The 72,089-nt window shown below is 33.1% G+C and overlaps 1 protein-coding gene across 1 annotated transcript; it reads right to left on the bottom strand.

Annotated features, from left to right (window-relative positions):
• Positions 1-11,214: 11,214 nt before the first annotated feature.
• LOC126883189 (uncharacterized) lies at positions 11,215-14,696 on the bottom strand. The gene is made up of 3 exons (XM_050648434.1): positions 14,419-14,696; positions 13,949-14,064; positions 11,215-13,890 (listed from the first exon to the last, which is right to left on the bottom strand). The coding sequence occupies exons 2-3, from the start codon at positions 14,036-14,038 to the stop codon at positions 11,674-11,676; spliced, it is 2,307 nt and encodes a 768-aa protein (XP_050504391.1). The 5' UTR covers positions 14,039-14,064; positions 14,419-14,696; the 3' UTR covers positions 11,215-11,673.
• Between the last annotated feature and the right edge of the window lie 57,393 nt (positions 14,697-72,089).

Raw genomic sequence — 72,089 nt, forward strand, 5'->3', positions numbered from 1 at the left:
CTAATATCACCTTTACCATGGAACTAGAATCTTCTAACTCCATTAACTTTCTGGATTTATCTATTACCAGACTACATGACCACTTCAACTTTGGTATCTACCGTAAACCAACACAGACAGATCATGTTATCCATTCTACTTCTAATCACCCTTTATCATATAAACTCTCAGCTTTTAGCAGTTTTATACATAGATTAAACTCTATTCCTTTATCCGTAACTGAATTCAACAATGAGTTGAATATTATCAAACAGATTGCAGTCAACAATGGTTATGACCCAGACATCATCACTAAACTTCAACAAAAAAGAGAACTCAAATTACTACAACAATCCGCTTTCTCTACATCATCCACAACTACTCCCATCTATGCCTCCTTACCATTCAATAACTCCAAATTATCTGAAAGAGTCAAACATATCATTTCCAATTCTTGTGACAACATAAAAATATCTTTCAAAGTTAATAACACTCTCAGCAAAAGTTTAACTAATACCAAAGATCCTATCCATTATATGAACCGGAGTGGGGTATACAGACTCTCTTGTTCAGATTGTGATGCCACCTACATCGGCAGAACTTACAGATCCCTTTCTACCCGATCTGCTGAACACAGCAAGAGAGATACCACTTCTGCCTTTTCACACCATTTAAAAGTCAATAAACATGAACTTAAGATTCCTGAAGGTGTCCAGTTGATACACAATATTCAACAAAACAATACACTCCGTTTAGACTTATACGAAGATTTGGAGATTGGCAAGGACATGAAGAAGAGTCCCAACTGTGTCAATAGACAAACATCCCTTAACCGCAACTTTGTCCCCATTCACCGCCAATTATTCTCATAATTCCTATTTTTCAACTTCCTCTTTTTATCCTATTCTTTCTCTTTCAACTTTCTCTCCCTTCTTTTTCAAAATTTCCTCTATCCTTCACTGTTTCAAACTCCTTTACCCGACTAACATTATTAACTACTGAACCCTATTAACCATCACCTCATTAATTCACCCTACTATCTTTTTACTTCTTTTTCATTTCATTACTTCGTTCAGTTTAATTCCACACCTTATCTTTTCTTTATCCCTCTCTTTCCCTTAAAATGCTTGTCTTTATACCCTACACCACAGCCCTCTACTTTTTGTCTTTGACTTTTCTAAGAAAATTTTTACCTCTCCAACTAACATCACATCACTTAATTTCAGTTCTCACATTCAGATCCATTATCATTACAATTAAATTATATCAATATTCTTTTTCTTACTTTGGTTTTATTTTATTCAGTACACTTTCAATATTATTTTCATTTTAATTTCATTCGTGTATCAACTGGACTCAACAGCTATAATCATACTTTTCTTTATCTCTAACTTCACATACCCTCACTTTGTCACAAGAATTCTCTCAAAACTTTTGAAATAAAATTAAAAAAAATAAAACATCTCATAATAATTACAATTCTTTTTCATTCACATATTACACACTTTTAATTATTTGACTGTATCCTAACTCAAATCCATTATTTACAAAAATTTACATTTATTTTTTAAATAACAATATTTTCCTTTTACATATACAACCACCAATACAATATAGACTAGATTAAATTGCCTACCAATTTATTCATTTTGTACAATAACATTCCAACTAATACTGATTCTTTCTCTTCTCTCACCTTCATCTATTTTTATCTTTTTATCATTATTGACAGCAGCTCAACTTTCTTTCTATCAATTTGATCAATCTAATGTTATGGTATACAGTCAATATAAATAATCTTATATTCTAAATTAATTTTGTATATCACAAGTTCTTTTCAATAACCAATAGATTTAAAATGTTAGACATTTTCAGATATTAAAATTTTTATCATTTGTTGTGGGTCATGACCTATTGGTTAATTAACTGTAAAATCGACTACCTTTTTCTCTACTGTCAATGTCACTTCAAACAGTTCCATACACACTAGTGTCACTTTATAGTCAAAGTTGGCCTAAGATGGTTGATTGAGGTTTTGGTAGGGTTTCACCATGTTCCCATAGGCAATATCCTGTAACATCGGCGTTTAGCCTGTTGAATATTATTTTTAAATAATGTAAATCGAATTTTAAATTCAACCATTGTTTGGTTCTGGGGCTATTTAGCAAGTATGCACGTAAGTAATCTAACCACATTTTTAGCTTTTAAAAAAAAAATTTCAACCATCTTTCAATTCTAATGGTGGGATTACTTATTTTATTGTAGATTCACTGATGATGGACCGATAGGTCTGAAAACGTTCTGAATTGGACATATTTTATTCAATCCATTGGGATTTTTAAGTTTTAATAAATATACCAATTTACATAGAAGTGGTTTTGTGGAAGTGGAAAAAAAGCTTAGGACCCAAAAGGGAACCCTGCGGAACCCCTGACACGGCTTCAAATCCATTAGAAACACATCCTGCTGATCTTACTTGCAATGTTCTTCCTTGCAAATACGAAGTAAACCAAGCTAATAAAGAACCAATGATACCAAAGTTTCTCAGCTTTGTAATTAAGACATTATGATCTAGTAGGTCAAAGGCCTTACTGAAATCGGTGTATATAGAGTGCACCTCGTAACCCTCATCCATTGCTGTACCTATACTATCGATATACAAAAAGAGGTTAGTGAGAGTAGAACGTCCGCCTACAAATCCATGTTGGTTTTCCGTAATAATGTTCCTAAGACAATTATCCAAACTTGGCAAAACCATTTTTTCAAATACTTTAGATAAGGCTGACTGAATACAAACTGGCCGATAATTTTTGATATCACTATGATCTCCTGCCTTGAAAATAGGACACACAAAGGAATGTTTCCATCTGTTCGGGAAAATTCCCGTCTGGAGTGATCTATTAAGAACATATACTAATGGTTCACACAAGGACACTGCTTAGGAACAAATTCGGTATCAAATCAGGCCAGCCCCTTTATTGACATTTAATGACAACACCACTTTCAGTAAATTGTCGAAAGTGACTTCGAGGTTACTAATTTCCACCTCCAGCTGTTGTGAGAAAATTTCATTACTCTCCAGGTTATTCAGAGATTTACCATTAAAAGTGCTGTATACAGTACCAAAATGTTTCGCAAACAACTCTGTTATTTTTTATTTGTCATTCTCACTTTCCTCACCTAGAAACATAGAGCCAGGGAGAGCACCATGTCCGTTTGTTTTATTTTTGATGAACTTCCAAAATTCACCAGCGTTCTCATTTATTCTCACTTCCATCTTTGAAACGTAAGCATTGTAAGACTGCTCAGTGAGTGATGAGCATTCATCCCTCAAATTTTTAAATTCAATGTAGTGGTGATACTTATTTGTAGTTTTATATTATTTATGCGCAATCTTTTTGGCAATGACTTTACTCTTAAGTTTAGATGAGAACCAAACAGGAAAATTCGATCTTTTTACCGATATCTTTGGTACAAAAAGTTCAATTGCGTTCCAAATAATGGAATAAAAAGCATCTAAAATGTTATTTACATCCTCTAAACAGTACAACTCAATCCAATTGATCTGAAGCAAATAATTATTCAAGGCACCATAATCCGCCTTGTGAAAGTTATAATAAATATTAGTTTCCAAACTGATTTATTATTGCTTATCAAATAATATCAATGCTTCAAGTGAGGATAGTATTTCATGTACATAAAGTTAGCGAATCACTTCTCGCAAATATTATGGCAAGCACAATGGGAATTTGCCGCTTTTTTGCCGTTAATTAGTTGTGAAAAAATTAATTTTGGCGCTCGTTTATTTTTCTTAATATTCGATGTTTCGCTAACTTCATATGAAGTTAGCGAATCACAACAGCAAAAAATGTTTCAAATTCAAATCGAGTTGGTACTGAATTTGCCGCTTTTTTGCCGTTAATTAGTTGTAAAAAAATTAATTTTGCCGCTCTTTTATTTTTCTTAGTATTCGATGTTTCGCTAACTTCATATGAAGTTAGCGAATCACAACAGCAAAAAATGTTTCAAATTCAAATCGAGTTGGTGCTGAATTTGCCGCTTTTTTGCCGTTAATTAGTTGTGAAAAAAAATGAATTTTGCCGCTCTTTTATTTTTCTTAATACTCGATGTTTCGCTAACTTCATATGAAGTTAGAATCACAACAGCAAAAAATGTTTCAAATTCAAATCGAGTTGGTGCTGAATTTGCCGCTTTTTTGCCGTTAATTAGTTGTGAAAAAATTAATTTTGCCGCTCTTTTATTTTTCTTAATATTCGATGTTTCGTTAACTTCATATGAATTTACCGAATCGCAACAGCAAAAAATGTTTCAAATTCAAATCGAGTTGGTGCTTAATTTGCCGCTTTTTTGCCGTTAATTAGTTGTGAAAAAATTAATTTTGCCGCTCTTCTATTTTTCCTAATATTCGATGTTTCGCTTATTTCATAAAGGGTGGGGAATTAGTGTGAAGAAGTCCAATTACTCGTTTATCGTAGGAGATACGAAAAAAAGTTATTTAGCTAAAAGTTGGTGCCTAGACAGGACCATAATCTGAAAATATTTTCAAATATACAGGGCCATCCGTATTGACAGGGTGACACAAATTTTTGTTTTTTTTTTTAATAGAACACCCTATATATTTTTACATTTTTGGATTCTCCTGTACGTCTACTTTCCTAAAATATAGGCTTTTGTAGTAATATACGAAGTAGTTTAAAAGATAATTACGTTTTTTGTTAATATCGTAGCAATATTCACACCCTGTAGAATTGTAGTAACTTGACATAAAAATTTCTATTTATATTGAAAATATATTTAATATAGTCTACTATTTTTAAACATTATTAATATAAAGAAACGTTTCGTTTTAGTATACAAGGTTGGTCAAAACTAGGAATGAGTATTTTTTGAGCTTTCTTAAATGGATTTTAGTATAGTATTTTGGTATTGTGAACCAACAAATTTGTGATAACTATAGAGGAATAACACTACTAAGCACAACATATAAAATATTGACTTCAATAATAAGAAAAAGATTTACTAATGAAGTAAAAACCTCACATGTAGGTAGGTGGTATATAATTTATTAAAAAATTTTTTCTAAAAATGATCCAAGATGGATAAAATCACAAACGTTTTCGGACCAATCAGTCCATCATCAGGTGGTAGCAACTTCAGATCCAAAGTAGTTGGAACTAGCTACATATTTAGGTCAAAAGACCTTAATGTAATAATAATTATGCCATTTAGGCTACAAAAATGTCGAGAATAAGTCGATGTCACAAGAAATTAAATTGCAACGGTATTACAAAGTGGTCTTCATCTTGGCCTCAAACTGACATTTGTTTGAGGCCTCAAATTTTTTTTGTTTTCTTGGCCTCAAACTGACAGTCAGTTTGAGGCCAAGATGAAGACCACTTTGTAATACCGTGCAATTTAATTTCTTGTGACATCGACTTATTGTCGACATTTTTGTAGCCTAAATGGCATAATTATTATTACATTAAGGTCTTTTGACCTAAATATGTAGCTAGTTCCAACTACTTTGGATCTGAAGTCTCTACCACCTGATGATGGACTGATTGGTCCGAAAACGTTTGTGATTTTATCCATCTTGGATCATTTTTAGAAAAATTTTTTAATAAATTATATACCACCTACCTACATGTGAGGTTTTTACTTCATTAGTAAGTTTTTATTATGGTATACAGCCAATGAGAGGAATCTCTTCCTTTATATTTTAAGAATTAAGAATTAAGATTGTCAAATATCACGAAGAAGAGAGTGAGACAGTACCAATGTGGAGTCACAGAAGGAAGATATATGGAGGAAGGAAGAATAATGGAAAAACCAAATGAATACAAACTGGAATTAGAAATGCTATTCATCGACTTCAAACAGACATTTGATTCGATTAAGAGAAAACAACTAACGATTGCCCTGGAAAAATTAAAAATCCCAATTAACTCAGAAAATTAATAAATATGACAATGAGAACTACCAAAATTAGCATAAAAACGCAAAGAGGCGAGACAGATGAATTCATTATAAATAAAGTAGTGAAACAAGGGATGCCTTATCCACTGTTTAATCTAACTTTAGAATATATACTACGAAATATAAACAAAGGAAACCTAAGAACAAGAGGTGGACAAATAATCGCCTACGCAGACGACATTGTTATTATTGCAAAGAATAGAAAAATAATCAAAGAAATGCTAAAAGAAATAACAGAGAAAGGGGAGACAATGGGACTCAGATTAAATGAAGAATAGACAAAAATACTAAGACTAGGGAAAACAGCAATAAAAGGACAAACCAAAATAGGAAATTCAGAGTTTGAAGATGTATAACATTTAAAATACCTAGGAGTGACAATAAGCAAAACGGGTGAAAGAATACAGAAATAAAAGAAAAAATATTGGCAACGAATAAAGCTTATTTTGCAAACAAAACACTACTTAAAAGCAAAATACTCTCTATTAAAACCAAGATAAGAATGTATAACAGCATAATTAGAACAATATTATTATACGCAGCCTATCACTGGAATGTGCTTTACAATTTGGTTTTAGTTTCGTTATAATCGGCGTTCTATAAAGATCGTAATTTACATTTTATTATTTGTTGTTTCCGGTGGTGGACAATAATTCCCAGGATTATATTACTATAAGTCGTAATATAAGTGCATATTTTAATTGTTTTTTAGTCATTCTGGCAAAAAATATATTTTTCTTCGTAAACAATACTTTTTCTCCTGTAAAAAATCACATTTAAAAAAAAATTTTATTAGTAATTTTATTTATCATGGAATCCAATTATTCCATGATTCCAGTTATAAATCCCAATTGGCTTACTGAAAAGGAACTCCAAGTATTCACTGATGCCGAATAAGGTTTATAACAAACAACTAAGTGTATTTTTTCAAAAAAAATTAAACAAATCCGCTGTTTTTAAGTGTATTTTCTTGTGGCGTACAAAGTACGCCACGCGTGTAGTTATGTTATAACTTGATGCGCGGGTAGTTAAAGGTTAAAGAAGATATCGTGACCAAAATAAAGCAATGCAGAGTTAGATAGTTAGGTCACATCTGGCGGGCAGGAGATGAAGCAGTGATATATACTATGATAGAATGGAATCCAGTAGGAAGAAAGAAAAGAAGAAGGCCAAGATCAAAATGGTTGCCAAGAAGTTGAAGAAAACTTTTGCCGCTCTTTTATTTTTTTAATATTTGTTGGTGCTGAATTTGCCGCTTTTTTGCCGTTAATGAGCTGTGAAAAAATTAATTTTGCCGCTCTTTTATTTTTCTTAATATTCGATGTTTCGTTAACTTCATATGAAGTTAGCGAATCACAACAGCAAAAAATTTTTCAAATTCAAATCGAGTTGGTGCTGAATTTGCCGCTTTTTGTCGCTCATTAGTTGTGGAAAAATTAATTTTGCCGCTATTTTATTTTTTTTAATATCCGATCTTTCGCTAACTTCATATGAAGTTAGCGAATCACAACAGCAAAAAATGTTTCAAATTCAAATCGAGTTGGTGCTGAATTTGCCGCTTTTTTGCCGTTAATTATTTGTGAAAAAATGAATTTTGCCGTTCTTTTATTTTTTGTAATATTCGATATTTCGCTAACTTCATATGAAGTTAGCGAATCACAACAGCAAAAAATGTTTCAAATTCAAATCAAGTTGGTGCTGAATTTGCCGCTTTTTTGCCGCTCATTAGTTGTGGAAAAATAAATTTTGCCGCTTTTTTATTTTTCTTAGTAATCGATGTTCTGCTAACTTCATATAAAGTTAGCGAGTCACAACAGCGAATAATGTTTCAGATTCCAATCGATTTGGTGCTGAATTCTGAATTTGCCGCTTTTCCCGCTCATTAGTTGCGAAAAAAATAAATTTTTTTAAATTTTTTAATATTCAACGTTTCAATAACTTCATAAATAGTAATTGGTGAATTACAACAGCGAACGGTACATTTTTTACGATATTGTAACATATTTTTCTTCTTTTATAATTCTGATAACGCTGCACGATAATTTCGTAGGATGCGTCTGGTAGACTTGCATCCCCACACAACCCTTTTGGGTCCTAATTGACGCTTCTAGTGGTACGCGGTACGAATAGATTATTATTAATTTATGGATATCCTACTTAAAACATAATATGATTTCATCTAATATAATATCCTCACTGTATAAAATACTTGAAATAAAATATAAAAGGAGGGGTAAATATATGAATTTATATTTTATAATATTATTAATATTATAATGAATTTATTCCAACTCAAACGTCCTTACTGTATAATATACTTGAAATAAAATATAAGAGGAGGGGTGAATATATGAATTTATATTTTATAATATTATTATAAAAAACTTTAAATAAAATATAAAAGGAGGGGGTAAATATATGAATTTATATTTTATAATATTATTATAAAATATAAATTCATATATTTACCCCCTCCTTTTATATTTTATTTCAAGTATATATATATATATATATATATATATATATATATATGTTATGTTATGTTCATTGAAAAACGCCCTGACAGCCTAAACACACGCGATGACGCCAAAAGACTGCCGGCAACATGGCGACCGCTGCTTCGGCGAATCCCCACGCCAGTCGATCCCACTCAGGCCTCTCCCGCGCATACAGTTCCCGCGCGCACTGAGAGTATAAAAGGAGCTACACAGGCGAAGACAGGTCGTCACTCGACACTGAGGAGTAGGCAGATTGAGACCTCAGTGCCGCTTGACCGTTCTCCTAGAGAACAAGACACTACTGGTACGTCACGAGTGAGGGGAGTAGGCAGATTGAGAACCCGAACTCGAACGGAACCATACCCCTCTTGATAATGGCTCCAAAAAGGGTGCCGAAACGTCGAGTTATAAATTCTCAACGCGGTTCTTCCCGAGAACTTAGTAATTTTCATTTACCTGACCGCGGAAATCTTTCCGAACATATATATATATATATATATATATATTGTTGTGATCTTATTTATTTATATGTGATGATATTCTTATATGTAATTTAATTTAATTAATGCATTAATGATAATCTAATTAATCAACCAGATCACATATCAATATGTTTTCAATCTCAGGGCAAAATTATAAAATTACTTACTTTCGTGACTTCTAAGTATTTCTCAGTGGTTCCTAATCGGGATAGGAAAAAAATAAAATAATACACACATATGGATTACAATTATAAATCAAAAATTTGTTTATTTTATATAAATGGCAATTACTGCTTAATATTTGTTAGATCTTATATTTATTTAATACAAACATTTAAAAATGGGAATCTTATTTCCTTTTGGTTTCCAATTTAAATTTTTATTAATAATGAACTATTAGGATTTATTAGCAACAAATTGATTTAAGTTTGATAAAAATCTTCTGATATTAGCGATTATGTTCTTCAATTTTTAATGTGGTATTTAATACAAAAACCCATACATTCATGTCCTGACAAATGAGACTGACCTTTATCTGGTGAACTGCGAATGTCCTCACACAAAACCCGTTTCCTCCTACCCTTGGTTGCGATGAAAAACTCGTCCTGGCCTCCAGTAATGTTCTCCTTTGAAAACTACCTCGTATAGCTCTCGTTCCTGCTTTTCTCGTGATGCCGTGTTTTACCTTTTTCGAACCACTTCAATCAGCTACCGGGACACTCTTTGCTCAAGGAGATTCTTTTCTCTCGACTCGGCCTACCTCTCGTTCCCCTTGGGTACTCAACACTCACGGAACTACACCGGCTTTTTCACTCTTCGTACACTACCGTCTACCACCGGACTTCACCTCTCGACAGCTCAAAACATTCTGATCTCTCATCCTCTTTCATTTCCCTACTTTCTAAATATCCCTTCCAGATTCAAAAATCAACATTCCACCACAAATTTTAATTCGCCGTATTCCTCAATACCAACTTTTAATCTTTCTAAATATGTTTAATGGATTTCAAGAAAAAATAATCATTTCCCAATTTAAACTTACTTTCTACTTTTTACAAAACTTAATGACCTATTATCTATTTCACTGAGTCTTATTTAGCGTAGGCTAATGATCGAATCTTCCGCGAACTCTATAATGGTCCGCGTCACTCAAACTTGTTTGTCTTAGGCGCATTGTTATCGAGTTTCGTACACTTCTTCGAATCACTTTCTTAAAAACTAAATATAATAATTTGTTGTATACAGGTTGTTCTAAATTTACATGCCTGTGGTTAAGAAAATTGAAGATATTTTATATTAATTTGAATTTTGCTTATAATTATAAAATTCTAATTCTCATATCCAATAGTAATATAACAAATCCCTGCCTTTGTATTCGATAAAATTTATCTGCATTTTTAAATAAATTTTCTCGAGGCAAAACCAACTCCGTGTATATTTCCTTACTTTAATCTACGTCTTATACCCTAACTTACTATCTACTTTATGTAATTCTGTCTTTTATTCGTGATATTTGTATACATCGTGAATATTATAAATTCCTCGGATCTTTTCCGAGTTCCTATGCCTCAACTCATAACTATTTATCCCATTTTCATTATTCACGATGTACGGGCCTTCGAAAACAGGCATCAACTTTGCGCAAATGCCCCCAGGAAGATTTGATACTCGTAATGCCCTCACGAGTACTTTTTCGCCCTTTTGGAAAGTCACTGGTCTTCTTTTTCTATTGTGTTCCTGTTTTTGGATATACTTTTCTTTGCTTCGCCGTAATCTTCTCTGTACTGTTTCAATCACCTGTTGATATTCCTTTGGCTCTGGGTCTTCCCATGGCCTTATCGGCAGTATACCCTTCATGATGTCGCTCCCTTAGTATTAAAAGGGCACATCTCGAAAATCGTTACTTTTGGGAAAACGAGATTAAAGATTAAGCAACTTCATCGTTTTCATTTACTCACCTATAACATTTTTATTTGAAAAGATAGATAAATAAAAATCTAGGTATACAATTTACAGTATTTTTACTCTATAATGGATAATCGAAATATTACAAAAAAAAATAATTTAATTAAAAAAAAAACGTTTCAAAAAATCTCTCCCAAGATAGGCCCCTCTCCCACTAAATTTCTTTAAATTTTGAAGGCATCTTACGAATTAAGCCTTTTAATGATTAAATATACACTATTTTTTAAGTTACAAATATAAATATGGCTGTGTAATAATAATCTTTAACTACTTTCAATGATAAAAGTGCCTCTTGTAAAGGAATTAATAAAACATTAAATCGTAAAAGATTAACAAAAAATAACTTTATTCTCAAAAACCAAAAAGTAATAGGCATGTAGCATACAAATCCAATAACAAAAACTATAACACTCTTTTTGGGACAGTCATATAAAAAAAACCAGAATTGTCTTAACGTTTATAATGTAACACAAAACTAAAATATTCTCACAAAAAATTACTGAATTTACTAGACAAAAAAATTAACAAATTTTCTCAACATAAAATCATTCTTCTTTTGTGCGAGCGCTTAAGATCTATCATATTCATTTTTTACAATCAGTCGTGTTTGAATAGAATAGAATAGCTAACGACTGGAATAGTAGCTAAAGAACTATGAAATATAAAATAGCCAGTAGGTTTAAGTTTTAAGTAATAGTCATAAATCATTTCAAAAATAAAACAAAGTATTAAAAATTACAATTAGAAAACAGTTACATTAACATATTATTATAGTAACAGGCATGATAAGGGTCAATAAGTCTCTTAGAAATTAATTCTTTGAGATCCTGTTTCTTATTTAAACTTAACTCAAATGGCGCACTATAAACTGTTTTGATAGATATTTCTTTATTATCCAACATTTTCTTTCTTTTGTTTCTAACATTTATTTGTTTAAACGCGTCTTTGTATGATGTCTTATATTGAAAAAAGAATGGGTTCCCTTTCGTAAATTTCATAACTTTGATGTGATTCCATACGATGGTATTCTTCTCTTCGTCAACGTTGAAATTATATCCCCACTTGACTTGTAAATCTTTCAAGTCGTAAAAGAAATCATGATTCAAAGTATGAACGATAAAAGGTTTCCCCGTTTTCCTAGCTCTCTGAATTGCGGTGGTGTATTGAAGTGGTGTTAAGATTGGACCAGCTTTTAAATCTCTTGATATTTGTTTCTGTATCAGCATGTGTACATTGTCGGCTTCATTTTGCGTATGACCTTTTATAAGGAATTTGTGAGTTATGCCCTTTAAGTTTTTTATAGTAGTGACTGCAAACATGTATAAAGAAGCTATGTATTTATTTTTGTTTTGGCCACAACAATTATCTGTTACAAATGTTACGTTAACTTCATGTTCACCTGCATCCTCACAAACCTTCTTTAAAAAGTCTAAAACGCAACTTCCAATCTCCACTGCACCTCTTTTTCCTTGGGTCTCATCCCAGAAATAGCAATGCACGTCACCATAGCCTTTAAAATCGTCTTCATTCTCTGGTAATTTATTTAACACAGTCAAAGTAAAGTTGTAGCTATTCAATTTGGATTTATAATAAAACGATGATGTTTCTCCATTGGGACTTTGCATTATCGCTTGAACATCGTAGCAAACGCATAAATTATATTTGTCAAGAGTCATTCTATCATTCTTTTTTTCTGCTCGGCTTAATTCCTTTTCTTCTAGGTGAGTATCATATTTGACTTTGAGAGCAAGCCTCTGATCAGCAGAAGAGTTGTTATACTGTAAACAAAGATCGCATTGATCTTTCTTGGGTTGAAAAAAACCCAAATTAAAATGGGTAGTAAAAATCTCATAAAACAAATGAAACTTTCCAGAATCTCGGGAATTATTCTTCTGTTTTTCTTGAAAGTCTCTAAACAAGTCAGTAATACTTTTCGATCCACTTATGAACTCTCTTGAGGTCGACGCTCTTAAATAATGCGATTCAATTCGTGGTATTAGATTGATAAATCTAATGATATCTTCTTTCAGATTGTCATCCACGCGTCTATGACTATTATGTTTGCCTCTTCTATCTTCTTCAACAGAATTGCAATTGTTAGTCTTATATCTTACTGTGCGAATCATTTTACTTGTTATTCCCAACGTATTGATAAAAAATGTTTTGCAGACTCTGATTTTGGCGTTATCATCGTACAAGTAGAAAGCAGCATTTGGTGCTCTGGGATGTTGAGCGTTTGAATACTTATATTTAGGTTCAACTAAAGCCATTCTTGCTTTTATAAACATACGCTGTAATTGCAAATCTCCTAGTGCCCAAAAACATTTGAAATGTTGAAGTCTTTTAGCCTCATCAAAATTTTCGCTGCATTTCAATCTGCATTTCTGATTGCATGGACTCTTCATTTGACGCGCAGGAACAACGTTTCTAGTCTTAGTAGAAATGTATTGTTCTCCTGCATTTCGTTTTATCTTTTGGTTATTTTGCTTCCATTTAGTAGGATCAGCTTTACGTTTCTTCGATCTCCTGGGCGATGTTGCAACTACTTCAGAAGTACCATCATCAGAGGAACTTGAAGATGAGCTTGGCGAACGTTTTCTACCTTGATGTTCATTATAAGTGGGATCATTGTCACTAATATCAGCATCACTCTCTTCTGAATTCATTGGCGATATACGGTAATGTACAGCTGGAGTTCGTGGTGTTAAAATTACGGATTCTAGTATTGAAGGTGAAGTAGTTCTAGACGATAAAGACTGAGGCTGGGCTTCAATTTCTTTACCTTTTAAGATATGGGAAACAAATCGTCCTTGTTCCAGTGAACAACATCGAGAGGAAGAGCTGCTGCTAGAAGATGACGAACTGCTACTGTTGACGCTAGAAGACGAACTGGAACTACTAGATGACGATCTCGACGAACGTTTTGATGTTGAACTTAAAGGGATGTTCTCTTTTTCTTCATTGCTGACCTAAAAATGCAAAATAATATGTAAGTAGTTTATACATGTTAGTAAATTATAAACTTACGTTTGGGTCCTTATCGCAACTGTTTTCCCATTCATCAGGTAGATGTGAAACATTAAGAAGGTTCATAATTCTTCGCGATCGTGATGACATATTTCTTCAATTTTTTTGCAATGTATCTGTAAGAGGTTAAGATATGGTTACCCTCTTATTTAATACTTGTTAGTACATAAAATAATAACAATAATTAAGGCCGTAGTACCAAAAAACTTTGTAGTTTATGGACACAACTAAGAAACTCGTTGAATTATTTTAGTATTACAAGGATTTAACTTTCAATGATATTGTAAATCAAACAGATATTTTTGTAATAACAAGAATCCTTTAGATATAGTTCCAAAAATCATACAATAGTTTTAGTAATATAAAGAACTCTTTTTAAATAAACCCATAAATTTTCGGAAGTTTTAGAAATATACAGCATTTAATCTTAATGTGCCTTTATAAAACAAAAAATATAAAACAACACGTACCTCAAGTTTTGTAATAGAAGGGCTCAACTCGTAATGAGAGCGCTCACTAACACACCTGCTTCGACAGACATCGGCACCTTACTGAATGGGTCTATCTCGCGGGAAGATGTGTTGGCGGAGAGGGGAGTACGAAAGGGTCACATTATATCGGGACTTGCTTTATATTCTCCGTTTTCAATTTCTGTCAAGGCCAAGTTGTAGTACTAGTAGTTTTGTGCCCATTTATGCCAAAAACTCAGAAACGCTAATTTTCGAGATGTGCCCTTTTAATACTAAGGGTGCGATGTATTCTGGGGTCTCTTTTGTTACTGTGCTCGGAATTGTATTTAGATACACTTCTATTTCCGCCATTTTCCTGTCCCAGTGGCGATGTTGACCATCTGTTGCAATGCGAAGAAATTTCGTCACTTCCTGTATGAATCGTTCCGAAGGATTACTCTGTGGATGCCTGATGCTGACAAAATTTGTCTCTATTCCGTGTTCTCGAAGTTGTCCCTTGAAACGATCATTTCGGAAATACGTTGCATTGTCCAGTAGATTCTTTTTTGGTGTTCCTACTGTGGCTATAAAATTGTCGATTTTTCTTAATATTTCTTCCCCCTTTGTGGTGCGGCAACTATATAATTTTACGTATTTTGAAAACACATCCACCATCACTAGAATATGTTTGTTCCTTTTAGTGGTCATAATTAGATCGCTTAACATATCTATTGCTACAATGTCTAGTCTGTTTCGGGCTTCAATATTTTTGGCAATATTTTCGTTTTTGAAATTCCTACTCTTATATTTTTGACATACATCGCACTTCTGGGTAATTTCCTTTGCAATGCGGTAATCCTGTCGGCTGATGTAATTTTCCCTAAAAACGAGCCAAACCTTTCTGCAACCAATATGCCCATTGTCCTCATGTAATTTCTTTATTATCTTTTCTGCCAATGTCTGTGTCACTAAATATAGTTCCTTTCCGTCTATTCTCTTAAAATATATGTTATTTTCTACCTCCGCTCTTCTTTTCTCTCTTTCCTCTAGGTCTTCCTGGTTTGTCCTTATCTCATTTAACGAATATATCCCTTCTTCTTGTATTAATCTATTTAGTCCCACCTGTAGAGTAATTGTTTCCTTTTTTTCGGTGTCATCATCCCGTGTTAGAGCGTCGGCTATTATGTTGTCTTTTCCTTTTATATATCGGAACTCAAATCATACTCCTGTAATAATAGAATGCCTCTATGTATTCTATTATTTACTAATCGATTCTTCATTATATGTACTAAAGCTGCATGGTCTGTTTCGATTGTGAATTTTGCTCCCAATAAGTAAAACCTCAATTTGTTTACGCAATATAGTACACTGGCAAACTCCAATTCTGTAACACTATATTTTCTCTCATGTGTTTTAGACACTCGAGATATAAAGCATATCGGCACTTCTTGGTCGTTTTGTATTTGAGACAGAACTCCTGCAAATTTTTGTATGGACGCATCAGTTCGGAGTATAAAATGTAAATTGTAAATGGGGTGGTATATTTTCGTTCCTTTTGCGAATTCTCGTTTTAATGTTTCGAAAGCTTCCTCTTGTTCTTCTTTCCAATTCCATTTTATTCCTTTTTTAAGCAATTTTATTAGAGGGATTTCCTTTTGGCTCAAATCGGGAATCAGCTTTTTAAAATAATTAATCGTGCCAAGAAAACCTCTCAATGTTTTCAAATTCGTTGGTCTTGGGTATTCATCTATGAGCTTGACTCTGTCTTCGGCTAATCTGACTGTTTTGGTGTCCAATTGAAAACCCAAATAAATTACTTCTTTTTGAAAAAAATTACATTTTTCAATGTTTAATTTCAATCCCGCTGTGTCCAATTCTTCCAGAATTATTTTTATGTGTTCCAGATGACTCTGAGTATCTTGTGAAAAAATTAATAAATCATCGATATAATGAACTATGAAATCTTCATGGCGATTTAAAATGGTATGTAGAGCTCGGACGAGTGCAGCACAAGCACTCTGCAATCCAAATGGCACTACCTTAAACCGGTAGACAATACCATCAATTGAGAAAGCGGTGTAGTTTCTACACTTTTCCGCTAAAGGTATCAACCAAAAACTGTGTTTTAAGTCAATTTTAGAAAATATGTGTGATCCCGTAATTCTTCCAAAAATGGCCTCGATGTTTAGAGGTGATTCATATTGTGATACAGTGTTCTGGTTGATATTCCTGGCATCTAAACATAATCTCAATTCTCCATTGCTTTTCTTTACTATCACAATCGGGTTAACATACGGTGAATCACATCTTTCGATGATTTGATCTTCCAACATTTTATTAATTTCTTCTTTCACCTCTTGTCGATACTTGTATGGAATCGGGTAAGTCTTTGATCGAAAATTTCCCAAGTTTTTCACCTCAAATGAATGTTCGTACTTTTTCGCCACTCTGTTTTCCTCATTTATCAAATTTTCGTAGTTTCTTAGCATCAACCGCAATTCTTTTTCTTTTCCTTCTCCACATATCAATTTTCTGTCTTTTTCCTCAGATTCTTCACATATGTTTACCGTGCATTCTGCATCCTCGTTTGCATATACCTCCTCTTCAAATACCACTGTTTCAATCATATTCTTTTCACTTTCACTTGTTAGCTTTATTTCTTCTTTTCCTGAGATCGTCTCTTCTTTTGAGGAATCCCAGGTTTCTTTTGCTTTTGATACTCTCAATTTTTCTTCTTCTGGGCTCAACTCTTCTTTTGAGGAGCCACAGGTTTCATTTTCTTTTATCTTTTTCTGACTTTTTCTCCCTTTTCTTCTTTGTCCTTGCTTCGTTACCAAATTCAGTTCCACTGTTTGTTCTTTACCTGATTCGTCCGTATTTTGTTTCTCCTGTTCCTTGTCCTGTTCTTTTTCTTTTTCTTCTGTTAGTTTCATCGTATTATTTTTAAAATCTATCACTACATGTTTTTCTGCCAATTCGTCAACTCCTACTATCATGTCATGTGACATGTTTGGCATTATTACACATTGTAGTGCATACATCTTCTTACCCAGTCGTACCCTTACTCGTATGCCTTCATTTATAGTTGCCAATGTCCGTTTGTTTGCGCCCACTAAATTTACCCTAGGTATTTTGTAAATTAAATTTGTTAAATTAACTCCTTCTATTAGTTTTCTGTTGACCAATGTTATTTCAGATCCAGTATCTATCATAATTTTAATTGGTTTCTCGTTGATAAATCCATCCACAAATTTTAAATTAACTCCATTTTTCTTTTCGTTGTTTCCTGCCAATTTAATAAACTCCTTGGGGTGACAAAAGATTCCTGTTTGATTTTTTGTTTTTAGTGAGCGCCGCCGTGAAAAGACGCCGGTTGCTCATCGTTGTTTATATTTTCGTCATAATTTCTCTCTCCGTCATATTCTTCTGTCTGGGTATTATTTGCCTCTCTTCTATTTTCTCTTGGTCTGTCGGATCTGTTTCGGTTTTCTCGATATCCCTGTTCATTTTGTCTACCATTATTTCTGTTTTCTTGATTTGAGAGTGTGTTGTTTCTATTCTGGTATTCTTGATTTCTGTCCTCATTCCATTGTCTATTTCTTTGTTCATAATTTCCTCTTCCGTTGTCTCTATTTTCGTTTTCCCTTCTGGGATTAGAATCTCGTCTTGTATAGTCTCTCCTATTTTGATTTCTCTCTCTGTAATCCTGTGTCTCTCGGGGCCTGTAATCTTCTCGCGACCTTCTTGATTTTCTTTCTCTTAAACGTGATTCTCTTATTTGTAAGAATTGGCATAGACTATCTATGTCTTTGTAGTTTTGCAATGTGATATGGTCTTCCAGCGTTTCTTCGAAATGTCTTGCAATCAGTTCGACTAATTGTTCCGATGAGTAATTATATTGTAAATGTTTTGCATTATTGTAAATTTGTAAAGCATATGTCCTTTCTGATACCCCCATCCTATCATTGTATTTCCCATTTTGCAATTCCTTGTTAATTTCCAATTGTTGGACTTTTCCCCAGAAATAATTCAAAAATTTTTGTTCAAATTGTTGCCAATTGCCGAATTCTTCTTCTTTGCTATCGAACCATAGGCTTGCTTCATATTTGAGATGGTTTCTGATAGTTTCTTTTGCTGTTTCGAAATTTCCGATGTGCTGTATTTTCTTTTTCAGGCTATTTATGAACGGCACTTGGTGTAATCTTCTTACATCCCCGCCAAACCTTATCTTCACGTCATCTGTGCTATGTATAACCATTTCTCTTCTTTCTCCGACATTCTGTTGCGTCCTGTTTTCGGTGACTTGTTTTTCTATTTCTGTGATTCTTTTTTCCACTTCTTCTCTGTCTACTTGAATAGCATTTTCCAACTTGTTTTCCAAACTTTCCATTTCTTTTTTCTGGCAATTCGTTAACTCCTTCATTTTATTTTGAATTTCCATTTCTTGTTCTTTCATATGGTCCTTCATTCTCATTTCTTGTTCTTGCATGTGATCTTTAATTTTCATTTCATACTTTTCTATGCGTTCCTCCATTTTCTTGTTGTTCTCTTCTATGGCTTGTTTTGTTTCCTGTTGGTTGTCTTGGATTTTATCCATTTTCTTTTGTGTTTCATCCATTTTCTTTGATGTTTCTTCCTGATTTTTATCCATTGTTCGTTTTGCTTCATCCTTTTTTTGTGACTGGAGTTGCATAAGTTGTAATATCTTTTCTAATTCTGACAATTCTTTTTTTCCTGTTTCCATGATTGTTGTGTCTAAAATATCTTCTTGGTCAGAATTTTCCTCTTGATCTGAATGTTCTTTTTGTTTTTTGTTGTCTTTGCTTTGGCTTCTTGTCACAGACATTTGTTTTCAAGAAGTACTATCCCCGCCAAATATGAAATTTTACTAGTATGTTACCAAAACGACTTTTTCTCACCCAAATATTATAAATTGTCCATAAATATATCAAATGTAAATATCGTAAAAATAAACTATTAAATCAGTTATGTAAAATTTGTACCTAAAGAGATCTAAATTTTTATGTGATCAACTGTAAGTATCTCACTTTTTACCACAGGCATATAAATTTCCAACTACCGGCTTTTCTCTTTCTATCCTTCAAATTTGCCACTAGAAATACTTTTCAATGCTTACCACGTTGGACGACATTTGTTGTGATCTTATTTATTTATATGTGATGATATTCTTATATGTAATTTAATTTAATTAATGCATTAATGATAATCTAATTAATCAACCAGATCACATATCAATATGTTTTCAATCTCAGGGCAAAATTATAAAATTACTTACTTACTTTCGTGACTTCTAAGTATTTCTCAGTGGTTCCTAATCGGGATAGGAAAAAAATAAAATAATGCACACATATGGATTACAATTATAAATCAAAAATTTGTTTATTTTATATAAATGGCAATTACTGCTTAATATTTGTTAGATCTTATATTTATTTAATACATACATTTAAAAATGGGAATCTTATTTCCTTTTGGTTTCCAATTTAAATTTTTATTAATAATGAACTATTAGGATTTATTAGCAACAAATTGATTTAGTTTGATAAAAATCTTCTGATATTAGCGATTATGTTCTTCAATTTTTAATGTGGTATTTAATACAAAAACCCATACATTCATGTCCTGACAAATGAGACTGACCTTTATCTGGTGAACTGCGAATGTCCTCACACAAAACCCGTTTCCTCCTACCCTTGGTTGCGATGAAAAACTCGTCCTGGCCTCCAGTAATATTCTCCTTTGAAAACTACCTCGTATAGCTCTCGTTCCTGCTTTTCTCGTGATGCCGTGTTTTACCTTTTTCGAACCACTTCAATCAGCTACCGGGACACTCTTTGCTCAAGGAGATTCTTTTCTCTCGACTCGGCCTACCTCTCGTTCCCCTTGGGTACTCAACACTCACGGAACTACACCGGCTTTTTCACTCTTCGTACACTACCGTCTACCACCGGACTTCACCTCTCGACAGCTCAAAACATTCTGATCTCTCATCCTCTTTCATTTCCCTACTTTCTAAATATCCCTTCCAGATTCAAAAATCAACATTCCACCACAAATTTTAATTCGCCGTATTCCTCAATACCAACTTTTAATCTTTCTAAATATGTTTAATGGATTTCAAGAAAAAATAATCATTTCCCAATTTAAACTTACTTTCTACTTTTTACAAAACTTAATGACCTATTATCTACTTCACTGAGTCTTATTTATCGTAGGCTAATGATCGAATCTTCCGCGAACTCTATAATGGTCCGCGTCACTCAAACTTGTTTGTCTTAGGCGCATTGTTATCGAGTTTCGTACACTTCTTCGAATCACTTTCTTAAAAACTAAATATAACAATTTGTTGTATACAGGTTGTTCTAAATTTACATGCCCGTGGTTGAGAAAATTGAAGATATTTTATATTAATTTGAATTTTGCTTATAATTATAAAATTCTAATTCTCATATCCAATAGTAATATAACAATATATATATATATATATATACATCCCGCTATTAAATTGGCATCTTTTCACGTTGCAGTCATTTGGCATCACCTAGAAATGCTATCATTTTCTAGGTATAATCCGTGAATGTTCGCTTAGTACACTTCTTTAAGCTTGGCACCGTTGTCGGATTTTCAGTAATCCGATTTATTTATATATTTTATTCCTTACACTATAACGACAATTTGACCCCCGTAGGTCAAAAACATTGCTTAAACATCACTTTGGCAACAACAGGATGTTGCCAAGATATACATTTTTACGGAAAAGACAGTACCTAGTAAGATACATAATATCGATCGCTTCACGTTACAAGTCTTCCACTCGCACTCAGGTAAAAACCAGTTGTAGGCTCTTTTGTCTGAACGGGTCCCTGAATGAGTTTAATAATTCACTTTTATTGTGTATTTTGTTTCGTTTAGTTGAAATATCAGATTTTGTTTGTAACGAATTTCATAATAGATATTTAAATTATTTTTTTGTTAACAAAAACAAATTTTAAAGTTTGACATTTGAAAAATTAATTTTATATTGCCATTTTCATGATATGGTCAATGGTTAATTGCATTTATAATAATTTAATGGGTCATTGCGAAACAATATACAGTGCGTCCATAAAGTAACGCATAAATTCATTATTTCACAAACCGGACACTTTCAGGAAAAATACCGAAACAGGTCGATTTTTATTTTTAAATTACAATTTATTGGCATACATATCATACTAGTGACGTCATCCATCTGGGCGTGATGACGTAATCGTTGATTTTTTTAAATAAGAATAAAGGGCATGTAATAGCTCATTTGAAAGGGTATGTAATTCTCTATTCAATAATATAATTGTTAATATAATTATTTATACAGGGTGTCCAAAAAATGTTATTTAAATTAAATTAATTGGTATAAAAAGATGAATGTATGTAATTTGTTTAATTCTAAATATATTTTATTGGTGCCAGCAAACATAAAAATGTTTTATTTAAAACCTAAATATTGATTTTCGCTTAAGCGTAATCTTAAACTTCCAAGAGGCAGGTGGATGGCAGCTCTAACATTTAATTTTCTGACAAAAGTAAAACGAATTTTGAATTAAATAAGTTACATACATTTTTCTTTTTGTCTCAATTAATTTAATTAAATAATTCTTTTTGGACACCCTGTATATATAATTATGTTATTGTTTGTATTAGTAAATAGAGAATTAAATACCCTTTCAAATGAGCTATCACATGACCCCTATTCTCATTTAAAAAATTCATCGATTACGTTATCAAGCCCAGATGGATGACATCACTAGTATGATATGTAATATGCCAAAAAATTGTAATTTAAAAATAAAAATCGACCTGTTTCGAAAATTTTCCTTAAAGTCGCCGGTTTACGAAATAATGAAATTATGCGTTACTTTATGGAAGCACTGTATGTTACAATGTGTAAATTTTTCAGGAAACGTAAAAATCTTTCCATTAGTAGTTAGAGATTCTGATAGTAATACTATATTTTATATAAGTATTATGGGTTATAAATGCATCTATTAGGTCTGGATCCCGCGTATGAAAAAAAAGTTGATTAATAGCAAGCTGAAAATTTGTTAATAGCTTAAGGGTGTTTAGTCGGATAAACTTTTACATATGGGAACACTGGAACAGGGGCAGTTTTAATTGTGAAACAGGTTGAAAATTTGGAACGGTCACACCACGAAAACGGCACATTTATTTTGTCCGACATAACAGACTTAAACTCTCCGAATAGAGATTAAACTCTCATGCAAAAATTAGACTGCTATTTATCACCTGTCATAATTCCTGTCATTTGACATATTCTACATGCTCTACTCATTAAAAGGCCCATTTGGTGATAAATAGCAGTCTAATTTTTGCATGAGAGTTTAATCTCTGTTCGAAGAGTTTAAGTCTGTTCTGTCGGACAAAATACATGTGCCGTTTTCGTGGTGTGACCGTTTCAAATTTTTAACCTGTTCCAAAATTAAAACTGCCCCTGTTCCAGTGTTCCCATATATCAAAGTTTATCCGACTAGACACCCTTAAGCTATTAACAAATTTTCAGCTTGCTATTAATCAACTTTTTTTTCATACGCGGGATCCAGACCTATATCTGAAAGACCAAAAAAGTTTAAATGTTGCTTATTTTTTTGATATTATGTTTTAAAGTTTGTGGACTTATGTTGTTTTCGAAATGAAACCATAATTGGTAAAGTTTTTTCTTTATTCTCAACAAGAAACAGTCATAATACGGACAACGCACACATCTTATGGAAAATATAATGTCACTCAAATTCGATAAAATTTATACGAATAGATCCGTTTTAATTTACCGATCAAATCTTATCATTGCGCCAACTCTTAATTATGATTAATTACGGCGCAAATTGCAATTAAAGTTTATCGAAATCACATTTTTGGAGTCCATAAAGTGTTAAAAGTGTTAAAGTTACAATCATTATTGCTCCGAGTGCTATTCATAAGAGCTTAAATCCCGCTGGGCCTAAGCGGATTAGTGAAACTAATCCGCTGATTTATGGAGTACCGAAAATCTGGGTAGTTTAAAATATTTTTTCTCTCTCTAACTTATGTACCTACCCATTTGATTTCAGATTTATTTGTATCAATTTCTGCTCTTATTTTTGAAAATAGAGAGTTGGCGCAATGATAAGATTTGATCGGTAAATTAAAACGGATCTATTCGTATAAATTTTATTGAATTTGAGTGACATTATATTTTCCATAAGATGTGTGCGTTGTTTTCGAAATGAAACCATAATTGGTGAAGTTTTTTCTTTATTCTCAACAAGAAACAGTCATAATACGTAGAAATTTATACTAAATTTAAAATCCAGATTCAGTAGAAATAAACAAACCAAGACACGTTAAATGCTACTAGGAGCACTCCCGAATCATAATTATTTACAATATATTGTTATATTTCTATTTGATATGAAAATTAAATTTTGATGGTTGTAAACAGGATTCAATTTAATATAAAATATTTTCAATTTTCTCAACCACGGGCATATAAATTTAGAACACCCTGTATACAACAAATTGTTATATTTAATTTTAAGAAGTGATTAGACGGAACTCGGGACAGTGCGCTTAAAATAAACAAAGTGAATGACGCGTACCATTATCGTTCTTCTCGGAAGGTCGATCATTAGCCTATGCTAAATAAAACTCAGTGAAATAGATGATAGTTCATTATCGTTTTTCGCGGAAGGTTTCGATCATTAGCCTATGCTAAATAAGACTCATTTGAAAGAGAGAATAGGTCATTAAAATTTGTAAATAGTAGAAAGTGATTTTAGAATGGGAATTAAATATTTTCTTTTGAAATCCATTAAGCATATTTAGAAAGATTAAAAATTGGTTTTTGAGGAATACTGAGAATGAGAGTTGGTGGTGGAAGGTTGATTTGTGAATCTGGAAGGGATATTGAGAAAGTAGGTGAATGAATGACAAAGTGGGATCAGAATGTTTTGAGCTGTCGAGAAGTGAAGTCGAGTAGTAGACGGTAGTGTTCGAGGAGTGAGAAAGCCGGTAGTTCCGTGAGTGTGGAGTATCTATCGTGGAACGAGAAGTAGGCCAGGTCGAGAGTAAAAGAACCTCCTTGAGCCCAGAGTGTCCCGGTAGCTGATAGCAGTTTCGAAAAAGGTAGAACACAGCATCACGACAAAAGCAGGAACGAGAGCTATTCGAGCTAGTTTTTCAAAGGAGAACATCACTGGAAGCCAGGACGAGGTTTGATCGCAGCCAAGGATAGCAGGAAAGGGTTTTGTGTGAGGACATTTTCAGTTCACCAGGAAAAGGTCAGTCTCATTTGTTTGGACATGAATGTATGGGTTTTTCGTATTAAATTCCACATAAAAAATTGAATAACATAATCAATAATATCAGAAAAGCTTCATCAAACTTAAATAGAGTTGTCCCTAATAACTCCTAATAGTTAAATGTTAATAAAAACTTTCAATAGAAAACCAAAAGGAAATAAAATTCCCAGTTGTAAATGTTATGTTTAAGAATAATAAGAAATAGCAAATATTAAGCATTGATTGCCTTTTGAATAAAATAAAAAATATTTTGATTATAATTGTAACCCATATTTGTATTTTTTTTTACTCTTTTCTTTTCTATCCCGATTAGGAACCATTAAGAAATATTCAGAAGCCACGAAAGTAAGTAATTAATTTATAATTCGCCCTGAGATTGAAAACATATTGATATGTGATCTGGTTAATTAATTAGATTAGTATTAATACATTGATTAAATTAAGTGACATATAAGAATATTATCTCATATCAATAATCAAGATCACATCAGTATATACATTGTAAATTCCAAGTCATGATTTCCAAAGTTTACACATTGTAAATTATGATTCGGGAGTGCTCCTAGTATCATTTAACGTGTCTTGGTTTGTTTATTTCTACTGCATCTTTACTGTTTCTGTTAACTAATCTAAACGTAGAGATATTTTTTGAGATTCTTTAACTCTTTCAATGCTGGGGTTTGTCACATCCCACCTGTCTGTTAGTGGCAAAAAAGTTCACCTGTCGGATGCCGGGTTAAAACATGACAAATTAGATGTGGAATGAAAGCTTATAACCCAAAGATGGTACTAAAGGTGAGAAATTTGGCCTCCGACTTCAGGATAAAGAGTTGCAACCCGAAGTATTGTTCTAAATTCGCAGAAATAGTACAAACTATGTATTACTCGACGCGCCTTAGAAAGACGAGAACAAATATTTATGCCTGTCCGGTTTTATGCCTGTCTGTCCGTCCGTCTGTCAGATATAATCACAGAGGTTGAATGAAAGATTATAACCCATAGATGGTACTAGCGATTAGAAATTTGACGCGCATTAGAAAAATGAGAACAAAGAAATACTTTTTTTAGTTTTACACCACTTCCGGTTAAAATGGTGTACCCGGAAGTGACACACATAGTCACAGAAAAATATACTTGATCAATTTACGTGTATTAAGAGGTCGAAACCGAATTTTTTTAATTCTGGTTTTGATGTCATATGCGGTTAAAAAATTGTCTGGAAGTGGAAGAAACCAGTTTAATAGTTGTCCCCTTCGAGTAGCGAAAAATAAACAATACTTTGTAAAAACATTCAACATTGGTTGATATTCCGCTGTTTTCATATTATTTATTGACCTAAGTTTTTGTAAAATGCACTAGTCTTTTTTAAAGATATCATTGGACAATTTACTCACTGTTTTTGGATTTTACAAAATCGCTTGGATTGGCATGAAATTTGACATAAGCATAGCTAACATGTCAAAGAAAAAAGTGATATTGTGCCAGTGTGTGCTTTTTTCTGGGGATGAGTACCACCCCCTTCTCGAGTGTGAAAAAATATAGGTAAAAATATGTCCGTAAGTGGATAAACTAATTAAATTCCTTGTATTTTTTGTTTTTAGATGGTTTTTCGTAAATAAATCAAAAAGTAAGTATTTGATCGAAAAAACTATTCTTAGCAAATATAAAGCTTATAAAACAGTAAAAAAAATTATGTATGTATGAAGTCTGGACACACAATAAAAACAGAGTTGGAGCTGAACAACAGTTGGTTCTTATTCGTCGAATTCCAAATCGACTAGTTCAACGTAAAATATCCAAAAAATAACGCACTTTTCGGGGAAAACTCGCCACAAATTTTTTAAAGTGTTTAAAAAAGTTTTATTTTTGTTATTTAAAAAGTATCTATTCTATCACCATCAGCATCAAAAGTAAGTTACGCTTTAAATAAAATATGTCCCTTTTTTTGCTAAAAGAAATCGTGAAAATCACCACCTAATTAGCATTCCATATGAAATTAATAGTTACCGCCCTAGTTAATTTACTTATATTATACTGTTTATATGATCTATAAGATTTATTGGCAAGAAATGCTTATTAAAAAAAATTGGTTTTAAAATAAAAAAATTTTAATTTTGAAAAAAAATGCCTTGGTTTAAAATAACTTAAACATTAGTGATACTAAATATCTCAAAGAGTAAAAAATGTACATATCACATAAACAATACATAAGTAAATTAGGCGGTGATTTTTACATTTTTTTAACAAAAAAGAGACTTCATTTTGATGCTAACTAACTTTTGATGCTAGAAACGTTTATAAAAATACAAATAAAACTTTTTAGACATTTTATAACAGTTGTAAGTCATGAGTTTTTCCCGAAAAGTGCTTCGTTTTATGGTTATTTCATGTTAAAATATTCGATTTGTATTTTGACGAAGTAGAACCTGCTTTTCATTAAGGTGATACAGTAGCGATCAACAGGTAGCCAAAACGCGTTCCAAGATTGCGGCTGTAATTTTGAATATTTTTTCGAGATATTTGGCACACGTATTCGTAATATAATAAAGAATGGCGGTACAGAGCCGAATTTGAAAAATATATTAATATGTGGAAATTACTCTGTAATTAAATATAATATTAAAAAAACGAGCCTGTACCGCCATTAAGAAGAACAAAAAAATACACTTTCTTCAAATAAACTTTTTATCCGATGCCTAGATTTTGTGTCATTTTGGAACTACTAATGAAATACAAAATTTTAGTAGTTCCAAAATGACACAAAATCTAGGCATCGGATAAAAAAGTTCATTTGAAGAAAGTGTATTTTTTTGTTCTTCTTAATGGCGGTACAGGCTGTTTTTTTAAATATTGTATTTAATTACAGAGTAATTTCCACATATTCATATATTTTTCAAATTGGGCTCTGTACCGCCATTCTTTATTATATTACGAATACGTGTGCCAAATATCTCGAAAAAATATTCAAAATTACAGCCGCAATCTTGGAACGCGTTTTCGCTACCTGTTGATCGCTACTGTTTCCTCTTAACTACAACTCTACTTTTACAGGGTCTACAGACTTCATACATACACCATTGTTTTCACTTTTTTATACGCTATATTTTTGCTAAGAATATTTTTCGTTAAAATACTTTTTGAGTTTTTTTCTAAAACCGTCTAAAAACGTGACTTTTTTGTTGAAAAACGAACATAATATATTCACTTGCAAATAACTCAAACAGTATGTTAAGAAAAAATCTATAGAACAAAAACTAGCTTAGAATTACTCAGTTTATCCACTTTAGGACTTATTTTGAATGTATGTCTTTTCACATTATAAAAGTGGTTGTACTAACTCCCAAGGCAAAAGCACACGTCGGCACAATATCACTTTTTCTTTGACCTGTCAGCTATGTGCATACCCAATTTCATGTCAATCCAAGCGGTTGTTTAAAATTCGGAGGTTTTGCAATATTTACCGTGAGTGGATGGACTACAGATATATGTATATTAGATAAAAATTATAGTCTCAGCGAATCTTTGAAATATCTCCATTCCTTTGAAATGTTACATTTTTTAAGCCTTGAGGGAGTAGGCGCAAAATTATGACCAATGCTATTTAAATGCATTCAGTTTATTCGAATCCTGAAAAAACTAATAAGAATTTTGGAAAAATTTAAACGCAGAATGAAAGATTACATTATAACCGAGGGCGAAACTCTCTAAAAACTTTTATGTTTATATTGATAAGTGAAAGGGTGAAAAAAAAAGAAAATTTAGTGTGATTTTTATTTCAAATATTTAATTCAAAAGAAATTTTTGTTTATTCTATTCTTTTTGACATGAGGCTGTATTTGATTTCTCTATGTCATTGTATGCTATTGGTTAGTTCCTATCATTTCAGCCGACGTACGTCACGATTGGATCAATAGGGCCGAACATACATAACTAAGGCCCTTTTGGCATGATGCTGTATTATTTTGAAGTCGATACAGCCTGAATATTTTTTTTTATTTTTTTACGTTCTATGTGATTAAAAAAATTAAGAATCACCGCAATTTTAGCCCACCACCCCCTTCCCCTTTCCCCACATCAAAAAATGTCAATTTTTCGATTTTATTTTTTTTTAAGTTGGTTTGCAATTAAATTATAAATTACAAAAAATTCACACGCACAGCTGAGGCTTTTACAAAACATATATTTTTATGGACCCGAAGGTCGAGTGTACATAACCTCAATGTTTTTTGTTTTTTTAATAGGTACGTATAACTTTTTTTGGCGATGGCTGCATGTCTAATTTTTTTGCGTTTTGTGAATTTTATCAAAATCTGTATTTCTGACTTTTTTCAGATTTATTCGTAAGGTGCGCCATCTTCAAAAATCCGGAAAACTGGTTTTTTCGGTAGTTTTTTGGGATTTTCTCCATTTTATATACAGTCGAACCCGCTTATTGGAATAGCCTACGTGCCAATCAAAAGTATTCCTATAACAGGGATATTCTAATAACCGATCATTGGTCCCTAGTAGAAACGTTTCGGGACCTCAAATTTTTATTCCTTAAACCGGGATATTCCTTTAAGAGGTATTCTAATAAGCGGGTTTGACTGTACTTCAAAATAGACTAACTCAAGGTTTTTTATAGGTTTACTTACTTACTTAGTCCTAAGCCTTTCTACCTTTAGGTGTAAGGCTGGTGGAGTTGAGTTTGGCATTGTAGTCTCCATGCTTTCCGATCTTGCGCTAGGTTTCTTGCACTTTCCAATGTCAATCCCTTCTTCTCGACTTCTTTCCTGATTTCATCTACCCACATAACTCTTGGTCTCCCTCTTTTGTTTTTCCCCTGCACTCTCGTTTCGAACACTCGTTTTGTTAGCCTCTCGTTCGACATTCTACACACGTGCCCGAACCATCTAAGTTGTCCTTCTACTATTTTTTCATTGATTGGTTCTAGTTTTAGGTTTTGTCTAATTGTTTCGTTTCGTATTTTGTCTGTCCTTTTTCTGTTTGCTATTTTCCTCAGGAACCTCATTTCCATAGCATTGACTCTGGATTTTTGTCTCCCCGTCAATGTCCATGTCTCGCTGCTATACATGATTGTTGGTCTAACTACTGATTTAACGACTGCCGTTTTTACTTTTTCCGGTATCCCTTTTTTCCCAAAAAATGTTGTTTTCATAGTGTTAAATAAGCTTCCTGTTCGTCCCATTCTCTCGTTTATTTCCATGTCTTGTTTACCATTTGATTCGATTATTACTCCTAGGTATTTAAAATATTCCACTTGCTCTAGTTGTTTCCCGTCTAATTCTATTGCGTGTGTCTTCCTCGTATTTGAAATTATCATTGTTTTTGTTTTCTCTGTATTAATTTTCATATTTATGTTTGATAGTTCTTCTTCTAGGATTTCAAGATTGTTCTGTAAGTCTTCTCTGTTTTCTGCTATCAATACCATGTCGTCTGCAAATAGTAGCTCCGATAGTTGAGTCTGTTTCATTTGCCAGTATCCTAATGTTAGTTTTCTCATTCTTCTCTTGGCTTTCTTTATCGCTTCATCCTGTACCACTGAGAATAGCAGTGGACTCAGCACGCATCCCTGTTTGACGCCTTGACTTGTAGAAAATTCTCTGGATTCCTCGTTATTGGTTCTTACTGTATTTGTATTATTTTTGTACATATCCTTTATTACTTCTATTATGTGTCTGTCGACTCCCCTTTCTGTTAGTGTCTTCCAAACGTCCTTTCTTCGGATTCTGTCAAACGCCTTTTCCAGGTCAATGAAGCACATATGTATCTCTCTATTTTTCTTGATTACCTTCTCACTTACTTGTCTTAATGTGAATATTAGGTCTTGCGTGCTTCTGTCCTTCCTGAATCCACACTGTGTGTCTTCCATAGTTGTTTCTATTTGTGTTTTTATTCTTGTCTCTAGTATTCTTGCTAATACCTTCCCAGGGATACTTGATATGGTGATACCTCGGTAATTATTACAGTTTCTCTTGTCTCCCTTTTTGTGTATTGGTAATATAATGTCTTTCTTCCAGTCCTTTGGTAATTCTGCTCTATTTATGATATCATTCATTAGTTCTTTCATGCTATCCATTCCCTCTGTCCCCATGAATTTTATCATTTCCGGGGTGATATGATCCTTGCCTGGTGCTTTGCCCAGTTTTACTCTTTCTATTGCTTTCTCTAATTCCTCTCTTGTTATGGATTCCACTTGTTGTTCTTCATTCCTTTCTTGTATCTCCCCATCTTTTTATAGGTTACGTATATATAATTTGAAATAACTGAGTTTTTAGGGATATTCAAAAATTGTGTAAAACACCTAAACCCCCCAAAAACTATGTTTTTTCAAATTCTTAAAAGTTTCTTAATTCTTTCGTACCCCATGAAGTTAAATTACAAAGCCATTAAAATATAACTAGAGGTGATTCATACCTACTTACCATCTCAATTGAATGCAATCATCGGCAAAGCCATCTTTTAGTGTCATTGTGTCATCCCCAAAAATCTACCTGGGTCTTAAAATGCAGGTATGCATACTTGTTCCGTTATAACTCTTATCTTTTAAAATTTTGTAGTAAAAGCATTTCTATAGCTATAGTGAGTTTATTGCCCTACCTCTTTATGTGGCTTAATGATTTGGATTGTAAACACAGATAAGAAAGGGTGTGATAGACCAGAGAAATTAGCAAATAAATGGCCTCTTTCGTGACATCCGTTGATACAGGTATCTAAGAACTGCTTATGGCATTAGGGTAAATTTAGTTACAACAGTATCCAATATAAAAATTATGCAAAAAATCAAACGTACTTTTTAACTTATAAACAATATATAAACAATTAAAGATCGCTATTTGATTGTAAATATTAAAGGTGGAGACCGGTATGCTGTATGGAAAGGTGATACAATTTTACTGAAGAGCATAGAAAATTCTTTAAAATGAGTGTTTGGAAAGTTCTTTTTGTTAATTTGTTGCTTAGTTATTGGGAAAATAGCTTCAAAAGTCGATTTTTTGAAAATAATTAATAACTTTTCTAAAAATACACTAAAAGCTTTATTTTCGCGTAAGTAAAGGAACAATATTAGAAGTATTCAGCCGTTAAAATTTCAAGAAGTTTTACCTAATAGTTATTGCAAAATTGAAATTGTTTATCCCAAAAAGCTTCTATCTACAGCGTTATTATGCATAAACTATTAGGTCAACATAAATTCTAAAGACATCAAACCAAAGAGAAAGGTTCAATTTATCAAATTAGATCAAGTCTTGAATAAAAAGTTTATAATAAATATTATAAATAATTATAAAATAATTTTGAAAAAGTAGTGTTATTTTAAGCTTATTCGCGAACTCAAGCGAGGGTGCTGCCGCTTATTTTGAACTAGAGGAATTGGGATGAAGATTTAAACAAAACATCCGTTAACCTATATATCAATGTCGATTGAATGCTTGTCTGGTGTGTTCATTTAATGAATGATTTATTTATATTAATTAATTACATCAATAAAAATATTAATTATATCAAAATGCATTATCCCAATTACATCGGCCATTTTCATGCAACTGCACTGCCACCTATAGTCGATTGAGTTCGCGAATAAACAATTAAAATAACAACCGCATTAACATGTGGGAATTAACTAATTTTGATGGGAAATAAGCCACAATTTTACTAAAAAAAATGGTTTTATTTTGACAACGACACCCGATTTGAGCGTCGAAAAGTTAATAAAATCAGTTTTTTTAGTAAAATTGTGGCTTATTTCCCATCAAAACTAGTTAATTCCAAAAATGCCACAAGAAAATAGCTTCAGAACAACAACACGTAGGAAGTTAATTTTTTTTATTCGACATGTTGGTATTCTTATAGAAACTGAAACAAAAATTTAATGCCCTACAACCCTTAAAACCCGAGTTAGCCACTTTTTTCAAAAATTCACCGGGGCTTTGTTTATAAATATTAGAAAATTTGAAAAGCAACATTTAAACGAATGAAAGAGCATGTTTATACAAAAAAAAATTAAAACGATTCTTTTAAAAACGAGCCGTCCATGATGCGCCAAAAGTGAAGAGTTTAAAAGTAAAGCGATTCTTACCCTCTTGATTTTATTATCAAAAACTTAATTCACAACTACACATTTATAAAAGGCGCAATACCTCCGGTAAGATTTAGGTACAAAATTAACAAAACCCAAAAAAAAATATATAATACAATATTCCAGTTACCCGTCGTTTGTCACCATTAATCCCTTTATCCTAAAGATAAATAACAGTTTGTCGACGAAAATTCTATTCGATCAAATGTTCGTCGATGAATTGTCCATTCGATGAATTGTGCATTCGACCAACTGTTTGTCGACCAACTGTTGTCGACCAATTTTCCGTCGACGAAGTGTTCTCGACCAGCTTTCCGACACCGGATTTGGGTGTCATTGTATTCTGTTGGTTAATTCCTACCATTTTAGCCACCGTACGTCATGATTGGAAAAATAGCAGCGAATATACGTAACTAAGGCCCTTTCAATATTTTACTGTAATTGATTTTTCTGTGTCATTGTATTCTGTTGACTGATTCCTATCATTTGAGCCGCCGTACGACACGTTTGGACCAATGGGAGTGAAGATACGTAACTAATACCTAACAAGAGGTTTACTCAAACTTCTTTTTTGTACTTATACCACTCGGTAAAAGTACAAAAAAAAGTTTGGGTAAACTTTTGCACAACTGTGTAAATACTAACGAAAAATCTAAAATATTAAAAAAAATTAGTGGAATCCGTTAATCTGTTCTCGAAAAAATTAGCTATGAAAATGAGCATAATTTTCTATATCCCTAACTTTTGACGAGCAGTTTAGCTTAAATGGGGAAAAGCGGTAAGCTTAGACCAAACACCAGTAGGAGGCATTCAATTAATTGAGGAAAAAAATTAAATGGATAACAATATTTATTTCAGTTACACAAAAGGCATTGTCCCGCTAGAATGTTTGAAATCACAATTAATAGTCCTACAAAAAAGACAGGCGTTTAAAAGTGATAAGACCATTGAACAATAAGCCTGTGAGCTACCTTTTAAACACATTCTTAAAAATAATCCATAACACAATTAAAAAAAGGTTTGTTAAGAAATTCTTTTATAGACTTCAGAAATTCAACAACTTCTCCTGATTATGTTTAAAAAACGTACGGAATGCACTAAATGAAAAAAAAAAAAAAGAAAAAGATTTATCATACCGTTATACTATAATATATCCTTACGTTGAATATTTGATGCTTCCCTGTGGAGTATAAAACGGACAGTTGTGTTTTTCCCGTGATCTGCCTTGTTTAGTCTTCTTTGTCGTTTTATTCGTTAAATCCTATCCTCTTAAGTCACAGCGTCAGAAAGCAGTGGGTATATGCAGTGAACGGGAGGCCTATGTCGAACAGTGAACGTTGGGGCCCTTTCGCGTTTATCATATGTAGAGAAGTCGCTTGTCAAAAACTGGACGTATGTAATCGTATTCTATTTGTTAAATACTCTCACATAATATGTCATACCATGTGCGTTAATCCATTTTATTTCTACAATTTTAAAGTGTTATTACATGCCGTCATTTTCATTTGTCTACACCATCGTATTCTGCCAGTTAAATCCCATCGTTTCAGGCGCTGTACGTCACGATTGAACCAATAGGACCGAAGATACATAACTAAGGCCCTTTTGACCTGCTGCTTGTTTGATTTTTCTGTGTCATTGTCTTCTATGATGCCTAAGGCATATTTATGACATGTCTTATTTTTAAAGAAAACAAGTAATTGGACTTCGTAAGTCCTAGGTTTTCACCCAAAGTAATCGAAAGTAGAATTGGAAGTCGATATTTGAATTCTTCGTGTAACTTTGCGTGGATTGATATACAAATTTACTAATTTTGAGTCATTTTTACTAAACTGTTTACACAGAAATAACTCTAAAGATTCAAACCTTTCAATACGCTTCGATTTATGTGTTCGTATACTATTTCTGAGTCTATTGGGACCGTGCAAGTTCGGCAAAACGACACCTGGTTTCTACGCTCTGCAACTTTATTCGCACTTTTAATTATATTGGCCAATTATATTAGTCCTGGTTACTGGATAATTGTCAAGGCCATAATCCAAAAAAATAATAAGAAGAAAAAATAAGATTCAGGTTATGTTATTAAAACGTAAACAATTGTATGTAGTAAATAAAATTAGTTATTAAAATGCAGTACTGCAAGCAAAATACAATTAATTTAATTTGCCTTCATATAATAATTGCATATAATATCAATATTGCAGAGCAACATATAATTTTTCTTCTTCAATGACAGTAGGTATGAAATGTACGTCAATTTGACAATTTCAATGGACAATATGAATTATTTAAGAAAGTTGCAATATTTCTCCGCTATTCGCGCACGATCGTTTCTCGTATCCGTTCCAAGTACTTGCACACCGCGAATAATGGCATTTCCGGTTATAACTTTTTAAGCGGAAATTACGTAAAAACCAAAATTTTACATTTGTTCTCATCTTGCTAAGCCACGTTGAATAATATATCACTTATTCTCTTTCGGCAACTTTAAAATAGTAAATACTTACGGTTGCAACTCTAAAACCGGAACTCCGACGTCAAATTTCTCATCTTTAATAATACCATCCTTAAGTTAAAAGCTTTCATTCGACACCCGATTTGTCATTCTATCTGTATTAATAACGGAGGAGTTGTATTCGCGGATGGACAGACATACGGACAGACAGCCTAGGTAAAATTTTTCATCTTTAATACCATGCTTGAACTATAAGCTATCATTTGGCACCTCATTTGCCATTATACCTGGTATAATGACGGAGGATTTATACTCGCGGTCGGAGGGATCGACGGACAGACAGCCTAGGTCAAATTTTTCACCTTTAGTATCATCCTTGGATTATAAGCTTTCATTTGACACCTCATTTGTCATTCTACCTGGTATATTGACGGAGGAGCTATATTCGCGGTCGGACGGACCGACGGTCAGACAGCGTAAGTCAAATTTCTCACCTTTAGTACCATCCTTGGATTATAAGCTTTCATTTGACACCTCTTTTGTCATTCTACCTGGTATAGTAGAGGAGTTATATTCGCGGTCGGACGGACCGACGGACAGACAGCCCAAGTCAAATTTCTCACCTTTAATACCATCCTTGGATTATAAGCTTTCATTTGACATCTCATTTGTCATTCTACCTGGTATAATGACGGAGGAGCTATATTCGCGGTCGGACGGACAAACGGACAGACAGCCTAAGTCAAATTTCTCACTTTTAGTACCATCCTTGGATTATAAGCTTTCTTTTGACACCTCATTTTTCATTCTACCTGGTATAATGACGGAGGAGTTATATTCGCGGTCGGACGGACCGACGTCTCACCTTTAGTACCATACTTCGATTATAAGCTTTCATTTGACATCTCATTTGTCATTCTACCTGGTATAATGACGGAGGAGCTATATTCGGGGTCGGACTGACCGACGCGACGGACAGACAGCCTAAGTCAAATTTCTCACCTTTAGTACCATCTTTGGATTATAAGCTTTCATTTGACACCTCATTTGTCATTCTACCTGGTATATTGACGGAGGAGCTATATTCGCGGTCGGACGGACCGACGGTCAGACAGCGTAAGTCAAATTTCTCACCTTTAGTACCATCCTTGGATTATAAGCTTTCATTTGACACCTCTTTTGTCATTCTACCTGGTATAGTAGAGGAGTTATATTCGCGGTCGGACGGACCGACGGACAGACAGCCCAAGTTAAATTTCTCACCTTTAATACCATCCTTGGATTATAAGCTTTCATTTGACATCTCATTTGTCATTCTACCTGGTATAATGACGGAGGAGCTATATCCGCGGTCGGACGGACAGACGGACAGACAGCCTAAGTCAAATTTCTCACTTTTAGTACCATCCTTGGATTATAAGCTTTCTTTTGACACCTCATTTTTCATTCTACCTGGTATAATGACGGAGGAGTTATATTCGCGGTCGGACGGACCGACGTCTCACCTTTAGTACCATACTTCGATTATAAGCTTTCATTTGACATCTCATTTGTCATTCTACCTGGTATAATGACGGAGGAGCTATATTCGGGGTCGGACTGACCGACGCGACGGACAGACAGCCTAAGTCAAATTTCTCACCTTTAGTACCATCTTTGGTTATAAGCTTTCATTTGACACCTCATTTGTCATTCTACCTGGTATAATGACGGAGGAGTTATATTCGCGGTCGGACGGACCGACAGCCTAAGTCAAATGTCTCACCTTTAGTACCATCCTTGGATTATAAGCTTTCATTTGACACCTCATTTGTCATTCTACCTGGTATAATGACGGAGGAGTTATATTTGCGGTCGGACAGACCGAAGGACAGAAAGTTTAAGTGAAATATCTCACCTTTAGTACCATCCTTGGATTATACGCTTTCATTTGACACCTCATTTGTCATTCTACCTGGTATAATGACGTAAGAGTTATATTCGCGGTCGGACAGACCGACGGACAGATAGTTTAGGTCAAATTTCTCACCTTTAGTACCATCCTTGGATTATAAGCTTTCACATTTTTTCAAAATTGGGTGAAAACAACTTGATGCCAGAATGATTTGTTGATGAAAATAATATATACATTCTCAAATTGCCTATTTTTCGTTGTGGATAATATTGTATTCAACAGTGATGCCAAATTTCTGATGCCAAAATGATTGATAATGAAAGTGGGATATACGTTTTCATGTATATAGCGGCAGCGACAAAACGGTAAAACACTGAACTAAATGTATATAATATTTTCACTGTGCCATCATTTTGAACTCAAACATTTTATGGAATAAACTTATATAAGTCAGTAAGGAATAAACAAAGAAAGCTGATATATTAAAGTAACATCAAGGAATCAAATCTCTAACTACAGAGTTGATTAGACTTCTGCTAACAAGTACAGGAAAAAAGTTATTAAGGTAGTGTAAAGTGGCATCGATATACAGATGCCACTTTGCAAGACGATGCCAAATTGATGGTAAATGCATAATGTATCGATGCCAAATTGATAGTAGGATTTATATATATATATATATATATATATATATATATATATATATATATATATATATATATATATATATATATATATATATATATATATATGAAAATTACTAAGTTCTCGGGAAGAACCGCGTTGAGAATTTATAACTCGACGTTTCGGCACCCTTTTTGGAGCCATTATCAAGAGGGGTATGGTTCCGTTCGAGTTCGGGGTCTCAATCTGCCTACTCCCCTCACTCGTGACGTACCAGTAGTGTCTTGTTCTCTAGGAGAACGGTCAAGCGGCACTGAGGTCTCAATCTGCCTACTCCTCAGTGTCGAGTGACGACCTGTCTTCGCCTGTGTAGCTCCTTTTATACTCTCAGTGCGCGCGGGAACTGTATGCGCGGGAGAGGCCTGAGTGGGATCGACTGACGTGGGGATTCGCCGAAGCAGCGGTCGCCATGTTGTCGGCAGTCTTTTGGCGTCATCGCGTGTGTTTAGGCTGTGAGGGCGTTTTTCAATTTCGATGGCTTCACGGATGATTCTCGATTTTAAGGAGCGGACAGGGGCGATGGTTTTTGCTTTCTCGAAATCTATTTGGTGACCTGTCTGAATATGATGTTGGGCAAGGGCTGAAGTAGTGTCGGAATGTTTTACAGATATGGAATGTTCGTAGATACGGTTTTGGATTCGTCGGTTTGTCTGTCCTATGTATGTCCGTGGGCAACTGGAACAAGGTATCTCGTAGACACCATGGTCTTCATTGGGGATTTGGTCTTTTACGGATCTGACAAGATTGCACAACTTGGAGTGAGTAGTGAAGACGGTTTTGATATTTAGAGGGGTAAGAATTCTACTAATCTTGTCAGTGACACCTTTGATAAAAGGTAGAAAGATTTTGGGTTGATCGGGCGGCAAGTTTTCTTTATTAGATGGAATGGGATTTAGATGTTTCTGAATGCTCCTATTGATTTGGGATTTATGGTAGCCGTTTTGTAAGAGTGTTTGCCTTATTGAATTTATTTCAGATGGTCTGTGATTGTCGTCACTAAGCCTTATAGAGCGAGAAACAAGAGTGTTGACAACTGAACTGAGTTGGGCGGGGTGATGATGTGACTGGGCATTGAGATACCGATTTGTATGGGTGGGTTTTCGGTACACGGAATAGGAAAAACTGTGAGGTGGCTGTTTTTGAATAAGTACATCAAGAAATGGTAAAGACTCCTCAGACTCAACTTCCATCGTGAATTGAATACTGGGGTGTATTCCATTCAGGTGGGAGAGGAAGAGATCTAACGTATCTTTACCATGGGGCCAAATGACAAAAGTGTCATCAACGTACCGTAACCAGCAAGTGGGTTTGAGATTTGATGATGACAGGGCTATTGTTTCGAAATGCTCCATGTAGATATCAGCTATTACGGGAGAGAGAGGGGATCCCATTGGGGCACCTTTGATTTGACGGTAGAATTGATTTTGGAATGAAAAGTATGTGTTAGACATGCAATGTTTTATAAGAGTTAATGTGTCTTGGGGGATTTGATGTTTGGAGTCCAAGATGGAAATGGTTTCATCAATAGGAATGTTGGTGAATAAAGAAACAATGTCAAAACTGACTAGAATATCTGAGGATGAGATAGAAATATTTTTCAGAAGATCAATGAAATGGAAAGAATTTTTGACGAATGACAAGGCGTTTTCGGCTAGTGGTTGTAGGGATGAGGCGAGATGTTTTGCCAATTTCTGAGTGGGGCAATTGTATGCACTGACGATGGGTCTTAGAGGAACGTTGGGCTTATGAATTTTTGGAAGTCCGTATATTCTTGGAATTCGGGACGATTTTTCTCTGGGTGTAAGAGATTTTTTGATGTCTGGAGGTAGAGTAGACTTATTTATGATAGATTTGGTCGTTTTTTCTAGATAGGTAGTGGGATCGTTTGGGACTCGTTTGTATTCTGTAGAATTAAGAAGTTCGGACATTTTGTCGAAATAATTAGAAGTGTTGAGAATGACGGTGGCATTACCTTTGTCTGCCGGAAGGATGACGATGTCAGGGTTGTTGTAGAGTTCTTTAAGAGCACGTCTTTCTGAAAGACTGATATTTGTCGGTGGGGGTTTGGAAGTACGGAGAATTCTGGCGACATCTTGTCTGGCAATTTCGGCTTGGTCGGAAGGAAGATGAGAAATAGCTTCTTCAGTTTGACAAATAATTTTCTCCGTTGGGATTGAAAGAGGAGTGACAGAAAAATTGAAGCCTTTAGACAGAGCTTTGGTAGCTGAATCGGGAATGGTGTCTACGAGATACCTTGTTCCAGTTGCCCACGGACATACATAGGACAGACAAACCGACGAATCCAAAACCGTATCTACGAACATTCCATATCTGTAAAACATTCCGACACTACTTCAGCCCTTGCCCAACATCATATTCAGACAGGTCACCAAATAGATTTCGAGAAAGCAAAAACCATCGCCCCTGTCCGCTCCTTAAAATCGAGAATCATCCGTGAAGCCATCGAAATTGAAAAACGCCCTCACAGCCTAAACACACGCGATGACGCCAAAAGACTGCCGACAACATGGCGACCGCTGCTTCGGCGAATCCCCACGTCAGTCGATCCCACTCAGGCCTCTCCCGCGCATACAGTTCCCGCGCGCACTGAGAGTATAAAAGGAGCTACACAGGCGAAGACAGGTCGTCACTCGACACTGAGGAGTAGGCAGATTGAGACCTCAGTGCCGCTTGACCGTTCTCCTAGAGAACAAGACACTACTGGTACGTCACGAGTGAGGGGAGTAGGCAGATTGAGACCCCGAACTCGAACGGAACCATACCCCTCTTGATAATGGCTCCAAAAAGGGTGCCGAAACGTCGAGTTATAAATTCTCAACGCGGTTCTTCCCGAGAACTTAGTAATTTTCATTTACCTGACCGCGGAAATCTTTCCGAACATATATATATATATATATATATATATATATATATATATATATATATGGCTCACAAATGATAGGAAGCCCGCTACAACCTGCCGATGAATGGAAGCCCGCGGTTTACGGGGTAAGAGGATTGTAGCACTGTCTTATTCCTACAGTCTTACGAAGCCCACTCGTATAAACGCGTTCACAGTGTATATGGATTACGCATTATACGAAGCCCGACGATGTTGCCATGTTTTAATTTACGTTTAAATAATACGACTGTTCTACGAGATCCTTATATGTGTATATAAGTCGTCATATTGCCTGTTATAAGAAGCCCAATTCTATTCAGCAATATATACGAAGCGTTTTAGAAGAGTCAAGATAGAACGAAAAGATGCATTGTTTCGGAGCAATTCAAACAAGATTATCTTTTTCTAAAACTTTTTTTGTTAGTTTATATACATGTTAAAGTAAAAAGTTCTACTCACAGATTTTGCCGCTAATTGTTTATTATTTGTTTAAACAATAACAATAATTGTTTTGTACAGTGTGTCCAATAACACGTTGTCGGACACTGCGTCAAATGTATAAGCAAGTGTTGTGACACTATATGTATTTTGCAAAGTAGAATAGGGAAAAATTCAACGTATATAGACGTTGTGTCACATTACATCAATGGAAATTAGACGACTATAGACGTTCTGTTCGTCAACGTGAAAAGTTGTGCATGGTCTAAATTAAAAATAGAACCATCAGTTCATTTTTTTTAAGCCGTATACGAGATATTATGTCAAAAAATATGAATTTTACTCAAGAGTAAAGTAGCTTTATTATTCAAAATATTAAAAATTGTTGTAATGAAAAGTTGTTTGGAATTAAGAACTATATTCTAATATGCCACTTCATCTTTCTAATTAAAAAAAAGTTGAATTTTTTTTTAATTATGGATATACAACATTATTTTCAGTTATTTCAATTATGATAACTATTTTATTATAGACCAGTAAGGATCTGTGAAAAAACGTCTATTTTTGGATGTGAAAGGTGGCATTCGAATTTTTGCAGATAAAGTAAGGTGATAACTTCGTTAACAATAATTTACTTATGCTCCTTCTCAAATATGGCCGGAACATTAATAAAAAAAATAAAATATTTAAAAATTCGAAAAACGTCGATTTTTTTCTGTTTCTTTGCTTATAACTTTAAAACGATTCGTTTTGGAACAAAGTCGTAGAGAAATAAAATAAAGATAATTGAATTTTGTATGATATCCGACTGGTCAAAAATGTCTTAACTTATTACCTTTTCTGCAATATAGCAATACATACAAAATAAGGGGGCAAAATATGCCTGTTGTTATTCAATGTTTTTAACCACTTCGGTGGTACTTAGAACCTTAGTAATTCGCTTAGGAAATTCTTTGTAACATACTTAAACTGTGTACCAAATTTCATTAAAATCGACCTAATAGATTTTGCATAATAAATTTGCAATTTAAATGTTTTTAAAAAAGTTCAAATTTTTTAAAATCTTTCTGAACAAAAAGTAGACCATTTAGAAGTTGTCTAATTTTTTTACATATAAAGAGGTTCTTTACCTATCTAATACACTTTACAGAATTAAAATCGGATTATTTAAGGGGCCTCAGCAATGTTTTAAACTTATAAATAATTTTTTGGCTTATAAACAAATAGCTTTGTTTAATAATAAAAAATTAATTTTTAGCAATGCAAATAATTAAAACCGGTATAATTTGATTTATACTTTCAAATTCTGTCAGCAGAATTGCTATTTTATTTTTTAATCAAAAGTTATTCGCGTTCAAAAATTGCACTTTTTCGATTTTTTGAAAGTTCCACTGCGTTTATCTCGAAAACTATGCATCCTACGAAAAAACTTGTAAGAACATTTTTTGCTTAGACTTACCCAAGAAATATAAAAAAGTGTTTTATTTTGCGAAAAATTGATGTTATGTAATTCCTCAAGTTGTTTGTTTATAACAATTTTATTGACATCCGGATCAACTGTTACCCAAAAAAATCGTGTTCCACGGGTCAAAAAATACATAAAAATCTTGGGTAAGTCCATCTAAATAAAGGTCCCGCAGCACCCCCTCCTGGCCACAGGACTAATTTGTTTATAAGCCAAAAAATTGTTTATAATTTTAAAACATTGCTGAGGCTGCTTAAACAATCCGATTTTAATTCTGTAAAGTGCATTAGATAGGTGGAGTGCTTCTTTATATGTAAAAAAATTGACCAATCTTTGTATACACTAGTTTTTGTTGTGCAAGATTTTAAAAAATTTTAATTTTTTAAAAAAAGTTTAGATTGCAAAATTATTATTCAAAATCTAGTAAGTCAATTTTAATGAAATTTGGTGTACGGTTTTAGCACATTACAAAAATTTTCTAAGCGAATTAGGAAGGTTCCAAGTGTAACCTAAGTGATGGAAAATAATTGAATAATAACAGGCTTGTTTTGCCCCCTTATTTTATATTTATTGCTATTTTGCAGCAAGGGTGATTAATTAAGAGATTTTTAACCAATCGCATCTGATAGAAAATTTAATTACCTTTGTTTTATTCCTATACGACTTTGTTCCAAAATGAATCGTTTTAAAGTTATAAGCAAAAAAATTAGAAAAAAAAACGAAATTTTTTGAAATTTTTAAATATTTTATTTTTTTTTTATTAATGTTCCGGGCATATTTGAGACGGAGCATTAATCAATTATTAATAACGAAGTTATCACCTAACTTTATCCGCAAAAATCTGAATGCCACCTCTCACATCCATCTAAAAACAGATCCTTACTGGTCTATTATTAATTATACGAAAAAAAGTTATCCTTTGTAAAAAGTTCTGCATGGCCAAAGACCTTAAATACAACCATCTTATATCAATTTTGATTAATTTTATACGAGGTATGTCAAAAAAGATAAATTTCGATCAAGAATAAAGTACCTTTATAGTTCAGAATATTTCAATGAGAAGGATGGAATATTGGAAGATGGTTTTTAGTGTTGTTCTGAAGCTATTTTCTTGTGGCATTTTTATAATTATTTTGATTGGGAAATAAGCCACAATTAAATTGAAAAAATAATTTTATTAACGTTTCGACGCCCAAATCGGATGTCCTTGTCAAAATACAAAATATTACCGAGTAAATATTAGTAATATTTTATATTTTGACAACGACATCCGATTTGGGCGTCCAAACGCGAATAAAATTATTTTTTCAATTTAATTGTGGCTTATTTCCCAACCAAAGATAGATTCCCAACCTAGCGACCCGGCATTGGTCGCTAGGTAGATTGTTACGCGAGTGGTCGTGCGTGAGATTTTCTCTCACATATCCAAATTTTACCTTTTTTTACAAAATAAAGTTTTTAAAACAGTTTTTAAACTTTTTTTATTAACTAATAATAAGAAAAAAAATGTAACATAATATAGATAATAATATAATAAAATAAAAAGAAATAATCGGAATTAAACCAATATTAATCAATCTCCGTATCTTGACAATTTACGGCACAGCACACAAATATAACCAGAATGCTCTGGAAAAATTGATTGATGACAATTACAATTTTTTTTACATTATTTTAGGTTTTAAGTGCCAAAATAAAATTAATTTTTATGTACAGTTCGTAACGCGGGTGGTCGCTTGATGAGAGAATGTCTCACTTGAAGCGCGCTGACTCAACAATTGGGTGATATTAGGTCAACTGAGTCACTATCTAAGTGGACGATTCTATTAGATTGTCGAGGGAGGATAGTTAGGAGACTAGAAGGAACTACAGATCTTATAATTTCCCAGAAAAAAAATTCTGTGCAATTTTCTGAAACCGTGAGAGAAAATCTCATATAGCGACCACTGGCGGGTTAATTATGGTTTTTAGTTCTAAACAACTTTACATAAGCACAATTTTCAATATTGTGAAAAATAAGCGTATATTATTTAAGTACTCTTGGGAAAATTCATATTTTTTTTATATACCTCGTATAAAATTGACAAAATTTGATATTAGACGGTTGTATTTTAGGTTTTAGACCCTGTAGAACATTTTATAAAGAATAACTGTTTTTCGTAAAATGAATAATAAAAGAGTTTTCCACCTACCTCTACCGAAAGTATACTTTTCCGGACCTGATTGTAGGGAGCAAAGTTGTACTTTTCCTCCCTAGGGAAGAAAAGTAAAAGTGACATCATGGTATTTCATTCATAAAAATATAACTTATTGACGCCCTGTACAATATCTATTTTCTATTACGTAAGTTTGTATACATTTTAACGTTTATTTATAAAACACTCTGTATTTCACAGAATGGTAAAAAAGTGTAAATTGTTATTTTGATTTAACAATGTTTACATTTTTATTTTGACTTATATTTGACAGTTGACAGTTATATTGTACGTACTTATTAGTTTTAGTTCTAATAAATTTTGTTGGTTAGTTACATAAATAAATTAAGTAAAAATGAAAAAATGACTTGTTATTTGAGGAAGGTGGAAAAACCATATGTATAACATGGGAGTAAAGTGCCTTTTCCTCCCTTGAATGATTACTGCCCTCCGCTACGCGTCGGGCAGTAAACTTCATTCTCGGGAGGAAAAGAAGCACTTTCCTCCCTTGTTATACAAATATCTATATGTATCATCATTGAAATAAACAACTAAAAATAATGTTGATTAGAAAAATTTTCAAATTTTTTTTTTCCATTAGAAGGATGAAATTGCATATCAGAATATAGTTCTTAATTCCAAACAATCATGTTAAATTATGTAATTTAAAATAATTTTAAAAATATCGTTGAATTTTGTTTCTATTTTGTTTTTGATTATGCTGAATCCGAATATGGCATTACAATTTGAAAATGCTTATAAAGAAGCTCTTCTACACTATGTCTGCGTAGCAAGGAACCATATTTGAAACAATTTTATTACAAATTTTACGAAAAAAAGTTTATTCTTCATAAATTGCTCTGCATAGTCTAAAATCTAAAACCCAATCATCAGATATCAAGTTTTATCAATTTTATACGAGGTATGTCAAAAATACGAATTTTGTTAAAGAGTAAAGTACCTTTATATTCCAGAATATCAAAATATGGGTATTATAAAAAGTTGTTGGGAATTAAAAACTATGTTTTATTATAATTACATCATTATAATTGAAAAAAAAATTCAATGTTTTCTCAAATTACGGATACCCATCATCATTATTTTATTTCAATTATTTCAACTATTTTATTATTAATTTTACGAAAAAAAGTTATTCTTCATAAAATACTCTATTCTGGTCTAAAGTCCAAAAAACAACCATCAGATATCAAACTTTTTCAATTTTATACGAGGTATGTAAAAAATATTACTTTTGCTTAACAGTTCAGTATGGTTTGTTCAACAGTAAATGGTTGAGTTCAATTAGTGCGGTCGTAAATATTATTAAATTTATCTGACCTGGCCCATTGTTAAGACCCACCCGGAGCGATAAGCAACCGAGGTAGACAGAGTTGGTCTTTTGACAATTAACACTGACTAGACGGTAATCCCATAATAAAGCAAAGAAATTGTACCAGAAAACATATTTAAATTTTACCTGAAACCGGACCTTTTATACTATTATCGGTTATTCCAGGATGTTTATAGTTGTAACTAATTGAACTCGACCATTTACTGTTAAACATACCATACCTTTATAGTTCACAATATCTCATTTAGAAGAATGTAATTAAACAGTGAAACATATTTTGTAATTCCAAACAACTTTTTTTAATAACAATTTTCGATATTGTGAAATCTAAAGGTACTTTACTCTTGAGTGAAATTCATATTTTTTTACATACCTCGTATGTCAAAATGTAAAATCGTATGTAAAACCTCGTATGTAAAATTAATAAAATTTGATATTTGATGGTTGCATCTGAGATCATATACGATGCAGAGTATTTTATAAAGAATAACTTTTTTCGTAAAACTGGTAATAAAAAAGTTATTAATAGGTTCGAAGTTACGCAGACATAATGTTTAAGAGCTAAAAATATTTTTTTGTTGAAAATTTATTATTGTTCAAGCTTATTATTAAATTTATTTTAGGTAAGTTTTAGAGAAAACATTTTTGATCACTTTTTATAAACAATTTTTTAGTTGGTAATTTTCGGTTTTTGTATTAAGTACATTTTTGTTATCTTTCTTAATTTTTGTCAAAAAGGAATAGTTTCATTCATAGTTTCATAGTTTCATTTCTAAAATAAAATTATTGAGTAAATTTTAAAAATACATCAAATGCTTTAAAAAATCACCTATAAAATTGTAAAAAATCTTTTCAAATTTGAGTAATACCGTTTTAAAGTGCTGGTAATTCTGTAAACTACGTTTTTACTTAAAACTTACGTAAAATTTTTCAAAAATTGCATTTTTGCGTCATATCATTTGAATTAAATTTTTGGCATTTTTTTGAATGAAACATTGTTTAGTAAGATGTTTGAAAGATAAGTTGTGCAAATTTGAGAGCTTTATAAGAAAAATTTTATTAGTTACACATTTTTAAATAATGTTTAAACAAAATTCAGCCCACACCGTACTTATGCCCATACATTTTATTTCTTTTTATTATAACCATAAGATAGCTTAATTGTTCTTCTTTCCAATTAAGCTATCCTTTCTTGTTCCTTCTCTTAATTTCCTTCTTTCTTGTCCAATTTGTAAAATTTTATTTGATCCATTAATTAGAGAAATACACTGAAATAACTCAGCCGTGCACTTCGCTAGTTTACAGTGCGCCAATGTTTGTGAGAAGGGTGACTTTAGCGTTATAAATAAAAAATTATAGAAGCTACAGATTTAATTTTATAAAAATTTTAATCTTATATTTAGGTTTTTTTCAATAGTCTGAATTTTTCAAGTCAAGTCAGTTTTTTTCTAACATTTATATTTTCGGGGTTATTTAAAGAAACATCTAATTTCGCAGTTCATTTGTTTAATAAAAAATTAAGTGCCCACTTCTAGAGTAGAACTTTTTAATATGTTGTTTACTAAACATTTCTTAGGGCCATCGGTACATAATTCGCAAATATTTTAAAGCTATCCCCACTCTTTCTGTCTTTACACGGCAAATTACGTGTAGTAAAATTGTCACTGGTATGGATATGTAAACTTTACTTGACAATTTCATCATTAACTGTAAAGATGGCTTTTGAATGTTCTTGGATAACTTTTACTAGTATAATTAATTGCCTTAATTGTTAATTCAGTTAATTAATATGATTATTTCATATTTCCGACCAATAGAAAGCTACAGAAATACAAATTAAATTGATCATTTTTAATAATATCCCATCGTCAAGTATATTACGTCAGATGCCCTTCGTTGCTGTGAAAAAATACATTCAGTGACATTAATGGCAATTACTGTTTTAAAACTTATAAAAGTGATGACTTTCAATCGTCAAATATTTATAACAACTGTGTGTTTAATTGTACTAATTTGTACTTACATAAATAAATTACAATAAAATTTTGGTTTTAAACAGTTTTATTCATGAAATAATCGCAGCAAATTGCAGCTCGATCTCTGAAATTATTATCGAATTGTTTCCCTCGTGCCACTTGACGTAATTTCACTCCCCTTCGGGTCGTGAAATTAATACTGTCAAAGTGTCACTCGGGAAAAATTCGATAATTTCAGAGCTCTTGTGCAATTACTACTGATAATTTTTTCACTACCTATGTATTCAGTAATAATTTATCTACTGTACAACAAAAGCTAATAATCAATCGAGAAAAGAGGAAAAGTGATAAAGTGATTTTTTAATAATATATTGTTACTATGAAACGCTTACAATTTTGAACATCTGTAACAACACAATACTTGGATCACTGAATATATCCTGGTGTATTCTCTGCTTTGGATCTTCCATAAATAATAAACAATAAATAACTTTTTATTAAGTTCACGTCTTAAATCAATTATTTATTAAACACATTATCAATATTATTTAATCAACAACTGAAAATATTCCCAATGCCAGGTCAAATATTTAAAATTGTCACTGTCTGACTGACAATATGCTGGCAATATTCTATTTACTACTGACAAAGATTTGGAAAATATTACCACGGACATTGTGTTCATTTTTTTTCAAATCCTGAAAAAAAAAACAATAAATATTTTTGAAAAATTTAAACGCAAAATGAAAGACTAAATTATTACCGAGGGCCGAAAGTCTCTTACAATAAATAAAAAGTTTATTTTGAATGAGATATTTTGAAATTAAAAGTCACACTAAATTTTCTTTTAGATTTTTAGCCCTGTAACTTATTAAAATAAACATTATAGAAGTTCTCAGGGACTTTCGGCCCTCGCTAATAACGTAATCTCTTATTCTGAGTTTAAAATTTTCAAAAATAATTATTATTAGTTTTCTCAGAATTCGAAAAAAAAAATGAATTCCATTTGAGTAGCATTTCAGCAGAAACTACGTGCCCATTCCCTTAATGAAATTAAAAAACATCTATATTGTTTGATTTTTTCCGAAGGGAAAATCTATATGCATTATTGTATTAAATATTTTGTATTTGTATTAAATGAGGCGCTCAGAGCAACAGTGGCACAGTCCACAAATTGAGCATTTTTAGATTAATACATCAATAAAAGCAGAAAAATTGGATATATGGTTCAACAGTGGTCTACACAATCTAGCTCTATATTTGGCAATATGGCACTACATAATGTATTGTTGCCTTGACAAATACTAAAAATACGAATGAAACACTGGCCTAACCCTCAATTGTGTGGCTCAGACCCATCAAACAAGTGTTCATCGTATCAGAATCAGAATAATACGCATAATTCATAAGAATGACTATTTTTAATTTTATAAAGTAATATTTAATAATAATAACTTTAACCCCGTCCTTGACTGAGTGGTAAGAGCGCCTACCTTTGGATCGAAAAATCCGAATGGTTGTGAGTTCGAATCTCACCAGGGTCAGAAATGTTTCATTTATTATAAATTAATAAATGAAAATAGTTTCTGTCCTTGTGGGATCGGTACTCACCGGAGGAACCGCAGACGTTTGGATACAGTTAGCGTCTCTTTGCAAAGACAATGACGTCAACTTTGCAGAGTAACAAGACACTTACTCAACACACACACACACACACACACTACACATTACACTAGGTACCTAACTGTTAAAAATTACCGTACCTACCATGCCAATGGCCATTAGTTGTCGAGGCATTAACCTTTTTTAAATAAAAAAAAAACAATAATTTAATTTGTCATATTAATTTCCTATTTGGTAGCAAATTCTGTGGCTTATTACAAACTAAAATAGTAAATTAGTAATACAAAGTATTAATTTGTATTAATTGTATCAATTAAAATAAATAATTCTTTTGCGATTCAATTTTTAAATCTTTTTTCTGTCGGTATCTTACTGTGTACAGGTAATGCTAAGAGTTACCATAATCTGTTCTCGGGAGTCTTAGTACACAAGATTAATGACGATGAACGACCCTAAAATACAAAAAATGTGCATTGCCAGGTAATAATAAAAATGTTTACAAGCTAATAGTACTTTGAGGAATACGCAAAAACGTTGCCAAACTTCAGGGCTTCTTATAATCGGTAGCTCAATGTGGGCTTCCTAACGCTGCTGAACTTCTACAGAGTATATACTTTTTTTCGCAGCGCAAACTGGTGGTAGATACCATGAACTACGAGTGTATGTTTTGATAATAATTCCAGGCATAAGCAGCCCGGGCTTCGTATTGTTAATCATGATTTCAGAGCTACCTATGGTACATTTCTAAAATTTGTCCGAATATATATGAAGCCCAAGCGTATTCACATGTTCTGAGCTTGGTTAAAATATCGAGAGATGGTGTAAAGTACGTTTTTTGGGGAAATAACATTAAAGAATTACGAAGCCCGAATCCGGGCTTCGTAAGGAGGTGTCGGGCTTCGTATGACCGGTGCGATATAGCGTTTTTGGCTTCCTAAAGTCGGAATCCATATATATATATATATATATATATATATATATATATATATATATATACATCCCGCTATCATTATGTCATCTTTTCATGTTGCAGTCATTTGGCATCACCAAGAAATACTATCATTTTCGAATTTTAATTCGTGTATGTTTGTTGAGCGCATTTTTTAACGCCCTGTATCGTTCTCAGTTTTCTAAAATTTTAATTTTAAAAATTTAAATTATATACAAAAATTTTTACACTTCATAACCATTTTGACTTCCACCACATAAAAATGTGTATTTCCCATCATTTTGCCGCTTTTCGACGTTGCCACGAGTTAAAAATACCGATCTTTTGAGGACAGGTAGAAAAGGTCTATTGTAAACTTAGAAGATGGAATATTTTGGTAAAATATTCCATCCTCTCAGATTATAAACTACATAAAAGGTAGGTTCTTTACCTGTTCAGCTGGATTACCAAGCAAGGTCTAAATATTTTACGAGTTGAATTGTGTTTATTTGATTTCATCTGTTAAATTAAAATTTCTCATACCGACTTAAAATATTTGTTTGAAAAATTCATTTTATATTTTCGTTTAATTTACTTAGGGTTTTTGGTCAGAATTTTGAAAAAACGCTTGGTTTGACATAAAATTTGGGACACGTACCTATAGCTAATATGTTAAAGAAAAAAAGTGATATTGTGCCGATATGTGCTTTTGATCTGGAGGTGAGTTTCGTCGGTTATAGGGTATGAAAACAAATACGTTCAAATAAGTCCGGAATTGGATAAACTGACTAATTCTAAGCAACTTCTATTTTATAGCGTTTTTCACTAAGTCAATACTTTTAGAGATATTTGCGAGTGAATATGTTCATTTTTCAACAAAAAAAAAACGTTTTTATACGGTTTTTCGCAAATAACTCAAAAAGTAGGTACTTTATTGAAAAAAAATTAGCAAATAGTAAATATAGCTTATAAAAAAGTGAAAAAATGGTATATGTGTCAGGTCTGTAGACCCAGTAGAAGCAGAGTTATTGCTAAGCTTTGTTTTAAAACCAAGAGGAGTAGGTAAACTAAATGGCAGATTCACACCCAAGAAAGTCACTAGAAATATCATCAGATAAATCTTCTTTTTTGGTTGATCATATCGGCCTTTGACGGTAATCTTGACTAAAAATCTAAAAATAAAAGGAAGAACGCAGAAAATACAAAAATTGCTGATAAAATAAATAAACTGACCTATGAAATGCCAATAGTGTCAAAATTTGATATGAGTAAAATTGCCTGAGGTTGTACCAATTACAAACAAGGTGTACGGCGCGGGAAATTTGAATGACTCCTCTTGTTTAAAAACAGACTATAGTGAAAAATAAGCTCTTATATCTCAAATTCCAAATCGAATATTTTAACGTGAAATAAAAAAAATGAAACACTTTTCTGGGAAAACTTATTACAACTTTCTTAAAGTGTTTAAGAAAACGTTTATTTTTATTTTTTTTTTAAGTTTCCAGCAGCAAGAGTAAGCAGGTTACGCTCAAAATACAGTTGTTCCTTTTTTTTTGGTTAAAACTATTCTAAAAACTCCCTCTAATTAACAGCCCAAATGGAATTAATCGTTACCACTTCACAAGTAACTTTATGTATTGTTTGTGTTTGTAAGTTTCATCAGTTCAAAGTGCTTATTTGTGGAAAAATTTGGTTTTAAAGTAAATTTTTTTAAATCTTTAATTTTGAAAAAAAGACTTTTGTCAAAATAACTTAAAAATTATTAGTGATACCAAATATCTTAAAGAGTAAAAAATGTAGGTGTTGCTTTTTTAAATATTTGGAATTTTTTGATTTTCTGGAAGACAAAAATTGGTTAAGATATGGCTGTTCAAAATTTGCATATACATACTCGTGACTAGTGATTCGTTCGAGGCCTTTCAACAAAACCCCTTTCAAAAATAAGCATTTTGAACCAATGCAACTTACAGATCATATACAGGGTTTCCCCGAAAATAGTGCGTTCCTTAAAGGTATAGATAGAAAGCACAATGTAGAGCAAAAAAATCTTATAACATTTTATTCTAAATTCAGCCGTTTGACCAAAAAACGAAAATACATTTTGATATGCAAATTGATACTCAATTAGTAAATAAACAAGGGGTCCCATTAGATTAAATTTCACAGTCACAGGTTCTTCTACGCCATGTTGCCAGGTCATATAAATTTATGAAAATAAAAATTTACTCTTATGGAGAACAACGTAATTTTTGTTGAAACGGTTAACTTTAGGAAAAAATGTTACAACACCTTTTTGTTCTAAATTGTGTATTATATCCACACCTTAAAGGAACGCACTATTTTCGGAGACACCCTGTATAAACAATACATTTATCTAAAGTAACGTGTGAAGCGGTAACAATTAATTTTCATGACTTTCTTTTGCCAAAAAAGGGAACGATTTTATTTTCAGCGTAACTTGCTTACTTTTCACGCTAGAAACTGTTTTAAAAACACCAAAAAAAAATTTTTTTTAAACACTTTAAAAGAGTTATGATGAGTGTTTCCCGAAAAGTGCTTTATTTTTTTGGTTATTTTACGTTGAAATATTCGATTTGGTATTTGACGAATAAGAACCTATTTATCATTAGCTGCAACCCTGCTTCTACTGGGTCTACAGACCTTATACTGACACCTCTTTTTCATAAGCTATATTATTGCTAGGAATATTTTCTTCGATAAAATATGTACATACTTACTCTTTGAGTTATTTGCGAAAATCCGTCCAAAACGTGTTTTTCTATGAAAAATAAACATATTCACTCGCACATACCTCGAAAATATTGACCTAAAACTTTTATAGAACAAAATTTGCGTAGAATTAGAATTAGTCAGTTTATCCACTTCCGGACTTATTTTGCACGTATGTTTTTTCACCTCCAAGAAGGGGTGAAAGTCACATCCAGGACAAGAGAACATACCGGCATAATCTCACTTTTTTCTTTGGCATTTTAGCTACGTGTGTGCCAAATTTTATGTCAATCCAAGCGGTTCTTTAAAATCTGGAGGTTTTGCGAGTGAGTGAATGGAATAATAATTATACAACGGCAATTATTGCCGTTGTCACTTTTAGATAAGAAGTCATTATCACAATGATATAGTCAGGTTAACTGAATTGTATAATTATTGTTTTTATCATTAAATGTGAAAACCTAGAATTATCCATGTCTGTCCGTCAATAAACACAACTCGTCTATTAGTAGGAGAGAAAGAATGACAAATAAGGTGTCAAATGAAAGCCTATAACCAAAATATGATATTACATGTGAGAAGTTTGACCTCGGACTGCCTGTTCCAGAGTTGCAACCGAAAGTACTGTTTTAAATTGGTCAACACGACTAAGAAAGACCAGAACAAATACATACTTCCGGTTTCATGCCTGTCTGTTCGTCCATATCTGTAGGTGAACAAAATTCATCCGTCATATCAGCTGACAAAAAGTTACACGAAGGGTTCAAATATCGACTGCCGGTTCAACTTCCGGTCACTTTTTGTGAAAAATTAGAACTTACGATGTCCAATTGCTTGTTACAATTTTTTTTATAAGTGTTCTACTCTATCTATTCTGACTTTTCATTAACTTACTTAGATCACATATAATTTAATACAGTTTTGATGTCAGGGTCTTCAAAATTTATGTGGTGAGTTCCGGTATGTGATGAATGAAAAACGACTCCATAAGCAGAAGAAAAAAGTGTTCTCAAGACCTAAGACAATACATCGACTCACAAGAGCGTTGTGACAGTAGCAAAAATTCGAGTTGGGGTTCTAATTACTTTCTCATACGGCTTACTCTCCTGACTTGGCCCCCTCCGATTATTAAGTGTTCCCAAATCTGAAGAAATGATGGGCGAGTCACAAAGTTTCACAAAAAAGCGAATATTTCGCGAAATGAACGTCAGATCGAAAAACTAAAAAATGCGTGTTCAATATTTTTCAAAAGTCTATCGAATGATACCAAAAACGAACCCCCACGGAAAGGGGTGAGGAGTAAATTAAAAATTTTAAATACGAACCCTGCGATATTTCGCGAAATGAACATCAGAGTGCCAGTGTGTGCTTTTTTTCTGGGGATGAGTACCACCCCCTTCTCGAGTGTGAAAAAATATAGGTCCAAATAAGTCCGTAAGTGGATAAACTAATTAAATTCCTTGTAACTTTTGTTTTTAGATGGTTTTTCGCAAATAAATCAAAAAGTAAGTATTTGATCGAAAAACTATTCCTAGCAAATATAAAGCTTATAAAACAGTAAAAAAAAATGATGTATGTATGAAGTCTGGACACACAATAAAAACAGAGTTGGAGCTAATCAAAAGTTGGTTCTTATTCGTCAAATTCCAAATCGACTAGTTCAACGTAAAATGTCCAAAAAATAACGCACTTTTCGGGGAAAACCCGCCACAAATTTTTTAAAGAGTTTAAAAAAGTTTTATTTTTGTTATATAAAAAGTATCTATTCTATCACCATCAGCATCAAAAGTAGACCGGGCAGTATCGTCGCCCCCGCTAGCGAAATTATTCCGATTCGATTTTTTTGCACAAACTTACTCAAAAAGAGGTCCTTATAACATATCCAAAGGGTGCCGGGCGGTGCATTGGTCGAAAAATTGTTTAAAAAATTTTTTGAAACAAATTCACAAAAACAATTTTTTCATTTCGAACAATTTTTTTTAGATAACTTGTGTCATTCTGGGCAAAAAAGGTGTCTTGCCATTTTTGTTTAAAATTGATTGTTGTCGAGTTATATGCGATTAAAAATTTGAAAAATGCGAAAATGGCCATTTTTAAGTCTTAATAACTCGATTAAAAGTTATTATTATGAAATTAAAAAGTGAGCAGATCAAGTTTCAAACCCTTGCTTCAAGGTCCTTAAGAGATTTTTGTCATTATTTTATTACAAAGCTGTTATTTTTAATTATTAATAATTAGCGCTATAGTCCCGGATTTATCGTCGCCCCTGTTAGTGAAATTATTCCGATTCGATTTTTTTGCACAAACTTACTCAAAAAGAGGTCCTTATAACATATTCACAAGGTGCCGTGGTCGAAAAATTGTTTAAACAATTTTTTAAACAAATCCACAAAAATAATTTTTTCACTTTGAACAATTTTTTTTAGATAATTTTGGACATTCTGAACAAAAAAGGTCTCTTGTCAATTTTCTCTAAAATTGATTGTTGTCGAGTTATACGCGATTTAAAACCTGAAAAATGCGAAAATGGTCATATAACTCGACAAAAATCAATTTTAGAGAAAAACCTCAAGATACCTTTTTTGCTCAGAATAACCCAACTTATCTAAAAAATCGTTCGTAATGAAACAATTATTTTTGTTAATTTGTTTAAAAAATTGTTTAAAGTGATACAGTAGCGATCAACAGGTAGCCAAAACGCGTTCCAAGATTGCGGCTGTAATTTTGAATATTTTTTCAAGATATTTGGCACACGTATCCGTAATATAATAAAGAATGGCGGTACAGAGCCCAATTTGAAAAATATATTAGGTAATATTTGAAAATTATTCTGTAATTAAATACAATATTAAAAAAACGAGCCTGTACCGCCATTAAGAAGAACAAAAAAATACACTTTCTTCAAATAAACTTTTTTATCCGATGCCTAGATTTTGTGTCATTTTGGAACTACTAAAATGTTTTATTTCATTAGTCCAAAACAAAATTTAAATTTTTTAATTCGACAAAATATTTCCACGCACAGGCTGTGGTCTGTATTAATTCGAGAACCAAGAGAGACAGCTCATTAACCGCCTTTCATTTTTTCTTAGAAAATAAACGATCTCTACACAAAGTACTTATAGGATAATACGCCGCCGTTATGAAATGATTGTAGGATGTTAAAATGACGAAGGATGTTTTACCCGGAAATCCGAATTTTATATACTTTTGTTATATTTAATACCCTAATAGCACACGACGTCCTTTGGACGTCCAAAATAGGTCAATTTTTGGTCCTAACGTCCATGGACCATAAACGGACGTCCTTTGGACGTCCGACGCTGGACGTACTTCGGGTGTACTAAATATGTACGTCCTTTGGACGTCCGGCGTTGGACGTCCGGCGTTGGACGTCCTTCAGGTGGACTAAATATGTACGTCCTTTGGACGTCCGGCGTTGGACGTCCTTCGGGTGGACTAAATATATACGTCCTTCGGACGTCCGGTGTTGGACGTCCTTCGGGTGGAATAAATATGAACGTCCTTTGGACGTCCGTACTCGGACGAAATACGGACCTTTTCCAATCGTCCATATTGGACATATTCTACCAATAAGGGGATTAAACAGCAAAATTATTTAATAAAATATTAACTTAATTATGTTAATAAAATAGTTTAAATGGAAAAGATTATAAATCATATTTAATTCAAAACTGTATATGTAGTTTAATATCTAATACATGTTTTTGTTTTTATGTAAAGTGTGAAAATCTGATCGGTAAATTATTCGTTATGTCCACTCTACATCAACAATAAATTGAACAAGAAATTGACTAAGTTATTCAAGGCCAAATTTGACGAGTACAAAATGTATGATTTGTAAAAGAAAATGAAGGAATTTGATGAAATAGAACAATTGGATATGTTTTATTTTGTCAAATTTCTTTATTTTCTGTTTATTCACGGCAAAATTGGAAGTAGAATTGTGTTTTGTATAAGCCAAATTTGACCTTGAATAACTTGTCGTCAATTTCTTGTTCAATTATTGTTGATGTAACGTGGACTTTATAATGTTTTATTATTCCCGTTACCAAGATGATAGAAGTTTGGTGGTTAATTCTAATAAGCAAAAATATAATTTTTATCAATGTATCCTTACTACAGATGAATATTGAGAGCATCTTTTTGAAGTTGAGCGTACGTGTGCCCAAAATAGGTCCAGTTTTAGTCCTAATGCGGATGGACTATAAATGAACGTCCTTCGGACGTCCGACGTTGGACGTACTTACGTGTTGAATAAATATGAACGTCCTTTGGACGTCCATTGGACGTCCTTGCTCGGACGTCCGTTGGACATTGACATCGATCCGTGAGCGTCATCTGCAAAGAAGAAAATCACAAGCCAGGACAACCAATCCAGATAGTGAGTGTTTCAAACTTTTGTGTTGTGTTGTCAAAAGTTTATTTAATTATTTATGTTTTTCCTTACATACTTACATATTTTTTCAAGCTTTTTGGTATATTTTTCATATTTTTTACTATATTTCGATAACAAAATTCTTCGCAGTTTTATCCTAATCAACATCATCATCATTCTATCCAAAAAGGCAAATCGCCAAAATCGCAATTTTATCATAATATGATATGTATATTTGCATTTTACCACATTTTTTCGATGTTTTGAAACATTTTTGTATATCTTTTGTGTATCTATCTATATTTTGTATATCACCCCTCCTCGGGGTGAAACGCACCCCCCAAATTCACATACTAATTTGTAAGTACACATACTTTGTAAGTATGGAATAAAGGTTGCTTAATATTAATCAGTTTATCGAAGTCCGGACTTATTTTGAACGTTTTTCACCCCAGAGAAAGAGTGAAACTCACCCCAGGGCAATAGCACACATTGGCACAATATCACTTTTTTTCTTTGGCATGTTAGCTATGCGTATGCCAAATTTCATGTCAATCCTTTAAAATTTACAGCAAAAACCATCAAAGAATGTAGTAATACTTGTTTTCATGAAGTCGGTGATAGAGTTTGACAAATCTTTATGGTTGTTAAATATCTTTTAATTTGTGTATTCGATTTTTAAAGGTAGGTACTATATACGTCCATTTGGCACAATAAAAAATAACCTTCGACCGGTACATATTGCTTGTATCGATGCTCGGTGCATTGTTCAGTCATAAATTTTACCTGTCCCTATAGCGTCGGCCGTCGGGTCCTATTGTAAATTATTATAATAATAGTCCGTCTCGGTATTTTATTATTTCTGTCATAAGTATCTCTGTGGAAATGCAAATGCTGCTTGTAACATCCCAAAAACCAGCTCTACTATTAATTGTACTCGTATAAATAAGTGTATAATATGTACCTACCTACTTATTTATTGTATTCATTTATAGACCTGGATCCCGCGTAATAAAAAAAGTTGATTAACAGCAAGCTGAAAATTTGTTAATAGCTTCACGGTGTCTAGTCGGACAAACTTTGATGTACGGGAATACTGGAACCGGGGAAGTTTTAATTGTGGAACAGGTTAAAAACTTGGAACATCAGACTACCGAAAACGTTCCATGTATTTTGTCGGACAGAACTTCCAATTGATTTGTTACCATTTCATTAAACTCTTATGCAAAAATCAGACTGCGTACCAGTCTACTTTTATTCTCTTAATATTTTTACTTAAAAAAAGTGTACTACAATCATCTCGCTAAACTTAATATAACTGTTTTCGAGATAAACCCATTTTAAATCTGCGATATAACATAATTTTTTGCATAATATTGTAGTTAAATCCGAAAAATCAACTTAAAACCATAATAATAATTGTGCCAATTCTCATTTATGTCATTTATATTTTTGGAGATTTTTATGGTTTATAAGTTATTTTTCGAGTTTAGCGAGACGAATGTAGTATATATTTTTTAAGTAATAATATTAAGAGAATAAAAGTTTTGATTCGAAAAGTATATGTAATGTAGAGTTCCCTCAGCGATGTGATATAATATTATTACAGTATAGCTCCCCGTGCATGACAAGCTTATGGAGGTAGCCCATATAGCCTAGGCTATAATATTATTAAAAAAATCACTTAGATGGGACAATGGCTTTAGGAAATTCGAGACATCAAAAATGGCCCATTTTTAAGGTGGTGCGTTAATTTCTTGGAGAAATGTAATTATAATTTAATGTAAATAATCTAATATCCAATAATTGTAAATTAATATAAGATGTAATATAAGTTCCTTAAAAAATATATTTTTTATTTCCCACAATACATTCTCCACAGGTATAAATATCGTCTCTAGACGTCCACCGAACGTCCTCCCAGGACGTTAGATGGATGATCGGCAGCAATACATTGGACCAAACTGGGACGTCCTATGAAGGCCCAATTGACGTCCACCGAACGTCCCTTCGGACGTTAGGTGGACCTCCATTGGGCGTTTGGCAACGTGGAATTTGGACCAAAATTGGACGTCCTGTTAAGGTCCAATTCACGTCCCCTAAGACGTCCGATTAAGATCCAATTTACTCCGATTAAGGTCCAATTTACGTCCAATTAAGGTCCCATTTACGTCCGATTAAGGTCCAATTTACGTCCGATTAAAGTCCAATTTACGTCCGATTAAGGTTCAATTTACGTCCGATTAAGGTCCAATTTACGTCCGATTAAGGTTCAATTTACGTCCGATTAAGGTCCAATTTACGTCCGATTAGGGTCCAATTTACGTCCCCTAGGACGTCCGATTAAGGTCCAATTTACGTCCGATTAAGATCCAATATATGTCCCCTCGGACATTAGATGGACGTCCAATGGACGTTCGGTAGCGCGACATTTGGACCAAAATAGGACGTATAAAGGACGTTCCTCGGACGAAAACGGACGTCCAATGGACGTCCCTAAAGTCCGTGAAGGACGTCCATTGGACGTCCTTGTGCTATTAGGGTAGGTACCTACCTATAATTCTGGTGATTTTTTAAATCCTCTATTGTTAAGAGAATTTACACCTTTAGCCAAAGTTTTACGATTTTCTAACGGAAATTAACAAGTTATTTTAAATACGTACCAATTATCGATGTTGAAAGGAGTTTTTCAAGTTATAAAAATATTTTGTCTGATCAAAGAATATGTTTCCTCGTAAAGAATTTGGAAAAGCACATTGTAGTGAATTATAATCGAAGATATATTTATAGTGATATTGTTGTTTTATTTTAAATAGGTAACTATTGGTAGCAGTTTTTGTAAAAACTGTGAATAAATTGCATATATAAAAAATGATTTTATTTGAAAAATAATAAATAAGATTACTAAATAAGACAGAAAATTTGTGGTTTCCCGAAATGCGCATTTTTTGAATTTTTGTGCATATCTTGCGCATATTTCGTAATTTTTTACCGCATATATATGCGAATATTTCATCAAAATTGATCGCATATAAATCCGCTCCCTAGTCATTGTATTCTGTTGGCTGATTCCAATGATTTGAGCCGCCGTACGACACGTTGGGACCAATGGGAGTGAAGATACGTAACTAATACCTATCAAGAGGTTTACTCAAACTTCTTTTCTGTACTTATACCTACCACTCGGTATAAGTACAAAAAAGAAGTTTGTGTAAACCTTTGCACAACTGTGTAAATACTAAAGAAAAATCTAAAATATTAAAAAAAATAGTGGAATCCGTTAATCTGTTCTCGAAAAAATTAGCTATGAAAATGAGCATAATTTTCTATATCCCTAACTTTTGACGAGCAGTTTAGCTTAAATGGGGAAAAGCGGTAAGCTTAGACCAAACACCAGTAGGAGGCATTCAATTAATTGAGGAAAAAAATTAAATGGATAACAATATTCATTTCAGTTATAGAAAAGGCATTGCCCCGCTAGAATGGTTGAAATCACAAGTAACAATTAATAGTCCTACAAAAAAGACAGGCGCTTGAAAGTGATAAGACCATTGAACAATAAGCCTGCGAACTGCCTTTTAAACACATTCTTAAAAATAATCCATAACACAATTAAAAAAAGGTTTGTTAAGAAATTCTTTTATAGACTTCAGAAATTCAACAACTTCTCCTGATTATGTTTAAAAAACGTACGGAATGCACTAAATAAAAAAAAGAAGAAAAAGATTTATCATACCGTTATACTCTAATATATTCTTACGTTGAATATTTGATGCTTCCCTGTAGAGTATAAAACGGACAGTTGTGTTTTTCCCGTGAGCTGCCTTGTTTAGTCTTCTTTGTCGTTCTATTCGTTAAATCCTATCCTCTCAAGTCACAGCGTCAGAAAGCAGTGGGTATATGCAGTGAACGGGAGGCCTATGTCAAGCAATGAACGTTGGGGCCCTTTCGCGTTTATCATATCGCTACTTCAATACAAAAGGGCCACAAATCAAAATCACAGTTTTTACAGAGGAGCTACTCAAAAGTTTTGACATTTATTTTTGGTTCATTTTTCTTTTATTTTTTATCATTGATATGCAAGTAATATATTGATAGAAAGGTAACTTTAAACTGTATCTGATATTGTATTTAGATACAGCGTAAGTATTTTCCTGAAAGAGATATTAGCAGATATGGCCCTTTTGTATAAAAAATATTTCTTATGTCATGATAGGAATTTGAAATAAACGGACACATACCAAAAAAACAAACATTTTAATCAATGTTTTTGTCACTAATTAATGTAGATTTTGAGTAAAATTATTACAAAAAGTCTTATCTTATCAAAAAAAAAATATTACAATGTCAGTCTACAAAAATAACAAAAGTTAATTCCAAAACTACTACTAAAAGGTACAATTTATAACTTAATGTCTTAACACTAGCTGGATAATAAAAAAAGGTATCAATGTTTTACAGCTGTTTAGTGTCTCCAATAAAAACAGTTTTTAACAATTAGGGATTCCAATGAACTGTCAGTGGTGGCCGGTGGATGGCTAAACTGACATGGCCATAGACATAGTTAAGGGGGGTGGTCATGACGTATCTAATGTTTACATTGAATATTGACAAATTTGTAAAGAATATCCTGTTTGGTTTTGTTTTTTTGTTAATTGTGTAGCGAAATTTGTGAAATTGTGATAGCAAATTAAATATGAAGTGGTTTAAACATTGGATACGCCTATGGATGACAGTTTCGCCATCCAGCAGCCATATTATATCACGTGATTTGGAATGCCTAATTCAACAAAATTCAATGTATCAATTGTCAACGGTTCCTAGGGCAAGTTATTAGATATAATAAATAAATCTGGACCTCGGAGGTAAACTTCATAGTTACTGTTCAGCAATATATTTTTACCAGATTTATTTATGACTATCGGATGTAATAAACCTTACTCAACAATAATAACCCATAGAGGGACAAAAATAGTGCCGAAATGAAATTTTCATTATTAAATGTGTAAATCTAGACGAGGTAAAAAAATTTGACCAATGTTTATAATTTTTTTACTGAATGGGTGTTTGTAATATAATCAAACAAAGTGTATTAACTAGTTTACTAGATCATAAAATATACAGGGTAAATTTTTTCTTACAATTTAAGCAAAAATGTTAATGGTTGAAAAAAATTTAACTTTTAATATCCCATAAATACGTCTAATGGGTTAATGGTCGCTCGTGTCAGAGCGTGTACAAAATTGCCAATAAGGCACGCTCTCGTATCAGAGCGTGTACATTAAGGGCTTAATAAACTACATAAGAGGCATCAAAACATTTCAATATTATTGTTGTCTGATATAACGAGATCTGCTTATAACGAGAGTCTTGGTCCGCCATTTCAGTTCTCGTTATGGAGAGAGTCTACTGTGCAAGTAAATAAAAAAACGGCATTTTACTTTCTAATAATAACATTTGACTGTCATAAAAAATGCAAAACAGTCGTGTCCCAATATATGGCCCTTTTTTTATTTTAAATGATATACTAACTACGAGAATATCATAAGCAAAATGAACGTATTCTGTAATACATCGTTTTTGATTGAGAAAAAAAAATATATATTATGCGAATATTTTGTATAAAATGGCCGTATTTCGTTACACATCTCTTTTGCTTAAGAAATAATAATGTACTTACGTGAATCTTCTGTGCCAAACGGACGTATTTCGGAATGTGGCACTTTCGTTTATAAAAACGGTAACAACGACTAGGGTTTTTTGAAATGTGGCTCTTTAGCACAAAGGAAACGTGCGTTCACTTCGACTGCCACGACACAACTAACAAAGTGGCGGTTTTGTCCATATTTTTTCTTTCAAACATAAAAATGCAAAAAGGGCGCAAGTGTTATTTCGATATTAAAAAACGTAAAATACATGGGGGTTTCAGTGGTACATAAAAATATGACTGCTTAAGGTTAGATTTTTTCAATAAACGCGATTTTCGTATTTTTTGATTTGTGGCCCTTTTGTACTGAAGTAGCGATATGTAGAGAAGTCGCTTGTCAAAAACTGGACGTATGTAATCGTATTCTATTTGTTAAATACTCTCACCTAATATGTCATACCATGTGTGTTAATCCATTTTATTTCTACAATTTTAAAGTGTTATTACATGCCGTCATTTTCATTTGTCTACACCATCTTATTCTGCCAGTTAAATCCCATCATTTCAGACGCTGTACGTCACGATTGAACCAATAGAACCGTAGCTACAAGACTAAGGCCCTTTTGACATGATGCTGTAATTGATTTTCATACGTCATTGTATTATATTAGTCAAATCCAGTTATTTTAGGTGCTGTACGCCACGATTGGACCAATAGGAGCTAAGATACGTAAATAAGGCCCTTTTGACATATTGCTGTATTTGATTTTTCTGTGTCATTGTATTCTGTTCATTAAACCCTACAATTTGAGCTGCTGTACGTCACAATTGGACCAATAGGACTAGATATACATAACTAGGGCCCTTTTGACTTGTTGCTGTATTTGATTTTTCTGTGTCATTGTATTTTATTTGTCAAGTCCTATTATTTGAGATGCCGTACGTCACGATTGGTCTTATAGGACCGAAGATACGCGACTAAGGCCCTTTTGACATGAGGTTGTATTTGATTTTTCTCTCATTGTATTCTGTTTGTCAAATCCTATCATTTGAGGTGCTATACATCACGATTGGACCAACAGGACCGAAGATACATAACTAAGGCCCTTTTGACATATTGCTTGTTTGATTTTTCTGTGTCATTGTCTTCTATGATGTCTAAGGCATATCTCTGATATGCCCTATTTTTAAATTGGACTTCGTAAGTCCTAGGTTTTCACCCACAAGCTTTTATTTGACACCTCATTTGTCATTCTACCCGGTATAATGGCGGAGGAGTTATATTGGCGGTCGTACGGACCGACAGAAAGAGTACCCAGCTCAAATATCTCACCTTTAGTACCATCCTTGGATTATAAGCTTTCATTTGACACCTCATTTATTATTATAGCTGGTATAATGATAGAGGAGTTACATTCGCGGTCGGACGGACCCACCGACAGACCGCCTAGGTCAAATATCTCACCTTTAGTACCATCCTTGTATTACCAGCTTACATTTGACACCTTATTTGTCGTTCTACCTGGTATAATGACGGAGAAGTTATATTCGCGGTCGTACGGACCGACAGAAAGATTGTCTAGGCCAAATATCTCACTTTTAGTACCATCCTTGGATTATAAGCTTTCATTTGACACCTTATTTATCATTCTACTTGGTATAAAGACGCAGAAGTTATAGTCGCGGTCGTACGGACCGGCGGAAAGACAGCTTAGGTCAAATCGCTCACCTGTAGTACCATCATTGGATTATCAGCTTTCATTTGACACCTCATTTGTCATTCTACTTGGTATAAAGACGCAGAAGTTATAGTCGCGGTCGTACGGACCGGCGGAAAGACAGCCTAGGTCAAATCTCTCACCTGTAGTACTATCATTGGATTATCAGCTTTCATTTGACGCCTCATTTGTCATTCTACCTGGTATAACGACGGAGGGGTTATATGCGCGGTCGTACGGACCGACGGAAAGACAGCCTGGGTCAAATATCTCACCTTTAGTACCATCCTTGGAATATAAGCTTTCATTTGACACCTCATTTGTCATTCTACCTGGTATAATGACGGAGAAGTTATACTCGCGGTCGTACGGACCGACAGAAAGATTGCCTAGGCCAAATATCTCACCTTTAGTACCATCCTTGGATTATAAGCTTTCATTTGACACCTCATTTATCATTCTACCTGGTATAATGATTGAGGAGTTATACTCGCGGTCGGACGGACCGTCGGACAGACCATGTAGGTCAAATATCTCACCTTTAGTACCATCCTTGGAATATCAGCCTTCATTTGACACCTCATTTCTCATTCTACATGGTATAATGACGGAGGAGTTATATTCCCGGTCGTACGGACCGTCGGAAAGACAGCCTAGGTCAAATATCTCACCTTTATTACCATCCTTGGAATATAAGCTTTCATTTGACACCTCATTTGTCATTCTACCTGGTATAATGATGGAGGAGTTATATTGGCGGTCGGAGGGACCGGCGCACAGATCGCCTAAGTTAAATATCTCACCTTTAGTACCATCCTTGTATTATAAGCTTTCTTTTGACACCTCATTTGTCATTCTACCTGGTATAATGACGGAGGAGTTATATTCGCGGTCGGAGGGACCGACGGAAAGACAGCCTAGGTCAAATATCTCACCTTTAGTACCATCCTAGGATTATCAGCTTTCATTTGACACCTCATTTGTCATTCTACCTGGTATAATGACGGATAAGTTATATTCGCGGTCGGAGGGACCGAGTCACAGACCGCCTAAGTCAAATATCTCACCTTTAGTACCATCCTTGGATTATATGCTTTCATTTGACACCTCATTGTCATTCTACCTGGTATAATGATGGAGGAGTTATATTCGCGGTCGTAAAGACCGACGGACAGACCGCCAAGGTCAAATATCTCACCTTTAGTACCATCCTTGGATTATCAGCTTTCATTTGATACCTCATTTGTCATTCTAGCTGGTATATTGACGGAGGAGTTGTGGTTACAGACAGACGGACAGACGGACGTGGATAATACAAAGTTTTCACATTTTTTCAAAATTGGGTGAAAACAATAAAACATGATGCCAGACTGATTTCTTTATGAAAATAATATATACATTCTCAAATTGTCTATTTTTCGTTGTGAATAATATTGTATTCAACAGTGATGCCAAATTTCTGATGCCAAAATGATTGATAATGAAAGTGGGATATACGTTTTCATGTATATAACGGCAGCGACAAAACGGTAAAACACTGAACTAAATGTATATAATATTTTCACTGTACGATCATTTTGGACTCAAACATTTTATGGAATAAACTTATATAACTTAGTAAGAGGTAAACAAGGAAAGCTGATATATTAAAGTAACATCAAGGAATCAAATCTCTAACTACCGAGCTGCTTAGACTTCTGGTAGCAAGTACAGGAATAAAGTTATTAAGGTAGTGTAAAGTGGCATCGATATACAGATGCCACTTTGCAAGACGATGCCAAATCGATGGTAAATGCATAATGTATCGATGCCAAATTGATAGTAGGATGTATATATATATATATATATATATATACATCCTACTATCAATTTGGCATCGATACATTATGCATTTACCATCGATTTGGCATCGTCTTGCAAAGTGGCATCTGTATATCGATGCCACTTTACACTACCTTAATAACTTTATTCCTGTACTTGCTACCAGAAGTCTAATCAGCTCGGTAGTTAGAGATTTGATTCCTTGATGTTACTTTAATATATCAGCTTTCTTTGTTTACCTCTTACTAAGTTATATAAGTTTATTCCATAAAATGTTTGAGGCCAAAATGATCGTACAGTGAAAATATTATATACATTTAGTTCAGTGTTTTACCGTTTTGTCGCTGCCGTTATATACATGAAAACGTATATCCCACTTTCATTATCAATCATTTTGGCATCAGAAATTTGGCATCACTGTTGAATACAATATTATTCGCAACGAAAAATAGACAATTTGAGAATGTATATATTATTTTCATAAAGAAATCATTCTGGCATCATGTTTTATTTAAAAATAGGGCATATCAGAGATATGCCTTAGGCATCATAGAAGACAATGACACAGAAAAATCAAACAAGCAATATGTCAAAAGGGCCTTAGTTATGTATCTTCGGTCCTGTTGGTCCAATCGTGATGTATAGCACCTCAAATGATAGGATTTGACAAACAGAATACAATGAGAGAAAAATCAAATACAACAGCATGTCAAAAGGGCCTTAGTCGCGTATCTTCGGTCCTATTAGACCAATCGTGACGTACGGCATCTCAAATAATAGGACTTGACAAATATAATACAATGACACAGAAAAATCAAATACAGCAACAAGTCAAAAGGGCCCTAGTTATGTATATCTAGTCCTATTGGTCCAATCGTGACGTACAGCAGCTCAAATGGTAGGGTTTAATGAACAGAATACAATGATACAGAAAAATCAAATACAGCAATATGTCAAAAGGGCCTTATTTACGTATCTTCGCTCCTATTGGTCCAATCGTGGCGTACAGCACCTAAAATAACTGGAGTTGACTAATATAATACAATGACGTATGAAAATCAATTACAGCAGCATGTCAAAAGGGACTTAGTCTTGTATCTACGGTTCTATTGGTCCAATCGTGACGTACAGCGTCTGAAACGATGGGATTTAACTGGCAGAATAAGATGGTGTAGACAAATGAAAATGACGGCATGTAATAACACTTTAAAATTGTAGAAATAAAATGGATTAACGCACATGGTATGACATATTATGTGAGAGTATTTAACAAATAGAATACGATTACATACGTCCAGTTTTTGACAAGCGACTTCTCTACATATGATAAACGCGAAAGGGCCCCAACGTTCACTGCTCGACATAGGCCTCCCGTTCACTGCATATACCCGCTGCTTTCTGACGCTGTGACTTGAGAGGATAGGATTTAACGAATAGAACGACAAAGAAGACTAAACAAGGCAACTCACGGGAAAAAACACAACTGTCCGTTTTATACTCTACAGGGAAGCATCAAATATTCAACGTAAGAATATATTATAGTATAACGGTATGATAAATCTTTTTCTTTTTTTTTTCATTTAGTGCATTCCGTACGTTTTTTAAACATAATCAGGAGAAGTTGTTGAATTTCTGAAGTCTATAAAAGAATTTCTTAACAAACCTTTTTTTAATTGTGTTATGGATTATTTTTAAGAATGTGTTTAAAAGGTAGCTCGCAGGCTTATTGTTCAATGGTCTTATCACTTTCAAGCGCCTGTCTTTTTTGTAGGACTATTAATTGTTAATTGTGATTTCAACCATTCTAGCGGGGCAATGCCTTTTCTGTAATTGAAATGAATATTGTTATCCATTTAATTTTTTTCCTCAATTAATTGAATGCCTCCTACTGGTGTTTGGTCTAAGCTTACCGCTTTTCCCCATTTAAGCTAAAGTGCTCGTCAAAAGTTAGGGATATAGAAAGTTATGCTCATTTTCATAGCTAATTTTTTCGAGAACACATTAACGGATTCCATATATTTTGTTAATATATTAGATTTTTCTTTAGTATTTACACAGTTGTGCAAAGGTTTAACCTCTTGTTAGGTATTAGTTACGTATCTTCACTCCCATTGGTCCAAACGTGTCGATCGGCGGCTCAAATCATTGGAACCATCCCATAGAATACAATGACTAGGGAGCGGATTTATATGCGATCAATTTTGATGAAATATGCGCATATATATGCGGTAAAAAATTACGAAATATGCGCAAGATATGCACAAAAATTCAAAAAATGCGCATTTCGGGAAACCACAAATTTTCTGTCTTATTTAGCAATCTTATTTATTATCTTTCAAATAAAATCTTTTTTTATATATGCAATTTATTCACAGTTTTTACAAAAACTGCTACCAATAGTTACCTATTTAAAATAAAACAACAATATCACTATAAATATTATCTTCGATTATAATTCACTACAATGTGTTTTTTCAAATTCTTTACGAGGAAACATATTCTTTGATCAGATAAAATATTTTTATAACTTGAAAAACTCCTTTCAACATCAATAATTGGTGCGTATTTAAAATAACTTGTTAATTTCCGTTAGAAAATCGTAAATGTATGGCTAGTGTAAATTCTCTTAACAATAGAGGATTTAAAAGAATCACCAGAATTATAGGTACCTACTAAATATAACAAAAGTAAATAAAATTCGGATTTCCGTTTAAACCATCCTTCGTCATTTTAACATCCTACAATCATTTACGGCGTACTATCCTATAAATAAGTACTTTGTGTAAGGATCGGGTATTTTCTAAGAAAAAATGAAAGGCAGTGAATGAGCTGTCTCTCTTGGTTCTCGAATTAATAGAGACGACAGCCTGTGCGGGGAAATATTTTGTCGAATTAAAAAATTTAAATTTTGTTTTGGACTAATGAAATAAAAAATTTTAGTAGTTCCAAAATGACACAAAATCTATGCATCGGATAAAAAAGTTTATTTGAAGAAAGTGTATTTTTTGTTCTTCTTAATGGCGGTACAGGCTCGTTTTTTTAATATTGTATTTAATTACATAATAATTTTCACATATTAATATATTTTTCAAATTGGGCTCTGTACCGCCATTCTTTATTATATTACGGATACGTGTACCGAATATCTCGAAAAAATATTCAAAATTGCAGCCGCAATCTTGGAACGCGTTTTGGCTACCTGTTGATCGCTACTGTATTACCTTAAACAATTTTTTAAACAAATTCACAAAAATAATTTTTTCATTACGAACGATTTTTTTAGATAAGTTGGGTTATTCTGAGCAAGAAAGGTATCATGTGATTTTTCTCTAAAATTGATTGTTGTCGAGTTATATGGCCATTTTCGCATTTTGCAGGTTTTAAATCGCGTATAACTCGACAACAATCAATTTTAGAGAAAATTGACAAGAGACCTTTTTTGTTCAGAATGTCCAAAGTTATCTAAAAAAAATTTGTTCAAAGTGAAAAAATTATTTTTGTGGATTTGTTTAAAAAATTGTTTAATCAATTTTTCGACCACGGCACCTTGTGAATATGTTATAAGGACCTCTTTTTGAGTAAGTTTGTGCAAAAAAATCGAATCGGAATAATTTCACTAACGGGGGCGACGATAAATCCGGGACTATAGCGCTAATTATTAATAATTAAAAATAACAGCTTTGTAATAAAATAATGACAAAAATCTCTTCAGGACCTTGAAGCAGGGGTTTGAGACTTGATCTGCTCACTTTTTTAATTTCACAATAATAACTGTTAATCGAGTTATTAAGACTTGAAAATGGCCATTTTCGCATTTTTCAAATTTTTAATCGCATGTAACTCGACAACAATCAATTTTAGACAAAAATGGCAAGAGACCTTTTTTGCCCAGAATGACACAAGTTATCTAAAAAAATTGCTCGAAATGAAAAAATTATTTTTGTGAATTTGTTTAAAAAAAAAATGTTTAACCAATTTTTCGACCAAGGCACCGCCCGGCACCCTGTGGATATGTTATAAGGACCTCTTTTTGAGTAAGTTTGTGCAAAAAAATCGAATCGGAATAATTTCGCTAGCGGGGGCGACGATACTGCCCGGTCTACTTTTGATGCTGTTGGTGATAGAATAGATACTTTTTAAATAACAAAAATAAAACTTTTTTTAAACACTTTAAAAAATTTGTGGCGGGTTTTCCCCGAAAAGTGCGCTATTTTTTAGATATTTTACGTTGAACTAGTCGATTTGGAATTTGACGAATAAGAACCAACTTTTGATCAGCTCCAACTCTGTTTTTATTGTGTGTCCAGACTTCATACATACATAATTTTTTTTACTGTTTTATAAGCTTCATATTTGCTAAGAATAGTTTTTCGATCAAATACTTACTTATTGATTTATTTGCGAAAAACCATCTAAAAACAAAAGTTACAAGGAATTTAATTAGTTTATCCACTTACGGACTTATTTGGACCTATATTTTTTCACACTCGAGAAGGGGGTGGTACTCATCCCCAGAAAAAAAGCACACACTGGCACAATATCACTTTTTTCTTTGACATGTTAGCTATGCTTATGCCAAATTTCATGCCAATCCAAGCGATTTTGTAAAATCCAAAAAAAAAACAGTGAGTAAATTGTCCAATGATATCTTTAAAAAAAGACTAGTGCATTTTACAAAAATTTAGGTCAATAAATACACACACCGGCAAAATTAGCCGAACACCTTAAAAATGGGACATGTTTGATGTCTCGAATTTCCTAAACCAGTGATCCGATTTAAATGATTCTTTTAGTATGTTATAGACCTATTATTTAAGAATATCGTTGTAATAATATTATTCCTAGACAGGTAAATCTCATTTTATACAGGGTGTACCAATCATACTGTGTTTTTTTCTTAAAGTTTGGGTCACCCTGTGGAATATTTTAGCATATGGAAAATATTAAAATTAACTCTCAATTGTAGATTTAGGTGTTCTTAACATTTTCCTTTTTGATTCATTTACTTTTGTGGGATACTAAAAAAGTTATGTG

This window comes from Diabrotica virgifera, chromosome 4 (genome assembly GCF_917563875.1).
Source record: "Diabrotica virgifera virgifera chromosome 4, PGI_DIABVI_V3a".
NCBI classification, from domain to species: Eukaryota; Metazoa; Arthropoda; class Insecta; order Coleoptera; family Chrysomelidae; genus Diabrotica; species Diabrotica virgifera.

What these genes read in the sequence shown, in the direction of transcription:
- LOC126883189 (XM_050648434.1), bottom strand. Translation starts at nt 14,038, where the DNA reads ATGTCATCACGATCGCGAAGAATTATGAACCTTCTTAATGTTTCACAT. An exon ending in GTTGCGATAAGGACCCAAAC is followed by an intron (nt 13,891 to 13,948) that starts GTAAGTTTATAA and finishes TTGCATTTTTAG; the next exon opens with GTCAGCAATGAAGAAAAAGA.